The sequence below is a fragment of the Talpa europaea genome (assembly GCF_964194135.1).
Source record: "Talpa europaea genome assembly, chromosome: X".
NCBI lineage: Eukaryota > Metazoa > Chordata > Mammalia > Eulipotyphla > Talpidae > Talpa > Talpa europaea.
Genome location: NC_140081.1, coordinates 93109774 through 93178237, shown reverse-complemented (window position 1 = coordinate 93178237; position 68464 = coordinate 93109774). Strand labels below are relative to the sequence as shown.

The 68464-nt window shown below is 57.8% G+C and overlaps 5 protein-coding genes across 7 annotated transcripts in view; 3 read left to right on the top strand and 2 right to left on the bottom strand.

The window, feature by feature from the left end:
- TMEM185A (transmembrane protein 185A) overlaps nt 1-17776 on the top strand; it is a gene marked incomplete at both ends in the record, with an annotated part of 25744 nt that extends 7968 nt beyond the window's left edge. Inside the window, 6 exons of one of the 3 annotated variants that reach the window (XM_084258679.1) lie at nt 9502-9678; nt 11267-11474; nt 13399-13482; nt 15659-15835; nt 16333-16456; nt 17532-17776. In XM_084258679.1, the coding sequence (XP_084114805.1) occupies nt 9502-9678; nt 11267-11474; nt 13399-13482; nt 15659-15835; nt 16333-16456; nt 17532-17776 (1015 nt within the window). The remainder of the gene's footprint in view (nt 1-9501; nt 9679-11266; nt 11475-13398; nt 13483-15658; nt 15836-16332; nt 16457-17531) is intronic. The other 2 variants (XM_084258678.1, XM_084258677.1) reach the window with 2 other exon arrangements.
- Nucleotides 17777-25111: 7335 nt separating this feature from the next.
- On the bottom strand, nt 25112-41943 carry LOC311187719 (melanoma-associated antigen 8-like; the record flags this gene model as incomplete). Its single annotated transcript, XM_084259043.1, has 3 exons — nt 25112-25882; nt 25960-26048; nt 41805-41943. The coding sequence occupies 3 exons, from the start codon at nt 41941-41943 to the stop codon at nt 25112-25114; spliced, it is 999 nt and encodes a 332-aa protein (XP_084115169.1).
- A 1245-nt stretch (nt 41944-43188) lies between these two features.
- On the top strand, nt 43189-44366 carry LOC311187718 (heat shock transcription factor, X-linked member 3-like; the record flags this gene model as incomplete). Its single annotated transcript, XM_084259042.1, has 2 exons — nt 43189-43656; nt 43776-44366. The coding sequence occupies 2 exons, from the start codon at nt 43189-43191 to the stop codon at nt 44364-44366; spliced, it is 1059 nt and encodes a 352-aa protein (XP_084115168.1).
- Nucleotides 44367-44962: 596 nt separating this feature from the next.
- On the bottom strand, nt 44963-46808 carry LOC311187717 (protein EOLA1-like; the record flags this gene model as incomplete). The annotated part of the gene is made up of 3 exons (XM_084259041.1): nt 44963-45269; nt 45583-45808; nt 46556-46808. The coding sequence occupies 3 exons, from the start codon at nt 46806-46808 to the stop codon at nt 44963-44965; spliced, it is 786 nt and encodes a 261-aa protein (XP_084115167.1).
- Nucleotides 46809-57406: 10598 nt separating this feature from the next.
- The window catches only part of IDS (iduronate 2-sulfatase), a gene marked incomplete at its 3' end in the record, with an annotated part of 16757 nt that continues 5699 nt past the window's right edge, over nt 57407-68464 (top strand). Inside the window, 7 exon segments of the mRNA XM_084259040.1 lie at nt 57407-57568; nt 58080-58216; nt 58881-59058; nt 62609-62697; nt 63428-63628; nt 65011-65181; nt 67078-67204. Of these exon segments, the coding sequence (XP_084115166.1) occupies nt 57472-57568; nt 58080-58216; nt 58881-59058; nt 62609-62697; nt 63428-63628; nt 65011-65181; nt 67078-67204 (1000 nt within the window). The 5' untranslated portion in view covers nt 57407-57471.

Genomic DNA, 68464 nt, shown 5'->3' with positions numbered 1-68464 from the left:
CGAGAATCGAACCGGCGCTGCGGAGGCTGCAGACAGCTTCACAGTGCCGTGCTCAACCTGCAGCGCCACCAGGGGAGGCCCCATTTCTACGGTTTCTGTAGGAACTTTTTCTACTTAATCTGTCCTGATGTAATAGTAGCATGTAGAAGTCCACAATCAAAAGAACTGTACAGTCTTAAAAGTGTCTTAATTGCATATTCTTTGGCCTTATTATTTGGATTTCATTATTTAGATTTTCCTTATTAGCATTTTAGTGTTTTAATAAATTTGATTTTGAAATCTAATTTATGAAGTCACTGTACTTGTCACCCGCTTCTCTTGTCTCACCCAGGGGTGATAAACCTGTGTCATCTCCTGTCATGTGGTTGCTTTGACTTTCAACATTGGTTCCAAGAGTGACTCTTGAATGCAACAGATTTATATTTGATTTTGTAATCCATTAAGTGGCCTCCTTTTTATAGACCTTCATAGGTTGAATAATGACCCAATACCCCCATGTTCTAATCCTTGGAACCTGGGAATACCTAGGTTCTGCTGCAAAGAGGAATTAAGGTCGCTGATGGAATTAAGGTTGTTCATCAGCTGGCCTTAAAATTGGGAATATTCTGGAGTCTCTGGCAGGTCCCAGCAACACATCTTACATGTGGAAGGGGGAGGTAGAAGAGGAGGTCAGAGTGAGTTAATGGCAGAAGGACCGGCCTTTCTGCTGCTGGCTTTGAAGTTGGAGCAGGGGGTGTGAGCCAAGGGGCTCTGTGGTGACGTCTAGAAGCTGGTAAGAGGGGGAAACAGGTTCTCTTTTAGAGGCTCCAGAAGGCTCACATCCCTGGTGCCACCTTGATCTTGGCCCAGTGACAGCCATACTGCACTTCTTACCTTCAGTGGAATGGCAGTGAGTTTGCTTTCAAAGCCACCAGGCTGGCGGTGATCGTGCATGGCCGCAGAAGGACACATCACCCTATAGTTTTCCAACCCAGTATGTGCACGAGGAGTTGTATTTCCGTACCATTATTTGTCCTCTTGTGAGTTCATCTTGCTTCCTCGGTTTTCATTTTTCATGTACTAGACCCAGAACTGTTCATTTCTGCCGGGACCAGCCCTGGTGAGCAGGGTTGAGGAGAGGAATCCAGAAGAACCAAGAAATAAAGAACTGACAGAAACAAAATAGAATTTAAGAGAAGCGGGACCCGGGGACACAAGGTGTCTCAGTCCAAGCGCAAGCGTCCCGAGCGCCCGGTGCGACGCATTGTTAGTGATGCAGGCCACCCCTCCCCTCCTTGTTAGTTACTGCACGACGAATCTTTCTCTCAGTGTTTAGCCTCGTCTGCGCACACGGCCACTGCCACAAGGTTCTGCATTATCAGGTATATTCTCTTCCCTCTCTAATCTCGCCTGTTTCTCGGGCTTAGCTTTGCTAAGAAAGGACACAAGAAGGGACGTCGTGGTCTGGACATGGGCCAGTCTTCCAGCCACGACCCTGACCTTCTCCCCGCCTCAGCACTTCATGCCTTAGGGGTTGCCAACAAATTTCCCTATAAATTAGGTTAAACATCATACAATCATCACTTTTCCTGCATTTAAAATGCTTTGGTACTTGTAGTTTTCTGTTAAGTAAGAAAACTTTTAGGGAGGAGATGAATGTAATGTACATGGTGTACTCTCTGCTCCGCATCTCTTTTTGGTTTATAATCTGAAATTTCTTTAGAAAACAGTTTACCTCTCCATATTATCTCATTTATTTGCACCCCAAGTTTATCATTATCTTTGCATTTGTTTATGTTGTGGTTTGTTGATTCCTTTAAATGTCCCATCTGCTTTCCAGTGCTCTGTTCCCGGCACCGATGTGTGCAGCCCGGGCTTTGGTCAGCACGTTACTCCTGATTTTCTAGACTCTGCTGTACCCCCTGTGCTTTCAGAGAGAATGTCATCTCGGCTGGTTGCTTGTTCTGCTTGTTCTATTCATTTCTGTTAGCTTGAAACCCCCTTCAGGCCCCCTTTTCTCCAGAGTGTAGGGGTGAAGTCATTCTTGGCGATTTGGGGTCTGAGCCCTTTCTCTGCAGCAGCTTGTAGACCTCCTTGGTTTTGAGCGTTAAGAATCATAACCAATGGCTGCCAGCCCCGGGGGACCTGACAGGCTTCCCAGGGGTCTGTGAGGGCCAGAGTATTTTTATAATAACGCTGAGACCTGTTTTGCCCCTCTCTGGATTGATGTTTGTACAGATGAGCTGGGGACATGAAACCACGCTAGTGGTACCAGTAGTATCAGCAGTACCGGTGGGAGTGCTGGTAGGAGTGATAGTGTCATCAGCTTCGTCCCCGCTGCTTCACCACGGGTTTGCACTCAAGACAGAAAGCCAGCTTCACCTAAGAATGTCCTTGACCAAGCAGGCAAAAGCTGCCGAGCCCATTAACTCTTGCCCCTGGAGCACACCTCTCTTTTAATTTTCTCTATGAGGAGTCAGGAAGAGCGTGTAAAGGCCATCGACCATCTGCTGATGCTGAGCTACAGTGTTGGCTCAAGGGGAGAGGCCACAGGCCTGGTCACTCCTGCCGTAGCAACCTCACCCCCTCCATAATTTACGCTCTTCTGATTAAGTGGGTTTCACCGCACAGCCTCCCCCTTTTTCCCAAGAAACACTTCTCATGGTGTGTTTCATAGCACAAAAGCAGGATGTGCACCTTTGCGCACAAATAAACCGAAGAGTGTGAAGAATGCCCTCCCTCCTCCCCGCGGAGATCGCCGGCAGTTACCAGGACCGTGGGGGTCGCATTGAACGCAGTTTAAAGGACATTGCAGTCACACAGATCTTGGCTTGAACCTCAGCTCTGCCAGCTGCGGGCTGCTTGGGCAAGTTACTTAGCACCTAAACCACTGCTCCTCACCTGTCAAATGGCGATAGGGAGCGTGCCGGTGAGGGAGGGCTGTGCGAGGCTTGCGTGAGCTGATGGCTGAAAAACAGCAGTGTCTGACCGCTGTGAACATTGGGTAAATGTGAGCTGTTGGTGGTGTGTGTGTCGATAGGTCAATGCCTATGCCAGGTTTACTGAGGTCTGTTTTACATGCAGCAGTAAACGCTACTTTTCAGTTCACAGCTCTAAATTTTTGGTAAATCCACATTCTTATGTAACCACCACCCAAAGATACAGGCGCAGAACAGTTCCTCGCTGCAGAAAATCCCCTCATGCCCGTTGGTAGCCAGTTTTTCCTCCAACACACCCACTAGTAGCTACACTGAGCTGCTTTCTCTCTCTCTACTTTTGCCTCTGCCAGAACATCGAGTAAGTGGAGCCCCTAAGTATGTTGTGTTTCCAGTTTTAATTACCTCACCTAGCACAGTGCGTCAAGGTTCATTCCTGTTGCCACATGATCCTGAGTTTGTTCCTGGGTCGGGCGGATGTGTCACAATCGCTTTAACCATTTACCAGTTTGTGGACGTTTGCTTGTTTCCAGTGGCTGCTCGGGATAAATACAACCGTCAGATACACACCTTGGTGTGGACACATGTTCTTCCTTTTGCCTGCGTAATACCGAGGCATGGGATTGCTGGGTCCTGAGCACGTACACAGCCTGGCAGGAGCGTGCCGAGGCCTTTCCTCTGCTCCACGGCCTGCGCCGCCACGGTCATGCTTGGTCATATTAATTTCAGCCCCTGGAGCGGGTGTGGACTTTTATCACATTCTAATTTGCATTTCCTTACTGACGGAAAATATTATTTTTTCATGTGTTCATTTGCCTTTTGTACCACTTCCTCGACAGTGTCTGCTTTTTTGTTGCCATTTTAAATCAGGCTGTTTTCTTATGTTATAAAAATCCTTTATATATTCCAGATGCAGGTCGTTTTCAGAATATGTCCAGTTTATGACTTGGCTTTTCATATTCTTAGTTGTGTCATTCAGAGAGTAAGAGTTTGTCATTTCGAACAAGTGCAATTTTGTACTCCCTCTCCATAATCTTGGCCTAACCCTGGCTGTCAAGTATTTTACACCCTGTTTCCTAGACGTTTTATAGATCTGACCGTTACCGTCAGTCCTGTGATCCAGCTCATGTGAATTTGTGCGTATCGGGTGCGTTTCCCCCCTCCCTGCCCCGTTGTTGCAGCACTGTTTATCAAAACATTCCTTTCTGTGTTGAATTACCTTGGCGCCTTGGTCAGAAATGGGCTGACCATTACGCGGGGCTATTGTGGACTCTCCGCGCCTGCATTTCTCTCCTGATGCTCACGCCACACGCCACATCGTCTCGGAATTGTGGCTTGACGTAGGAAACCTCAGAGCGCATAGTGGGCCTGCTCACACCTTGGGTGTAACTCAGGGAAGCCCATTTTGGACCTCTGGCCTCCAGAGCTCTGTGGGAATGAGTGGGCGCTGTTTGAAGCCACTGTCGGGTAGGTGGCGTGATCAGGCTTGTTTCTGCCTCCCCGTTGTGAGCTTCTAGAGCCGCCACCTGTGGCCCATGCACGCAGCGCTTGGGCGTGTGAGCACGGGGCACACGAGCCTGCAATTACTGACACTTGGGCCCAAAGAGCATGGGCGTGTGCGTGTGTAAACACTCCCACCTGTGCCAAGAGGCAAGTGAGGAAGGCAGCAGCAGCAGGGAGGACCGCTCTGAGGCGAGGACACAAGACTGAGAACGCCAGAGAGGCCAGACAAAGAGCACAAAGATTTGTGGGGAGGGCTGGGAGGCAATTGCCTGCCTGCGTCCCAGCCCGGGCCTGCCTCCTTGCATGCCAGCCTCCCTGCCTGGTGTGCCTGTGTACCTGAGTTGGCATGAAAGGTGTGTGAAATCTATCAAGGGCTCTAGGACCCCGTCTGCCTGAAACCACAGCGCACCTGCAGGTTTAGGGCACGCCGGCCCTACAGCTGCCACGTTGGTGGTACACGCAGTTACCATAGGAAGGGAATGCCGGGGGCACATACATCTCACCAGGGTTGAATTTTGTAATGTAAACATGAGCAACTCCATCTGGAGCTTTGCTTTGCCTTGGCGTCTGGTAGGCTTCAGCGCGCTCTCTCCTTGTTTGCTGCGTTTCTCTCAAATATTTCTTATTTCCATGCGATTGTAAATGGTAGCTGTTTCATAACCTTTCATTTTTTATTGAGATAGCATTGGTTTACAAACGCCGCCTGTGATGTAGAGGTTTAGGGTCACACCCTTCAGGCGTTGTTAGCGCACAGTTCCCATCCTCAAGACACCCTCAGTCTTTACACTTTAGAATAGTCTGAGCTACAGGAAAGTGACAGCAGGTGATAGTTGTTTTCGCTGTGTCTGTTTGCTGATTGCTTCCGTTGGATGGAAATGCAATTTTTTTTTGTACTTTTATCTGTAGCCTACAACTTTGCTCCATTCACTTATTGGAGATAGTAGCCTTTGTTGTAAGTTAGGATTTTCTGCATGGTCTGCTTTGCAGATATCAGCTTACTCCTCTCAGCTCTGCCTTTTCTTTGCTAGTATTGTGGCTGGGCCTTCAGTGCAATGCTGAATAAATGTATTCAGGGGGACGCATCTGCCTTGTTTCTGACTTAGGGGGAAGGTATTTAGTCTTTTCATCATTAAGTACTGTAACTAGATTTTGCATCGATGCCCTTCTGTTCCTAATTTGTGGAGAGCTTTGGTCTTAAATGGGTAGTGAATTATGTCAGTGCTTTTCCTAGAACTATTGAGGTAATTGTGTTTTTTCTTTTTCATTCTGGTAAAACAGTGAACTACATTGATGTATTAATATTGCCCTCAAAAATGAATTGGAGGATGCCTCCCTCACTGTTTTCTGCAAGAGTTTGTGAAAAATTGGTGGTGTTTCTTCCTTATGTGTTTGGTAGATTTTGCCAGCACCTGACATTTTCTGAAAGGATTTTAACTATGACTTCAGTTTCTTTAATAGATGTAGGGATATTGTAGGGTAAAAGGTATCAGGCTTTTCCGCCCTCCTGCCATCAGGATAGATGATGGATCCCTGCGGTCCTGAACGCATGCCTGAGGGCGGCACCTGGAGCAGGGTGTGGGCCTAGGGAGATGGGATTCACCTGGGCTGAGACTGGGCTTTTAAGGGAGGTGTCACCGGGACACCAGCAGAGGCCGAGAGAAGAGGCGCAGAGAAGCTGAAGCAGAAGCAGAACCACGAGAGAGCAAAGAAGCAGAAATAACGCCAGAGAGCCCAGAAAGAGTGAAGACTTGCTGGGGGCCCGGAGGCTGGCCCTGCCTGCTGTGTAGCTGGTAATCCCAATAAAAGTCTGCAAACGCCACTGAGGACTCTGACTCCTCCTTGACCCGGTCTGCTGGGTCAGAAAACCTGCTCAGTGCCCCGTTCCTGCCCTTACAGATGTGAAAGTGTTTCTTTTCATATGAACTTCGATAATGTCTCTCAGGAGATCTACTTGCATACAATTTTCTCATCTGCAGTGGGGCCCTTGCTGTCCTTTCAGTGTGGGTGACTTCTGCCCGCTATTTGTTTCCTGGTCACTCTGGCTGGAGCCAGGAGGCAGCCTCGGCCTCCAGAGGTCCGCTGCCTGCCTTGGCTCCCTTCCTGCGTCTTCAGAGCCTGCAAGGGCAGGCAGAGTCCACGCATGTTTGGAATCTTTCTAACTTCCTGTAGGGTAAAGAAAATATCAGGCTTTTCTGCCCTCCCGCCATCAGGATAGATGATGGATCCTTGTCCTGAATGCATGCCTGATGGCGGGCACCTGGAATAGGGTGTGGGCACAGGTAGATGGGATTCAGCTGAGCTAAGACTGTGCTTTTAAGGGCGGCGTCACAGGGGGATGCCAGCAGCAGCAGCAGCAGCGGCCAGTAGAAGCCGAAGCAGAAGCCGAAAGAGAAGCCGAGATCACCAAAGAGCCCAGATAGAGTGAGGATTTGCTGGGGGCTGGGAGGCCTGCCAGCCTCCCGGCCCCCCAACACCCCTGCCTGCCATATGCCTGGTGAACCCCAATAAAAGACCTGCAAAAAACCTACTGAGGGGGCCTCCCCGGTGGCGCAGAGGTTGAGTGCTGGGTTGCGAAGCTGCCTGCAGCCTCTGCAGTGCTGGTTCAATCCCCGGCTGCTCCCCGGCCACCGGAGGAGGGTCCCACATGGCGCGCAGACCTCTCCTGCCGCCCGCTGCTCCCCTCAGCAGTGTCCTTCGGTCCTTCTGCCTGCTCTGCTCCCCGGTCTGGCTCTGGTGAATTCTCTCACCCTCCCACGCTTCTGACTGTACCCAGTGCATGTATAAACCAAACAAACAAACAAATAATAAACAAATAAATAAATAAGACATGCCTCTAGAAAAATTAAAAAAAAAAAAAAAAACCTACTGAGGACTCTGACTCCTCCTTTACCCGGTCTGCATGGGATCAGAAAACCTGCACCACGTCCAGTCCTGCCCTTACACTTCCCTCTCTGCCTCACCTCACCTGTCCCACCACCTCTCCTTGACTTGCTCTTGTGCTGTTAAGGGCTCACGTGATGACGATGGGCCCACCTCGATAATCTGGGCTACTGCCTCAGTAATGTGAACCCCATCTTCAGAATGCTTTCATGCCAGTATCTAGATTAGTGTTTGATTAAATAACCAGGGAGCAGGAATCTTGGGGAATACCTTTAGAAATTTGACTACCACCGTTGCGGACTTTCAGACAGGAATAGTAGTGTCAGTCATCCAGGTGCACCCAGGCTCATCACGGGAACTCTTAAAAACAGAGAACTTTCTCTGGGAGCAGGAACAGTCAGAAATTTCAAGAGTAACAGTCAATGTGCTGTTGCTGACTTTGAGAGGCACCTCCAGGATCTGAGGTGACAGTCGAGCAAAGCCCCTGGGCCCTCAGTCAAACAAACAGAAAGCCGATTGCCAGCACCCTAGCGAGTGTGGAAGAAGAGTCCTCCCAGAGCCCCCTGAGAAGAGCCCAGGCAACTGGCATCTTGGTCTTAAGAGACTCCAAGCAGAGAAAGTAACCAAACCTCCTGGACTGGCACACGCAACTGAGAGATAATACATTTCCGTATTGTTTTAAGCTGCTAAGTTTGTGGTAAATATTTCTACAGCAGCAACAGAAAACTGAAACATAATAAGTCACTCAACTTCCAGTTAGTGTTTGCTTGCTGTAACTTTTTCTGTTTTACTTTATTTTTTTTTTATTTTTTACATCATTGTTCATTTTTCAACAATGTTTGCTTCCCCCACACCCTCAGGTGCAGTCCCCATAGAGTCTCCTTCCCCAGGGCACCCGTGCACCCTCACCTCAGCCCCCGGGGCTCCTCCCTCCCTCCCTCTCACCCCCTCCCTCCTCCTCCCCTGCAGGATGTCTCTGGTTTATCATTGTCTGTTTTTGCTTTTGCGTGTTTTGTATGGCTATTGTTTGTTTTTTTTACACGGATGTCTTATTGGGTTCCCCTATACTCCTCCTATAAGTGTTTTTACTTTTAATCTGTGACGTTATAGAGAAGTGTGTTGCTTATAGATAGCATATAATTGCCTTGCCTTTTTTTTAATCCAATCTAACACTCTTTGTCTTTTAATTGGTGTTTAAGCCATTTGCACTTAATGTAAATGCCAGTAGGTTAGAGGTCCACTGCCTCCTTGCTGCGCCCTGTGCACTGGCCCTGCAGTAGGCTGGGGCTGCAGTAGAGGCACGGCCTTTGTTTTCTTTCTCTGTGTCACCGTCCTCCCCTGCCTGGTATCCAGTGTCAAAAAATATTTTAGCCAGTTTCTTCTTTAAAGTGCGAAGGAAAATTCCCACTTCTCTTATCACATCAAAGCTGGAAGTAGACGTGCTCAACAATGCAATCTCTAATTACTATTTTAAGGCCATCCTCTTCAAGAAGTCCTCTGTGTGTGTGTGCGCACATGCGTGTGTGATTCAGTCAAAAAAAAATACAGTGCATGTACTGAGATGCTAGTACCTGTGAACATGGCCGATGACTCGATGACTGCCTTTTAAAGCATAGAATCCACTAATTAGTCAGTGACAGGGTGTGACCTTGTCCTAAACGTGTCAACACGGTCGGCTAGTTCGGCTGCTTGGAGTGTGGCCCCGTCTCACATCCTCGCCTACCTGGCTGCTGTTCACACATCCTTCAGAACCAGCTCCAGAGTCATCACCTCCTGCTTCCCAGAACCCATGGACAGAATTGGTATTTCCTCTTCTGGGTGCTGTTGCACTCGGCCTGCAGCGCCGTCCTGTTACAATGAGGTGTTTGGCACCGTTTCCCGCCTACAGGCAGTCCTGGAAAACCGGACACTCCTTTCAGTCTTCTTACTAGTTCTTTTCTTTTTTTTCTTTTTTTTTTTTTTTTTTTGGGTGGGACCCTCGCTGGCGGCCGGGAAACAAACTGGCGCTGCAGAGGCTGCGGGCAGCCTCGCAACCCAGCGCTCAACCACTGCGCCACCAGGGGAGGCCCCCTAGTTCTTCTCGTAATGAACAAGTGTTAAATTAGAGACTCTTCACATTCTGAAAAATGCCGCTGTTGTTACTGTTCCACTGTCACATATTGGTAACAGTGAATCCTCTTTAATCATTTTTCTCTTCTCCTAGCAAATTCCTCATCTACGCCTGTCTGCTGCTGTTCTCTGTGCTGCTGGCCCTTCGTCTGGATGGCGTCATTCAGTGGAGTTACTGGGCTGTCTTTGCTCCCATATGGCTGTGGAAGCTAATGGTCATTGTTGGAGCCTCCGTCGGAACTGGAGTCTGGGCACGCAACCCCCAATATCGGTAACACTGCCCTGTATAACCCCCTCGGTCTCTTCCTGCGGAAGCAATATCTTAATTTATTTTTCACTTTTGATAAAGTAAGGATTCCTTCCTGTCTGGGGATTTATAGGAACGATAATATAGGCAAACTGAGTTCTAGTCTATGTTTTTGAAAATTGGGTGTTTGCTATGCATTTTCTTAGAAAACCAAGATTGTTTTGAGTTTTAACGTTCCTAGCCAGCTTACAAACCTCTGTGTAATCTCAAATGCACCCCACACACACAGCTGTCACCCCATGCTGGGTGAGGACGCGTGAAGCCGTCATGGTGGGGGGGCAGTTCTGCAAACCTACATGGTAGTTTTGGGTTTCAGGCACGTGTCCTTCTCTACTTCAGACTTACGGCTGGGGCTCCCCTTGTCCCGGTCTCCAAGTTTGGAGGTGTTGGTACTCACAGTGGTGTGGGGGAGGTAGCTTGTCCTGAAGATGGAGACAGGGGACTCTTAGGGGGCGCCTCTTCCTGGCTGCCTCAGCCCACTGGCTCCGTGTGCTGCTGTCCTGCGAGAGGCTCCTGTCCCTGCGAGGGGAACGTCCGAGAGAGAAGGGGGGACTTAAGAAGTGTAGAAACTGGTGTGCCCCCGCTTGTTGCCTTTTGGTTAACAATTTGAAAAGCAAGATTTAAATTGTGTCAAGTCTGTTACCACGTATGTACATGAGAACTGTAAAATGGCTGCACAGGAGCCTTAGCAGGTGGAGGCCGGTCATGGGTCGCCGTGTTCAAGTCCTGAGGCTTGTGTGTAAAGATTACCTGTGCGGCTGCGACACTTGCCACTTGCGTGAGATATTTTCAGACATTTCATATTTGCTACTCAAGAGTGAAAAGCTAAACAAACATTTTAGTTTCCACTAATTGAGATTTACAAACTGTTGGGCTTTGTTGGTATAATTTAAAATTTTTTGAGCAAGAGAAGTTCGTTCATGGTGCTTAAGCAGCTAGTTAACTGGGCTCCTTGGCGCTTCTTTGTCATGTGCAGGTATTAATTCATCCTACTGGACTAGAAAGGACAATAAAAAGGCATCCTTGTTATTTATTTGCCTTTTAAAATAACACCTAACAAGTTACCATATTTTCTTGAAATATAACCCATACTTACTCATAGAGCTAGAATTCTTTCTGTACTATTGCATGAAATGTGATTTACGTGGCTTTTAAGTTGTGGAGAGGGGAGAACTGTGAGCTTTAAGGGATTTGTCAGTTTTTAGCAGTAGAAACAGTCGGCTTGAATGATCTTGGGAGTAGCTGAATTTGAAATTCCACACAAAAGAATTTATTGCGTGCGCTGTCAGGAGATAATAACTGACTGTTACTTCTGAGACTTTCCTCACAGTCTAAATTTTTAAGTCTGGTTTACTGGCCAAGTTCATATGTGTCCTGTTGTGCGGTTGTTCTGTGACCTGTTAGAGATTACGTTCAAATTAGCTTTTGACTTGATTTCCCTTGCATCGGATTTACAATTCACAGCGTCAGCAAAAGTTGGTGTCAGCCCTGAACTGCTTGCTCCTTCCCAAGCATCCGAACTGAAAATGTTTTTTCTTCTGTCCCCTTTCAGAGCAGAAGGAGAAACGTGTGTGGAGTTCAAAGCCATGTTGATCGCCGTGGGCATCCACTTGCTGCTGCTGATGTTTGAAGTCCTGGTCTGTGACAGGATCGAGAGAGGGAGCCACTTCTGGCTGCTGGTCTTCATGCCGCTCTTCTTCGTGTCCCCGGTGTCTGTCGCAGCCTGTGTCTGGGGCTTTCGACATGACAGGTCGCTGGAGGTGAGATGTCACTACAGTTCGTGCTCCAGAGGGTGAAATCTTTTGGTCAGCTCTTCTGATGTCGATTTCTTGCCCTTTGCTAGGAAGAGATGGGTCATTAACCGCAGAGCAAGGTACATGCAGGAACCAGGGATGGTGGCATCTTCCTCCTTGACTCAGATCCCAGCTTTTCCCCCAGACCATCAGCCTTCTTTCCCTTCAGGCCTCCTCCTTGGCCCTGTATTTTCAGGCTTCTCCTGAGAAACAGCCCTAGAGGTTGGGGTACACACAGCTGTCAGGAGGCTGCCATGAAGGTGCTGGCCCCTGTGATTGGGGGGCTGCAAGTCTGAAGTATGCGGGGCTGGGGGGCCGAGGTGCTGGAGACACAGAGAAGCCAGTGCTGCAGCCTGTAGACAGCATTCCGCCCCCGCTTCTCCTCTCAAGGATAAGAGGCCCCACGTTACCAAGGTCATATCCTTAAAGTCGGGCCCTTCACAGCAGTACCTGACGAGCGCTCGGCTAAATCACCAGCCACATTTACGTGAACTCGCCACCTCCGCCCCAGCAGCATTTGGCCCCACTCTCTGGTAGCCTCGGGCCCTCCCTGCTTGGCCGCGCTGGACACATGCAGATGGAAGAGCAGCGCCGGCAGTGTCGCTGCTGGTGGTGATGACGTTTAGCGAGCACTTTCCGTGTGCTAGGCTCTGCGTAGGGCTCCCGTCTGCAGCAGGATCTTAGGAAAGCGTCACACCAACCTGGAGGCAGGCATGTCCTGTGTCCTGCAGGGGAATTGATCTGTGCCTGGAACTAATCTGGCAGAGCGAGATTCCCATGCGTCAGCCTGGCGTGAGAGCCCACCTCGCCACTGGTCTGCACTGACCCTCGCCTGCTCCCACCAGGATGGGCCGTTAGGAAAAGCACCTGCAAGGACTCCTTGGGCCTGGACAGTGATGGAAGGAGGTAGAGAGGCACCGGCTAGACCCTCCTGGCCCTGTGCTGTCTAGTGCCAACATGCGCAGCCATGACCTGCCAGGCACTGCCTGGCTGCCCCTCCCTGCTCTGTTCCCAGATGTAGCTTCAGGCCTGTGCGTGTGTGCATGCATGTGTGCAGAGAAGCCTGTGTCGAGGGCTCTGGAGAGCATCACCATTTAAGGGGAGAGAAGGGAGGCTGGGGAGGGTGAGTGTGCAGCAGCCTCCTGGAGCCCAGCAGCAGAGGAGGAAGGAGGGAGGCGCGTCAGCACCCTTTGGTGCTGCACATGTGCCCTGGTGAGTGTGAGCTGGAATGTTGGATAGCAGGGAGGTCAGAGGGCCTGGCCTGTCCAGGGACCCTCACTCAGCATGGCAGTAACAGAGAGAGGGGCTCAAAGGGGATACTACAGTGGGTATCCCCTTTGAGGGGTGGGTTCATTGGTCTTGGGGTTTTGTCTTTTAATGGGAATGAGCTGCACTTGTTTCTGCACTTGGAGGAAAGAGCAGTCGCATAGGTGGGGAAACAGCACGTACATACATAACTGACATGTTGATGTTGGCGGGTCCTCCAGGAGCCGGAAAGGAATGGGCTGCAGGGCTCGGTCCTGGGTCCTGGGTCCAGAAGAAATACAGTGAGGGCTGTGGATGGAGATGTCTGTGAGCACAGGGCCAAGAAGGAGGCTGGGGGGCACAGTGCATTGATGTCTCTGCGCTGGGCGACCCCAGAAGCAAGGCCATTGCCTGGGGGGCACAGGGCGAGGCCGCCCCGCCCCAGAGGGGAGTGGGGCGGCAGGAGGCCAGCAGGCCTCTCTCACAGCGCTGCTTTGCTCCTCTGGTGCTGAGCTTCAGAAGGTTCAAGCTTCCCTTGATGGACCGCCGGCGCTGGAGCCCGCCTTCCTCTCATGTGCTGACCGAGGAACTGCAGGACTGAAAACAGGGTTCACGGTGTTTAACTGCTGCTTCTCTTCGTTTCCAGTTAGAAATCCTGTGTTCTGTCAACATTCTCCAGTTTATATTCATTGCCTTAAGACTGGACAAGATCATCCACTGGCCCTGGCTTGTATGTAATTTTTAAAATTCTTTAATAAACTTTTTTATTGTACAAGTAATTTGTATTCGTTGTAGGAAACTAGGAAAAGACAGACAGAGGTAATAGAATAAGCTCTGAAATCCACTGGGGAATGGCATGGTTACTGGTTTTGTTTCCTTGTTTTGAGGTTCAGTGTTTCATAAAAATAGTGGAGATTATACCACATGTGTTTGTATGCTGCTTTTTTTGTCTAATGTGCCGTAAGCATTTTTTCATGTCAGTCAGAGGTCTTTATAAATATAATTGTTAAAGTTTAATTGATGCAAAATAGTCTTTGAATGTGTTTCTACCCCTCCCCCCAGTTTCCAAATATTTATTCCCAGTGCTTTGGGATTATAAATCATCCTGCAGTGTGTATTTTTGGGCGCAAAAGAGCTTTGCCTCATTTTTCATGTTTTCTTAGGAAAGACTCCAAAAACAGTATTACTGGGCCAGAGGGGAGGAACTTTTTCAGATTTTGAAAGACAGGCTGCACTGCCAGCTTGCTTTTCAGAAAGGCTGTGCCAGTTTGCACTCCTTCCAGGAGTGAGTTCAAAGTTATGCTTAGAACCTGTGGCTTCAGCTAATAGACCGTGCATAGACCTAGACGGGGCAGCGGAGGGGGTTGGAGGGAGGTGGGCACAGCACCTATCGGGAACCGCACACCCTCTTGATTCAAGTCCCAGGTCCAGAAACCAAGTGTAACAAAAACATACTGGTAGAAGAAAACATAGAAGAAAACCATGGGGAACCTGGGGTTAGGTGAGGGGTTCTAGAAGTGACACCAACATGGTCCATACAAGCAACTGAAAATAAAATGAAGTGAATGAAAAGACAGGCCAGATTAGTAGAAAATATTTGCAAAGCACTGATCCAGCCAGGAACTTGTATCCAAAAAAAATCTCAAGATTCACAAATAATAAAATAACCTCATGAAAAAAAATGAAACAGTTGAACGCACAATTCACAAAGAGGCTGGCGGCCATGCAGGGCGTGAGCACGTGCATAGGCCTGAGTCTCTGTCAGGGAAAGACCAAGAAGCAAGAGAGGGTGCTGCCGGGCACCCATCCTGGTGGCCAAGGAGTCAGCACTGACGAGGCCAAGTGCTGGAGGGGACACAGGCTCAGGACACTGGCACAACATGGCTGGCTATGCCAAACTGTTTCGGTGCTCTGGAAAGCAGTCTGGTGATTTCTAGAAAGTTAAACACAGAGCAAGCATGTGACGCAGCAGTCACCATCTTAGCTCTTTGCCCCCAAGAAACAAAGATGTCTGGCTACACAAAAGCCCACAGTAGGCAGCACCCCAGCCTCCTTTCCGGGTGAGCAGCTGCTCAGACTGCGGGGCATCCAGGTGAAGGAAGCCCACTCAGCACTAGCCAGGTTCAGACAGGACACGGTTGCAGCACCAGCACCGTGCGGACGGAGAGAAGGCAGTCTCTGAAGGGGACATGCCGCGTGAGTCCAGTATGTCGCCCTGAGAAGACGAGAGTAGTGACAGCCGGCCGGATGACAGCGGGGGAGGGTTTGACACCTTGCAGGGACAGTGCAGGGAGTCTTGGGATGGCAGGGCATGGCCCTCGTCCTGCCTGGGGTGGTGCAGATGTGCACGTGTGTGCTGTTCCCCAAGAGAAAGCTCTGAGAAGGAATGAGACATGGACTAACTGCCCTTGGCCCTGGGCAGCACAGGAGGGAGGACAGGTCACTGGGAGCCCGGCCCGCTGAGGCCTCCGGGATCGTGGGGGACGAGGCGTGAAGCAGTCTTTCTGGTAGGACAGCCGCCCATTACGCGCTCCCTGGGCCAGGTGGCGGGACCTGAGCTGGAGCCACCGGGGCATTGTTAGTGCCCTGGCCTGTGGCTCTAAGCAGCCTGGATGCCAGGGAGCATGGACCCCCCCGAAGTCTCCCGCCAGGGCACCTCCAAGGACTGTGCCTGCACAGAGGGTATAGCAGAGTGGGGTTCAGCTGGGAGGGGCACAGCGCAGGGCTCGGGCATGTGCCTTGGGAGAAGCAGCCTGCAGGGTCTCGCCCTGAAGGCCCTCACCATGGTCAGGCTGTCCCCACGGCGGTCCTCTGCTCGCTCAGGCCACGCTGAGGCCAGCACGAGGTTGGCGGCGCCCCCGTGGAGGCGGGGCCCAGTGCTGAGGCACTTGTCTCCTCCTGTGCAGGTCGTGTGCGTGCCCCTGTGGATCCTCATGTCCTTTCTGTGCCTGGTGGTCCTGTACTACATCGTGTGGTCCGTGCTGTTCCTGCGCTCCATGGACGTGATCGCAGAGCAGCGGAGGACGCACATCACCATGGCGCTGAGCTGGATGACCATCGTTGTGCCTCTCCTTACTTTTGAGGTGAGCCATGCGCAGGTGTCTGCGGGCCCTCGTGAAGCCCCTTCCCGGGACGGGCACCTGCATGCCTCTGTTCCTGGAAACCGCCCAGTGGGTGCCTGGAGAGTGGGTCTGCAGGGAATGTTCAGTTTTGCCATGTTTTCCTTGGGGGAGGGGGGGCGCTAGGGATTGCAATAAGGGGCCAGGCCACGATGTGTCTGCACAGGTCCAGTGTCCAGCTATCTCTTGGAAGAGAGAGCCACCTGTGGAGCTCTGCGGTGAAGCTGTGTGGCGAGTGAGGGGGTGGGCGAGGCACCTCCTTAGAACCAACAGCAGCAGGCTGTCCCAGAGAGCCTGGCGGTGTACATGGGAGGGACGGGAGCTCAGGCCTCGTCCTCCCCAGAACAGGGGTTGCTGAAGTCACTCCTGAGACCGGAGTCCTGACAGGGAGGGCGGGGGTAGGGGGCGCACACAGTCGTGTTCCTGGGCTGCCTCCACAAGACATGGTGCTTTCTCCTCAGATTCTGCTGGTTCACAAGCTGGACGGCCACAATGCCTTCTCGTGTGTGCCCATATTTGTCCCCCTCTGGCTGTCCTTGATCACGCTGATGGCAACCACATTTGGACAGAAGGGAGGAAATCACTGTATGTACTCTACCGCAGAAGCCCTGGCCCCGTGTGTCTCTGTGTGTGGGTGTGTGTCTCTGTGTACATGTGTTCTGTATGTGTTGTGTCTGTGGGTGTAGAGGTAGGTGTGCATCTTGTGTGTCACAGTGGGTAGATGTCTGTGTCTCTAGGTGCATGTGTGCATCTGCGCGTGTCTCTCGGGGGAATGTGTGCTGCATGTGTTTACACATGACCCTGCTCTGTCAGGATAAGCCCAAGGGCCCCAACTAAGGAGTTTGGGTGGGAAAGCGAGCTAGGGGTGAGGAAGGTCTGGATCTTCCATGGCAAGGCTTTCCCGGCCTGCACCCCATCTCCCTGCAGGGACTCTGCCACGACAGTTAGGACTCACGTAGCAGGGACCCTTGACCCCTCCCCTCTGCTGCAGCGTGGGCGTCAAGATACCTCCTTCCCAAGGCTCCCAAGGGTTCCACGCCCTGACATGTCACCCACAGAACCCCAGAGTCCCCTAGCTTGTTTCCTCCTCATTCACCCCATCTTGTCGGGGGCCCTTGCTACTCTGTTGCCAGCCACAGGCCATGGTATCCTTTGGAGGCCATCTCTGGAAATGTAGCCAGACTAGGAGCTGTGAGGTGGCCCCTGGGTTCCTGGCCTGGACCAGCACTTAGCACCTGTCTGCCATCCTCTCAGATCCCAGGGGATGATGCAGCTCCTTTCCTTGGGAGACGACCTTGGGGTGCATGAGTTGGCCAGGACCGAGGATGAGAGGATAGAGCATCTCCTAGGAGCCGCAGGTGCTTGACCCTTAGTGCTGGTCAGGATCCCCTGGAGGGCCTGTGTCCCTGCAGCTCCTGATCCAGGTCTGGGCTGAGCGCATGGTGGCCCTTACAAGGCCCTGGGCACCCTCTCCCACACACTGGCCCTGCTTGGAGAACCACGGAGCTAGGGCTCCCTTCTGCCGCCTGGGCACGCAGGCCTTGCTCGGGCTTGGAATGAAGCTGTCGGCACAGAGCAGGACGCTTAGAGTAGGAGTTCCCACGCCCACAGGACATCAAGGAGAAGGCCAGTGTTTGCAAAGTGATCTCTTCTTTTTCAGGGTGGTTTGGGATTCGCAAGGACTTCTGCCAGTTTCTGCTAGAAATCTTCCCATTTTTGAGAGAATACGGGAACATCTCCTACGATCTCCATCACGAAGACAGCGAGGAAAGCGAAGACACCCCTGTTCCGGAGCCTCCTAAAATCGCCCCCATGTTCCGAAAGAAGACCAGGGTCGTCATCACCCAGAGTCCTGGAAAGTATGTCCTCCCACCTCCCAAATTAAACATCGAGATGCCAGATTAGAGACCACGTCCTGGACAGACCTGGTGGACCGGCGCTCCTCCCCACCCTGCCCTGCCTCGTGCTCACCTCCCAGAAGTGGCCCCGGAGCCTGAGCTGGCTCCGGGCACCTCCATCTCATGCCTTGTTTGCACTCAATGCCTAGCGGGGACTCGCCCCCAAGGACAGACCGCTGGGGGCCCCGGGTGGGCGGTGGCCGCACACGTGGAGGATGGCGGGCAAGTGCCTGCAGGAAAGGCCTCTCCCTGGGGCCAGGCTTCCCAACCAGCAGCCCATCCCCAGTGGCAGGGCGCAGGAGCCATGGAAGGATGGCCACGCACTGTGGGCCCCTGCGCCCAGCTTCACATCCGCCTCGTCTGTTCTGGGACCCAGTGATGACTAGGTGCCAGCCTGGCACGGGGCTGTTCCGGGTAATCCGGAGGAACTCACTGCTCAGGGGCTCCCTAGGGGCTCCCATTCAGGCCTTGGTGGCTGCACGGGGCTGGCCGCTGACAGCACTTTCCAGGGGCCCCTTGGCAAGACTGCAGGGGGTGACTCGTGCCTGTACAGTATTTATATGACTCTTTTAGCATTGTAATATACGGTGTTCCCTCCCGGTTCTGTGCGGCCTCTTCTGTGGGACTGTTTTCACTGGCGGTACGGGAGACAGCTCTTCTGTGGCAGAGGACCCAGATGGCACGCCTGCCCCACCCCCGTGCCCCCTTCATGGGACATGGCCTGTCCCCCTTGAATTTCTGCACACACCTGGTAGCTGCTGCTGCCAGCACAGCCACGACCTTCAGAGGGTTTGGGCTTTTTGACATTGTGGGAACACCGACTGTGCCAGAAAACATTATGACAGGGCTGGAGGAGGGTGCCGGACAGAGTGGCCGAGACCAGAAATGGCCAGAGGTGGTCTGTGTGTGGAGCTGGACCCCAGGTGGGGTTCACACTCTGAACTGGGTCACCCACACTCCCAGAGCTGCCAGTACAGCCAGGAACCCCAGGGGTCCATGGTGGACCCACAGGACAGTGGCCGCCACCTGACATGGTTTGCGGCTACTCTGAGTGCGAGGGTGGGAGCATCTGCCTGCTCACCCAGGAGAAGCATCTGGGTCTAGTGGGCACGTGGACCTGTCTCAGCCTAGCCCCATCACCCCGAGTCTTGCCGCTGGCCAGCCCTCTGGCAGCCCCATAGGGCGGGGGGGTGGGGGGCAGTGGTTCCGACATGTGGAACGCTGTCACCTGTCCTCGGCGTGTGGCAAAGGGACCTCCAGACATGCCTCCTCTCCCTGTAGCTGTTCCATAAAACAGGCTGTGCCTTTTCCGGGACCCCGACAGTCAGGCCCTCCTGGTCGGGGAGCAGGAGTGGTTCTCAGTGAGCCTGAGGATCCCTGGAGTTGCCCCCAGGTGGGGCGTGCAGGGCAGCGGCATCCTCTAACACGACTGCAGCTGTCACGGGTCGGGCGGAACACAGGGGTCAGGGAGAGTCTCCCACGGCCTGAGGACCCCAGCAGCTGCTGGCCTGGCCTGGTGACTCGACAGGTGTGTTGTCAGCTTTCAACACCATCTCGCCCTGAAGTCTGCTCTTCGGTGGTCCCTGGGCGATGCCCACTCATGTCTGTGGCTCGGTGTTGCTTTCCTTTAAATAAAATGCTATGAGTCCTGGCCGCCGCCCTAGCGTCTCTGCCTTGATGTGTGCACCTACTCGGTGGCCTTGTGGCCCAAGGCAGGCAGCAATTGAGGAGCAAGGGCACTGCGGGGGGCACAGAGTGACTCCTGTGGCAGCCACGGGCCTCAGAACCCTTTGGTCTGCTCCGTAGATTGCGCACAGGTCTCAGGCAGCACCATGTATGGGACCGAGGCTTAGTGCCCTGGGAGCCTCATGGCCCAGGAAGCAGGTGCTGCCGCTAGTATCCCCCAAGCCCTGAAACAGGCTCAGAGAGGTGACAGGGCCCAAAGTCACGCAGCTACGAAACAGCAGGACTGCGCGGCCATGTCCCCAGCCTGCGCACAGGGGCCTGGCTCCCGCCCGCTGCAGGTGCGGGCCCTGGGCTGACCCGCTGAGGGCAGCCCCCGTGTGCAGGCATTTCTGCTTCCTGGACACGTCTGGAAGATGGCTGAGTTCCGGGCACTCCGTAGGACTGGGGGGAGTGGGTGGAGGAGGCCTGTCTGTGGGAAGAAAGTGCCAGAAGGCGGCTGTGCAGGGCCGCCTCTTCCCTGACAGCCGCCCTGCACCCCGAAGGCAGGATCACGGGGCCCAGGCCAGTTCCCTCTGTGCACACGGCTTAGGGAAGGGGCGCCTGTGACGGCAAGTGGCAGGTGGACTCCAGGGGGGACGCGGGTGCCTGCAGGTGTGTTCACAGCCTTAGACCTCCCTCGCTTCCAAGGGCAAGCCCTTGGCCAGAACAGGCCTGACGGGAATGGGCGGGGGGAGCCAGGGCCATAGCTTCTCGGGTTGGGGGGGTCCCCAGGAAAGGTGGCCACCCGCGCCCTGCCCTGGACGTCACTTCTAAAAGCCTCACCGTCTTGTCTGGGCCCTCCAGGCCGAAGGACTGACGGTGGGCGTGGCCCGGGGTCAGCAGCTCAGTGGGGGCCTCAGGACGAGAGAGTCGAGGGTCCCCAGCCCATCCCCGTGCTGGGCATGTGACTTTAAGGCCTGCAGCAGTGTCATGGTTGCCAGGGAAGCGACCTTGCGGGGTCAGAAGTGGCCTGGCCCAACCGGTCACTGAGAGGGCTGGCCTCTGTGGGCCCTCTGTGACCTCACCAGCTGGCGGCGTTGTGATGTCAGCCCCCGGGACCAGAGCCCCTGTGTGACGTCCGTGGCCGCTGCACTGTCAGCGCGGGTGGCACTGGCCACGCCGGCTCTCGCGTGGACGAGGAGGAAGGGCGGCCACCGCCCCAATGGCGGCGGAGAAGACCCCCCCCAGAGGCCAGAGCCCTGGCCTGGGATGGAGGCCTCTGCCCCCAGAGCCCAGGGCAGCCCCTCCTGGCCTGTGGAGGGGAGCCACTGCACCGGACCCCTCGCTCATCCGGCGCCAGCTGGCCCTGGCTGGGGGGCCTGAGGGTGGCCCGCCGCCAGGGGCAGTTGCCTCCCAGCTGGTGACCCCGCGGCCTGGGTGCAAGCGGCCACGGGCCGCCTGCGTCACGCTGTCGGAGGCCCAGGGCTCGCTCCTCTCCCTGCCCTTCCCGCGAAAGCTGTGGGAAATTGTCAGCAGCCCTCAGTTTGAGTCCATCCGCTGGCACAGCAGCGGGACCTGCATTGTCATCAACCAGAAGCTGTTCGAGAAGGAGATCCTGGACAGGCAAGGGCCCAACAAGGTGTTTGAGACCGACTGCATGAAGAGCTTCCTCCGCCAGCTGAACCTCTACGGGTTCAGCAAAATATGGCAGGACGAGTCCACCCCCGCCTGCCTGGACCACGTTTCCACAGAGGAGGCGCCCTCCCATGAGCCGAGCAAGGTGAAGGAGCAGGGGCTCAGCTGGGGGCCTGGGTGGCAGGTAGGCTGGGGGGGGAGAGGCGGGGGAGGGGATGCCAGGAGCCCTCTTGGGACCGGGGGCTCGGGGTGCCAGTTCCCGACGGCCCGGAGAGTGACTAGAGCTCCCTGAGGGCACGGTGGGGCCTGGCGCCCGGTGCCAGCAGGAGCCTGAGTGCCGCTGGCCGCGCGGACGGGCCCGCTGTGGAGGGAGGCCCACGGGCGCGGGAGGCCCCTCTCCAGGAGGCGCGCTGGGGGGTGCGAGCGTCGTGCGTGGCCCCGGGGGAGTGTGCTGCGGGGCTGCTGCTTCAGGGCCCGTGGGAGGCGAGTCACCCACGCCCCGCCACCGGCACAGCCCGCGCGTCCATGGCGTCTCCAGGAAGACAGGCTGCCCTTCACGCGCCGCGTCCCGGTGCCCGGCTGGGGGACAGACGTGCCCTGGGCTTTCGGTGACCGAGGACATCGGGGCCCTGGAGCCCCGGGTCCCCTCCTGTGAGACCATGTGTCCCCTGGCTAGTCGTGGGGGAGCCCCAGGAGCTGTGGAAGGTGGGGTGCCCGGGCCGCTGCCCAAGCTGGAGGGCCCCGGTGGCCCAGGGCCAGTGACTCGAGGCCAGGGGGGCCTGCCGCGGTGGCCGCCTGACGCCTCCTGGGAGGGCCCCTTCTCCTCTGCCCGTGCCGCCGCCAAGCCCCTTTCTCCGGACTCGCCTCCGCCCCGGGCGGCCGTCACCGGCCCTCTGTCCTTCCAGGAGAAAGGGCGAGGCCCGAGTTAGGGCACCTGGAGGCGGGCAGAGGAGGGGACAGCGTCCCGGGGAGCGGCGGCCCGGCCCGGGGGCGGCATCCGGGCGGCTGCAGCGAGGGGCCCAGAGGCCGGGGGCTGGGGCCGCGGCGGGTGTGTGACTGGCGGTTTCTTCTCCCCGGGGCGCCCTGCCTCGCAGCTACAGTTCTACTGCAGCCTCTTGTTCCGGAGAGACAGCCCCCAGCTCCTGGCGCGCATGCAGAGGAGGACCCGCAGCAGGGCTGCGCCTAAGCAGAGGGAGGGCGCGCCGCAGGCCCCGCCGCTCGCCCTGGCCGCCACCGCTGCCACCGCCGCGCGGCCCGAAGCCGCGGGCTCCCGGACGGCAGGTCTGCAGACGCCCGCCCGCGCCGAGCTGCCACTGGACGCGGCTGCCGCCCCGGCCCGCAGGGACCCCGTCCTGCCGACCGCTGCCGGGAGGCCGGCCCGGCCCGCCGCCCGGCCCATCGCTGCAGTGGGCCCGTGGGCCTCCGGCCAGTACCAGGGCGCCGGGGGTCCCGGCCCGCTGGGGGCACAGGCCGCCCCTTTGTACCTGCGCCCCTTCGTCCCCTTTACCTTGCCCGCCCCGCAGAGCAGCCCTTACTGGCCCGTGGCGAGCCTGGCCGGGGGACGTCCCAGAGGCCTCAGCGCGCCCACCTCTCAGCTCTCCACGGCCAGCGTGCTGACTTGGTGCCACCCCTTGGGCTCCATGCCTATCATGTGTCCCGGGCCCGCCGGCCCCGGCTTGGCGGTGCCTCATCTGCCGAGTCCATTCTGCTGGCCCAGCCCCCGTTATTGTCCCGCATACCGTCCGCCTCCCCACGGGCCCGCGGACCGTGCCGATGACCCCAGATGACGGCGGTCGCGGCCATCCGAGCGCCGTCAATAAAAAGTGCTGGAAACAGCCGTTGTCTGCTGCACAAACATGTGCGTGGCCTCTGCTTCTCTCCTGGCGTGGCCCTCGCTCAGGCAGCTCTTCCTGGGGGTGCGGCGAGAGGAATGCACCCCCAAGCTCCTGCACAAGCAGGTTCCTGGTGGGGGCTCAGCTTGTGCATTCCATTGCAACCCTTGGACAATCCATCCCCTCTTTCAGAAAGGCCTTCGTGTCTTGTCAAAGGCCAGAGCCTGGCCTCTGGGCGTGACTGACAGTGGCCTCTGTTCCTGAATCGTGGGCCCCATCGCTTGTGGTGCTACTGCCACAATGGCACACGCCCTGTGAATGGCAGATGAGCAGAGAGCTAGTGCCCCCATGGAAGAGGCTAATCGTACCCATTCACGCACCCAGTCACAGGCACGGCCAGCGTCCGGTGGGGCTCTGTTGGCTGATCTTGAGTCCCACAGAAGGGCTGCTGCTGGAAAACCACTTTCAACTTAAACCCGTGTGCAATGGTTCCCCCCGGGCGCTTGTCTAGCTGGGGCAGATGTGCTCGACAGTAATGTCCAATATGCAACGGTCTGCCCAAGGGGCCAAGGTGTTGCTCACACAAGATAGACTCCAGGGCCCTGGATAGCCCCCACAAAGAATGACCCAGACCCCAATGCCACTGTGCCTGGCATTACCTGGAAACAGGCCCTCAGCGTTCAACCTGCCTGCCTTCCACTGGACACCTTTCACACGAGGCCTCAGTTTCCCAGGCCCGACCAAGAGAAGAGGACCGGCCCTCCCCTTCCAGGTAGTAAAGCCTCGAACAGCTCAAGCCAACACGGCGACAAGTTCAGGGAACTGTGACTATAAAATCAGCGCCCTGAAAAGAAGTTTATTTTCAACAGGTGTTCTGGCTCCTGCTGCAGAACGGCAGATTTGGGTCTGACCATGTGCGGGCCTGCGGGAAAGCATGAGATGCCTGAAGACACCTGGCCCCAGCCCTACGGCCAGGGACCTCAGTGACTGCTGGAGGCGTCTGGTGGTGCTGCGCCCCAGCTGCCACCACTGGCCTGTGCAAATGATTGTTTCCAGAGATCTGAGAATTTGCGGCTCACTCAGAAACGGAATGAAGTATCACCTCTGCCTTTCTCTCCTGGAGGACTTAAGATTCAATGTTAGGGGATTCGGGGGCACATCCCCAGCAGGGTGTAACTAGAGCCTGCAGAACGCCAGAGACCAACTCCACTGCTCTGTGCAGCTTCTCTGGCTCCCAGGCAGTATTTTAATTCATTTCATCCTGTCGGGCACACAGTGTTTGCAACAGAACCCCCGTTCTCCGGTGTCCACAAGAGCCCTGCGCACCTTCCAGAGCAACACGGGAGACTCCCTCTGTGGACCCAGGTTGCAACAAGAGCGGCAGCTTCCATCATGTTTCCATTCCAGGCGTTTCTCTCCGCTAAGGAAACCTGACTCTGCCTCCCTCCCCCATATGATGGCAGTCACCCGCACATGACAAGTCACCCCACAGGACTGCAGGCCCCAAGGCACAAGCTGCCCCGGGAGGGGCCTTTACCCTGACTTCTTTCCCCAGGGACCCCGGCCCTGCCCTCCTGCCTCTGTCTCTTGGGGGACGTCTCACCACCCTGCTCCTGTGACGGCGGCTCCCACACCTGCCCTCTGTGGGGTGGGGTACGCCTGCTGGCCTCGTGTCCCCCCCAGGACCTTCCACGTTCCTAGTGCTTCCAAGGGGCAGAGGCTCGGGGCCGGCGTGGGCAGGACCGGCCACGGGCAGGGGCTTCTTTACCACGTTCCTCTCTCCCTCTTGAATGACCCGAGCAAAGCACAGACACATCTGCTTTTTATTTTACAGAGTAAGCGGCGAAGGGGCACAAACCACACGCTCAGTGTCTTCTCCTTGTCTAACTTCCGATGCCACCATTTCACCGCCAAGGCGCGCCCCACTCCCACGGCTCCCTGCTCCAGTGAAATCACCACAACATCATCCAACTAACAGTCACGCGCGTCCTCTCGGACCGGGGGAGCACAGGCTCGTGTGATCAGGGTCGTTCACAGCAGAGACGCTGAAGCTAATAAACCTTCCTCCAAGGAACAACAGCTGAAAAATTCCGAAAGAAAACAGACATCCATTTCCTGTCACCACAGAGGGGGGGAACGCGAGGATCTGTGCACCGTGTGCCCCAACTCTCCCTGCCCCCCGGGCTCAGGCCTCCTTGCTCACAACCTCTTCAGAAAGCGAGGAAGCCAGTGCGTTGCCGCCTATTGACCTTGAGTATAAAATCCAGGACGTCCATCTTGCTGGTCTCAGCAAGAGCCCTGGGGCCCCACAGGAACTCGTAGCGGGCGGGATCACTGCCGGGCACCTGCCGGTACTCCAGGTACTGCTCCTGCACCCATGCTTCCGTGAGGAGCGCCCTGGGCTCCCCAAAGATGAAGTGCTCCATCCCGGCATGCACTCCCATCGCCCCCAGAGCTTCCCACATGTGCTCCTCAGAGGCGCAGTCGCCATCCAAGAGGATCACGCCCAGGACGACAACCAGCAGGCCCGTCTTGGGTATGAGCTGCTCAGGGCTCAGCAGCCCATCGTAGGAGAGGCCCAGGGTGGCGGCCAGGACATAGGTGTCGCCATTGGGCTCTGCTTCGGTCACATCGATGCCGAAGACCAGCTGTAGGCAATCGCAGGCTTCACTGAAGATGCCAGAGAAGTGCTCCTGGTTATCACCGAGGACTTCCCTCAGCATCTCGGCCTTGCTGGTCGGCTCCTTGACGCGATACTTGAGGAGCAGGAACTCCACCAACGCAGCCATCTTCCCCTGCAGTGCTGCTGGCGGGGGGGCCTGGGCTTGCGCTGGCTCCCGGGAGCTGCCCGGTCCCTCTGCTTCCCGGTTGCTGGTGTTACCCGCCTCGGATCTGCTGCACAGTGAGGCAGCCATGGCTCTGGGGGAGGAGTTGGCACCAGGAGGGATACTGGGAGCACTGGCGTCCTCCTCAGGCATGACCTGGAGAAAGACAAGGGGGAAGGGGAGGTAGAGGAAGAGGAAGAGGATCTGACCTCCTACCCATCATCTCCTGGTACCTGGAGGAAAGAACCATCCTCTCTTGGTTCCTGAATATCTTCCTCGAGATTCAAGAGCTCACTCTTCTGGCACAGAGACATGATGACACCTGTGGAGAGTTGGAAGAAGTGTCAGCAAAAGCCGGCAGGTAGGACCCAAGAGTCTGAAGGAGAGTGTGAGCCGCCTCCGCTGAGAAAAGCACCCTCGGTGACTCCGACAGAGTGGAGGTGCTGATTAGAGGTGCTCTTTGTCCCTGATTAGAGGTGCTCTTTGTCTTACAGGTTCTGCCCTTCTGGGAATGTTCCCCAGGAGCCTGAAGGAGGTGACACTGCCCTTCAGGGTACAGGTTCCACATCCTGAGGTTCTGGGCTGACTCTGGGGTGGTGCCAGAACTATGGGCTCTCCTTCCTCCTGGTGAGATGTCTCCTTCATGCTCGCTCAGTATCCTCACCTTTCTCCTGCCATTCCTCTGAGGGCCTGAGGTAAAACCCTGAGAACAGGACCACACTCCTGAGATGGAACAGAAGCAACAAGGGCCCCACATCTGGCCACACTGGCCCTGGGCCTCCAGGGTCCTGAATGGGGACAGTGCTGGCGCCTCACCTGGAACCCTGCCAGGACCTGGGATCCCTCAGCTGACCCAAGTCCAGACCCTCAGACCAAGGCCTTCCTTCCTGACCTCGGATCTAGAAGTGAGGAGGGCCCAAACTGATAGCCCTGCCCTGGTATTCCCAGGGCTGAAATGAGGGCAGAGTCCAAATTTCCCTGGACCCCCTCTTTGTCCTGAGAATTGACAATCCCAGGGTCCTGATATGGACTCCTGGAAGGACCTGGGATTCCTCTCGCAGGTGACAAGCTCATAAATAAGGGTGGCTCCCTGGATGACCTTCTTACATCATGTCAGACAGGGTGCTTTCCTCCCTAAGGGCCCTGCCCACCACACCCATGATCAGAAAAGGCTTAAACTGGGGCACCTCTCTGTCCTGCGGTGGGGTCCCTTCAGTCCTCACTCTCTGCAGGTCCCGGGACTCCTATCCCTGCTCACCAGATGCGGCTCGCTTACTGATGGGGTGTCTTCCTCCAAGAGTATGTACCTCGCCTCCCTGAGAGCTGGGAGAAAAATGTGAGCAGGAACCCCACGTGCCTCCCCTGCCCAGGTTATCACAAGACTGACAGCAGGGCCCGAACCCCATCAGTTCTGCGGTGGACGATTCCCTCAGTCACACCTCCCTCAGGATGACCAGGCTGAATCCACGAGACACCGAGTGGACGAGCAGTCCACTGCCTCCCAGGGCCCGCCCCCTTTGCCCTCCGTCAGGGTCCTCACCGTGCCTCCTGTCAGGACCTGGGCGTCCTTCGGCCAGGTGATGCCTGGCTCCTTCTATAAAGCCCCCAGCCTCAGACCCAATGCTTTGGTCAGGGAACACTACACGGGGTCCTCTGGCCCCGGGGCAGCTCAGGCCTGACAGCAGCGGCGTCTTCTGCGGTGTCTGTCTGTTCTGGAGGCCCCCACCCATCTGCATTCCTGGGACACGCAGTCCTCACTCGGGGTCTCCACCTTGACTCTTACCAGATCTGAGCCCTCTCTGCGGACCGGAGCTTGCTCCTCACAGACCTGGATGCTGCAGTCAGGACCCCGAGTGCTCACCCCTCCCCCTCCCCGAGGTCTGGCGGAATTGGCAAGCTTCAGAGGGTCCCCGCATTTTTAAGGCGCAGGGTTCCTCGTACTCCTTCAGTCCCGCTGCCACTTCCCACATGACCTCGGCGCTCTCTCTGCTGACCCGTGGCTGCTACTGATCCAAGGTCCCAGTTTCTCTCAGACATGGATGCGGAGGTCAGGGCGCCACGTGGTCGGTTCTCTGCCCCACCGCCCAGGTCTGACCGCCGAGGAGCTTTTGTGGAGGCTCCTCAATTCTAGGGTTCAGGGTCCCTCAGTCTTCTCTCAGGGGTCTCACCTTGACTCGTGACTGGACCTGGGGTCTCCCTCTGCCGACCCTAGTCCCGGCCCCTTCACCCAAACCCCGCATTTCCCTCAAACTCGGATGCAGACTGGACGTCAGGGGGTCCTCCCGCCCTGAGGCCTCCAGGACGGACTCTGTTCTGGGGTCCACTGGATCGAAGTCTTCCATAAAGGCCATCACTTCATCTCTGGCAGGACCTGGGCGGTCCCTCTGCTGACCTGGCGCCCTACTCCTTATAACAACTCCCCAGTTTCTGCCAGACGAGGAGACAAAAGTCAGGATGCTGCGCAGTCAGCCCTCCTCCCCCCGGCCCAGTTTTGAAGCATTGGCGAGCTTTTATGGGGCTCCTTCACTTCTAGGGTTCAGGGTCCCTCAGGAGTCTCCCCTTGCCTCCTGACAGGCCCTGGGCCCACCTGTTGCCGACCTGTGTCCCTGCTCCTTATATCAAGGCCCAGTTTCTCTCACACTGAAACACAGAAGTCAGGACGCCACACGCTCCTCCCTCCCCCACCCCCGTTCAAAAACACTGGCGAGCTTTTGTAGGGTTCCTTCAGTTCCAGGGTTCAGGGTCCCTCAGGGTTCTCACTTTGCCTCCTGACAGGACCTGGACCCTCCCTTTGTGGACCTGTGTCCCTGCTCCTTGCACACAGGCCCCGGGGGGTTTCTCTCAGACTCGCTGTAGTAGTCAGGACCCCCCACCACACGATTCCCGTCCTGGGGCCTCCAGGGTTTATTCTGTTCTGGGGTCCACTGCACCTCAGTTCTCCTTCAAGATTTTCACTTGATACTGGATCCTCCCTCTGCCAACCTGAGACCCTGAAACTTACATCGAGGCCCCAGTTTCTCGCACACGCCAACACGGAAATCAAGACGCCACGTGGTCCTCCCTCTACCCCCCCCTCATTCTGAAGCATTGGCGAGCTTTTGTGGGGTTCCTCCAGTTCTAGGGTTCAGGGTTCCTCAAGGTCCTCACCTTGCCTCCTGACAGACCTGGGCCCTCCCCTTGCCGACCTGAGACCCTGCTCCTTATACAGAGCACCCCAGTTTCTCGCACACGCCAACACGGAAGTCAAGACGCCACGTGGTCCTCCCGCCCCCGCCCCCACTTCCGAGCACTGGCGAGCTTTTGTGGGCTCCCCACTGTCCTAGGTTGCAGGGTCCCTCAATCCTCCCTCAAGGTCCTCACCTTGCAACCTGACAAAACCTAAGCGCGCCCGTTGCTGAACTGAGACCCTGCTCCTTACACCAAGACCCAGTGTCTCTCACAGCTGAATGCGGGAGTCATGCCGCCACGTGGTCCTCCCGCCCCCACCCCCGTTCAAAACCACTGGCGAGCTTTTGTAGGGTTCCTTCAGTTCCAAGGTTCAGGGTCCCTCAGGGTTCTCACTTTGCCTCCTGACAGGACCTGGACCCTCCCTTTGCAGAACTGAGTCCCTGCGCCTCATGCAAAGCCCCTGGTTTCTCTCAGAGTCCGGTGTGGCGGTCTGGACGCCATGCGCTCCTGCAGGCCAACCCTCACAGCCAGTTCTGAGCATTGGCAAGGTTTTGTAGGGTCCCCTCGGTTCTCGGGTCCAGGGTCCCTCAATCCACCCTCAAGGTCCACACCTTGCCTCCTGACAGGACCTGAGTCCCTGCTCCCCCCCAAAAAAAACCCCTCGCCCCCCGGTTTCTCTCAGACTCGGCTGTGGTAGTGGGGAGGCCACGCGCCCTCCCCGCCCTGGGGCCTCCAGGACTGACTCTGCTGCGGGGTCCGGGGCCCCTCAGTAGCATGTCCCTGTCCCACCTCGCTCAGGCGGGCCCCGGTTCTCCCTCCGCGGCCCTGAGCCTGCGCCCCTCAAACCGAGGCTGTGACTCCCCGAGCTCCCTGAGGTGAGGGGGGTCTCCGGGACCAGCCTGCGGGGTCCCTCAGGGATTTCCCGGGGGGCATCTCTGGGCGCCCTCGGCCCTCCCTCCGAGCCTCACCTCGCTCAGGCACGCCCGAGCTGTCCCTCCGCCGACGTGAGTGCGCGCCCCTCAGGCCCAGGACCTCACCTCAATCTCGAGCGGAAGTCGGTGGACGTCACATCCGGTGCGCGCTTCTGGGGGCCCCCCCGCAAGGGTGTCGTGAGGGGCGGAGATAGATCCCGGGTGGGGGGGTGTCTCTCCATCCCTGTTCTGGCCCTCACCTTGGCTCAGGCAGGGCCGGCCTGGCTCTTGGCACACTTGAGCCTGCACCCCTGAAACCAAGGCTCCAACTCCCCGAGATCCCTGGGGTGAGCTGGGTGCTAACCCTGCCCCCTGTCCGGGTCCCTCGGGAGGTTTCATGGGGGGGCCATCTGGCCTCTCCGTCCTCCCTCCGATCCTCACAGGGGCAGGTCCTGCCTTCGCCCACCTGACCGTGCGCCCCTCAGACCAGGACCGACTCCCGAGTCCTCTGAGCAGGTGGGGGTGATCCCTCAGACCGCTCGCCCCGGCCCCTCAGAGCCGTTATGGGGCGCAGCTGGGTTCTGTGGGTCCCCTGGGCGGCGGCAGCCCCAGTCCTCACTCCCTCGCCCCCGCAGAGGCTGCTCCCAGGACGGCGCGGGTGGGGCTGCCGGGAAGGTGGGCGCCGTCGGAGCAGGAGCCCCCACCCCGGGGCTCCTCAGCAGCAGACGCCCCGACTTTGGACGCCTGATGGCCTCGCAGTGATGGTGGCTGAAGAGCTGAGCCTCAAATACACACATGAGCTGCGGTGCACGCCCGGGGGTGATGTCACCGCCCTCCTGCTGTCCGCAGGTAGACAGGTTTGGCTCTGCTCCTCCTGTCCCAGACGTGCCTGGCCCGTTCTGTCCCGTCCTGTGGGTCCCGCCAGAAGGCACCATGCGCGTGTGGCGGCTTTCCGACCTCAGCGGCCCTGCTTTGGGCCAACCCTGCTCGGCTGGGCACTTACCCCCGAGGGGGTGGGTGCCAGGGTGTTTCACCCGGAAGGTATTACCCTCTCCTGTCTCTGTGTGCTCTGTGCTGCTGAAGCGCCTTCCCTCTGGGAGAATGCTTTGCAGGGCGGCAGCACATGGCGGAGCCCGCTGAGCGTGTGCAAGTTTGGGGGGGCCGCGGTGTCCCCTCTCGGTACTCTAAGAAGCCCATTGCTCAGTGACGCCGCCACGGTTTGCGGCACAACTGAGCCATTAAACCGTTGACCTCTGAGACACGCAAGGACCTAGATGAGACTCGGGACAGTTATGTGCAAAGGAAGCCCGGCCCCGAGGCGCACATGCCTCAGGAGTCCATCTGTAGAGCTTCCAGGAAACGGCCAGTTTGCGCAAATGAGGACCCGACGAGTGGTGGCCAGGACTGAGTGGGGCGGGTGGGTGCGGGCAGATGGGTCTGTGACCGGGCACGGTGTGCTCTCTGTGTGGGGCAGAATGGTCTGGACCTTGGCCGCCCCAGAGCCCCATCTCCGTTGTGCCGCGGCGCCTCGGGTTGGCGCGATGTTTGCCCCTTCAGGGAGAGCTGGGCCAAGGGCACGGAGCGGCTCTGTGCACCCTTTGCTACCCCTGCGTGGCAGTCTAGCCCGTCTCCCAGTTGCAGGTGGCAGTAAATGACTGTGCGGGTGCCGCCCCCTCGGGCCTCCCCTGGGCTGAGCCACGGCCGTCCAGGCGGGAGCCGGCTCCTCCCTTTCTTCGCAGGAGCGTGGCCCGCTCTGCTCGGGCTGGGAGTGGGAGCAGCGCTCCCGGAGAGTTCCAGAGCCCTCGCGGGCTCTCCAAGGTGAGGTTCCCTGCTCGTGGGGACCCTCAAGGGCTGACAGGATGGGGTGGGTGTGGCAGGCGCCACTGTGAGGTCAGCGTGCAGGAGCCATGACTCTGTGTCTCTTGGGGGGCGCCGTGCCAGCCCGGGCCTCTCCCAGCGAGGCCCCCACCCCTGCACACGCCCCGGACACACAGCGTTCCCCGCCTGCCCTCCAAGGGGCCTTTGTCTCCAGTGCTCCGGCCTCACGCGCTCCTCATCTCAGCGTCGGGGCCACCGTGGACCTTCTGGTCTGACCTCCAGCGCCCCAGGACGCCCCCCTCCCGTCCCCCCACCCCGCCGGCCTCCCTCCCCCGGTCAGGCCACGGCAGACACGCAGGTGCCACGGCGGGTACTTTATTGTGCTCGTCCCCAGAGCCGCGTGGGGCGGGCGCTGGGGCGCTGGGACGTCGGCTGTTCGGGGCCCGCGGGGTCGGGCCCGGGCAGGGCGCTCGCTCGGGGCTCAGACTCTGGAGCGACAGGGGCCCGGGGGCGCGTGGCCATGGCCCTCGGGGCTCCCGGGCCGCTGCGCCCTTCTAGTCGCTGTTGGAGTCGGGTCCCGGCTCCCACCGGGACTCGGGCCAGGGCCTTGGCGCGGGCCTGGCCTCCTGGGTTCTCGCGGAGGGGCCCGGGGCGTCCGCCCGGGCCTTCCTGCTTGGGGCCCCGGGAAGGGGCGTCTGCAGGACCCCGGTCTTCTCAGCGCCCTGCGGAGACCACGGGTGAGCCCCCGGACGCGCTGCGGGGCGGGGCAGGGCAGGGGTGGACCGGGCAAGGGGTGGACCGGGCAGGGGGTGGACCGGGCAGGGGGTGGGCAGGGCAGGGCAGGGCAGAGCAGGGCAGGGCAGGGGGTGGACCGGGCAGGGGTTGGGCAGGGCAGAGCAGGGCCGGGTCGGGCCGGGCAGGGCAGGGGGTAGGCGGCGCGCGGGGCTGGGGCTGGGGTGGGGTCCGCTCGCCTTGCCCCTGGGTGAGCGTGGGCGCTGGGGCTGGCGGCGGGCCCTTCTCCTCCTCCGGGCCTTCGCCGGCCCCGGGCGGGGCTTCTTCGCAGCGCGGGGAGCGCGCGGCCCTCTGCTCGCTCTGGCCATCGCTGGGTCTGCTCTGGGCCTCCCCCCGGCCCCTGGGCGCCCTCTCTATGTACCGCCCTGGACAATGAGGGGCTCCGCCCTTGGCCTTTGTTTGCTCAGCAAGGCCCTCCCTGACCTCATAAAGGTCCATCCCCCAGGTCATGGGGCAGGGGAGATGCTGGCCAGGCCCGCAGTGGGGAGGTACAGCGGGGGGGGGGGGGGGGGGGGTTCGGGGGACTCTTTAAAGGGGACTTATAGGGACGACCCCTGAAGAGTCTTCCAAACTGACATGCCACCCTCCCCATGACCCAGGTCAATTCTGCTGGGTCACACGCCACACTGCCAGCCTGGCCTGGCAGACACCCTTCTGGGCGGTCCCCTCTGCTTTCCCACCCTTCCCCATGCCCAAGGGGGGCCTATCTTTACCATGTTCACCTTCCATAACACAGGGTAAAGTGGCCACAGTCGAGTCTCTGCGTCACCTCGTTCCCCGCCGACAGCTTGCTTTTAGGCACCGAGAAGACCAGTCACCTCTGGACACACCAGCGCTGTGCCCCCACCTCCTTGCCCCAGCAGCCCCCCTCCCTCCAGCCCGAAATCCCGCCCTGGCTGTCTGCGCAGTGAATAGCCCTCTGCCACTTGCAGGAGGTGGCTTGGCGTCTGGGCTCCTGACCGCCCAGCAGCTGTGGGTCCGGCCGGGCTTGGCAGAGGGGCCCGGTGGCAAGGCAGGGCATGCAGGCTGCAAGTGGTGCTGGGGTTTGAATGCAGGGATCTTCAGTCTAGCACTGATGGGTTCCCCAGGGCAGCAGAGGGGGCAAGTTCTCCCTATTGGAAAGGGAGTAGAACTGCCTTTATTCACACACCTTGAGTCTATTCAGACAATTCTACCCATCAGAAAATGCTCCTAAAATTAAGTGAGATCAGCAAGATCTCAGGAGTCAAGATCAACAGGCAAAAGGAAATTACACTTCGTGTACCAGCAACAACGGCCTGAAACTTGAGCTGAAAACAGTGCAATTTAAAGTAGGATAAGAGGGCCTCCCCGGCGGCACAGCGGTTGAGCGCTGGCCTGTGAAGCTGCCTGCAGCCTCTGCAGCGCCAGTTCGATCCCTGGCCGAGGGCGAGGGTCCCACATGGCGCGCAGACCTCTCCTGCCGCCCGCTGCTCCCCTCAGCAGTGTCCTTCGGTCCTTCTGCCTGCTCTGCTCCCCGCTCTGGCTCTGGTGAATTCTCTCACCCTCCCGCGCTTCTGACTGTACCCAGTGCTTGTATAAATAAATAAATAAATCTTTATAAAAATAAGGTAGGATTAGACATCATGAAATGTAAATCGGCAAAATGGCAGCCTTGGACACCAAAGTCTAGAACACATTGCAGATAAACACGTGATGACCTAAGCAAAGGGAAATGCAACCTGGTGCTGAGTATAGAGACCCCATAGTCAGATGTTGTTGCTCCCAAATTCACTGATAGAGTGATGCAACCCCATGGAAACCCCAGAAGACTTTTTTCTTTTAAAATGAACGACAGGGGGCCTCCCTGGTGGCGCAAGGTGTTAAGCGCCGCACTATGAAGCAATCCGAAGCCTCTGCAGCATGAGTTCAATCCCTGGCCGGCTAGGGAGGTGACCCACATGGTGCAGCAGACCTCTCCTGTCTCGCCCGCTGCTCCCCTCAGCAGTGTATTTTGATCAGTCTGCCTGTTCTGTTCCCCGCTCTGTCTCTGGTGACTCCTCTCACCCTCCCGCTTCTCTGGCCTGTACCCCAGCTCTTGTATGCATAAATAAATAAATCTTAAAACAAAACCTTAAAAAAAATAAAACGAATGAGAGGCTGTTGTTCCCCTTCACATGGAAATGAGAGGGCCTGGAAGGGACAATATAACTTTTCAAGAGTGACGGAAGTGGGAGACTTACAAGGTGGCGCTAATGTGGACAGTGTGGGCCGGAGTGCAGTAGGGATGTATTCGTAGAACGAAGGGACTGTCTAGAAAAAGTCTGTCACATAGATGCAGATACACAGAACTGCAAATATACAAAAGATTAGAGGTGAAAATACTGTCTTTTCAGCAACTGGGTGGGGAGCCACAGGCGAAACGTGCGTTTTCATCCACACCTTGCTCCCCATGAACGACACCGGTGGGCCAGAGAGCTGCATGTCAAAACCAAAATGATAAAGCCTCTTAGAGAATATTCAGGAGCAAATCTGGGCCCCCTCGGGTAGTGTGGTTCATTTGAGCATTGACAGGTTGGAAGAGGAGGAGTGGCCCCCGTCGCAGGCAGTCACAGGCCACCAGCTGCATGCTCAGCTCTAGAATAGGGCTGCATGTGAGCAGCCCCCCAAGAGACCTCCAGACACACAGGCCTCAGATCATCACCCAGAAAGGAAATAAGGCCAGGGTCTTCCCAGGAGATAGAGGATGCCGGAGAAGGGACTTCTAATATGAGGGAGATGTTGCTGAGCAACAAGGCAGAGTCGGGGTCCCAGAGCTCAAAGGGCAGAGGTTTCGTATGATCTGTGGTTGTCAGGTATGAGGTGCACTTTGGGCGATATGCAAATTAGGCAGCGTCTGAATGGCTAAAAATTTGTGGATTTGCATGCTAGTGAAAGCAATTGGATGTGCGACAATTCTAGTTTGGCATGGTGGATAGGGGATAACCACCCCGGGCATGGGGCCATCTTTGATCATTCATGCAGCTGCCATTTGTTTCCTAGATAAACTAAAAAAGTCACCATCCATTAACAAAAAGATCAATAAATTGGACTCCATCAAAATGACAAACTTTTCTTGAAGTGATCCTGTTAAGAGCGTTACAACATCAGCCACACACTGGAGAATGTATCTGCAAGTCACATGTATGATAAAAATCTTATGCCAGGAATCTCTAGTAGCTTCTGAAGCCTGAGTGAGAAGGAATCAAACAACCTAATAAAAAAGTTCTGAGCAGACATATTTGCAAATTCCTGAAGTCCCCAGTTGTGTGCCGCCACGCAGCTACCGGCGAGGTTCCCTTGGACAGAGCGGCGAGACCCACGCTGCTGAGGACACGGAGCACTGGAGAAAACAGCCAATGACTTCCTACCAGTTCGGCAGTTTCTTGAAACTTTGAACATACGCCTGTTACGTGTCGTATCGATGGCGCTTCTAGGTATCAGTATAAAACTTCTAAATGCACATGTCTACCAGGACGGAAAGCAAATCAGTGGTTTTCTTGAGCAGGGTGTGCAGGGAGGGGGACAATGGGGTCAAGTGACAAAGGCCTTGGAGGGCCTTGTGGAGACGCTGGCCATGCTCTCTGGCCGTGTGGGGGCAGCTCTGTGCTGTCACCCTGCAGGGAGACGGTCAGAGGGTACATTTTGGGATGTTTATTGTTTGTCAAGTGTCGCTCAGTAAAACTGGTTTGAAACTTACATTATTTGCAGGAAAAAAAAATGCCCTGTTAGCCCGTACCCTTGGTTTTTGTTGTATTTCTGCTGAAAGGGCATCGCACTGGGGAGTCTCATGTTCCAGTGTGCGTCGCTGAGGACCGGCCTGGTACCTACCGCGTTCAGTCACCACTCAAAGTCCAGCGCTGTCCTTGGCCTCACCATTGTCCCTGCTCTCCAGATTGAGCCACCCCCCTTCTCCCTTCCTTTCTGCTAACCAGTTTGGTCTTCGTATTCAAAAGTTTATTTTTGTTTTATTTATTTTACTTGTTTGTATTCTCGACATACCACACAGGAGTGAACGCATATAATGTTCGTCTTTCCGTTTGCTTTTCTTCACGAAGCAGACTCCCCTCCAGGTCCCGCCAGGTTGCACACGGCAGCCTCTCATCGTCACGTAGCCGAGCAGTAGTCCATGGTGTGTCTCTGCCACATCTTCTTTCCCCATGCCTCTGCCAGCGCACACTGAGGATGTTTGCAGCTCTTGGCTCTTATAAACAATGCTGCAGTAAACATGGGTGTGCTTCTACCTCTTTGAATTCATGGGTTTGTATCTTTGGGGTAAATACCCAGAAGTGAGGTTGCAGGATAGTGTGGGGTTTCTCGTTTTGATTTTTTGCAGAATCTCCACGCTGCTCGCCACGATGACTGCACCATTCACTTTTCCACCAGCAGTGCAGGAGGGCGCCCCCCCTCCACATCTGCTCCAGCCCTCGTGGTTTCTGGTCCTTGGAGTCATGGCCCTTCTCACAGGTGTGTGGCCATAGCTCATTGCAGTTTGGATCTGCATTTTTCCTGAGCAATGTTGAGCATCTTTTCATATACTTGCTGGCCACCTGTATGTCTTCTGCGGAAAAAATATCTACTCAGGTCTGCCTATTTTTCAATTGGATAGTTTTTCTCTTTGCTGTTGAGTTGTATGAGTTCTGTATATTTTGGATATTAACACTTTAAGTGCTTAATCACATGCAAATCAGACATATGATTTGCAATTTTTCCCTCCCATTCAATAGGTTGCCTCTTCATTTTGTTCATGGTTTCCTTTGTTGTAGAGGCTTTTTAGTTTGATATATTTAAACTTTTGTTGTTTTTGCTTTTAGTGTTAAGATTACCAAAAGCATCACTAAGAACTATATCAAGGATCTGACCAGCTAAGTTTTCTTCTAGGACTTTCATGGTTTCAGGTCTTACATTCAAGTCTTTGACCCATTTTGAGTTGATTTTGTGTGTGATGTGAGATGGTGATCTAGTTTCATTCTTTGCATTTGGCTATCCAGCTTTCTCGACACCATGTGTTGAAGAGACTTTCCCCATTTTATATCCTTGGCTCCTGTGTTGAAAATTCATTGAGGGTTTTTTTTTTTTTTTGAGGCAAATGTTAAACATATCAGAACACCACTCAGACACTGAGAGGGGGAAGCAGGAGGGGCTAGAGAAGAGCAGTATGTTGGATATAGAATTCATGATGGAAAGAAAGCAAAGGGGAGAGAATAACGACCGTGCATTTGGCTTTGATGACCTCATGAATGGCGGGAAGTAAGAGGAACAGGAGTTTGGGAGGGAGGGAAGAAGATGAGGACCTTGGTTTTGTTCTTCTTCCAAACTACTGAGCCTGAGGCATGAAATGTCACAGTGAAAGGGAGCTTCCCAGCGGCTAGACTGGCTTGGTGGTGTGGAGGGGAGGCCTTCAATTACCCACATGGGGTCCGGAATAGAGGACAGAAAGCCAGGGAGCACCATCAATAAAGGGACACCAGAGAAGGAGGAGGAGAAGCAAACGTACACTTGCAGGGCAGGTCAGAAGGACACAGAAGACACTGCTGCTGAGGGTAGAATCTGACAGGAACTGACAGGTGACTGCCTGTCAATGTGAGGAAACTGGTGATCTTGGTGAGAGCTGGTTCTGTGGAGCAGTGAGGACATGAGCCTGGATTCAACTGGCTGTGGAGCTAAGAAGGAACAAACACTATGAAGAAGTTAGAAGATAAGAGAGAGAAAATACATACAGACTGAAGAGGAGTATGAGATTGAGGTGCAAAAGGAGCAAAAAGAGCAAGAGAGAGCAATTTTTGCTGGGAGGTCCCCAGGGTGATTGGAAGAGTTGAGAGACAGGGCACAGGGGCTGGGAATTATGGACCGTCACCACAATCAGTTTTGGAACATGTTCATTGTGTCCCAGAGAAGCACCATGCCCATTATCCAGCCGTTCTTCGTTTCCCTTTCCCTAAGCCCAGACAACCACCGACGGGCTTTCCATTCCATGGATGTACATATTTCTGGACATTTCCTGTAAGAGGAATCATGTAACCTGTGAACTTATGGAATAGCTGAGGGAAGCTGGGCGTGGTGGTCAGCGTGAGCACCCCCACCCCTCCCCCACCTCCTCAGGGAACCTTGGGAGTTAGAGCCTTGGTGAGGGGCGCACACTCAGGTGACAGAGAGGAGGCCTGCCCTGTCTGAGTCAAGGGGGATAGAGAAAGACCCCACAAGATCCATCTCGGCCCCTCACAACAGCCATTGGGGGGGGGGCAGGAGGCGCCAGAAGCTATGAGTGGCTGTGACGTCCACTAACTGACACTCAGAGGTCTGCAGTGAGGCCTTGCTCTGAGAGGTACACGCTCACGCCCGCAGAGGAGAGCTCACTCATGCCTAAATGATGGTGAGGATTGGATGGAGGACTGAGGGGACCATCCCTTCTAACTCAGGGAACTCGGGGAGTCAGAGCCTCGGTCTGAGTGTGGCACGCTCAGGTGACAGAGGACGGGTCCACCCTGCCCAAATCGAGGTGAAGACCGAGGGGGATAGAGAGACCACTATGGGATCCACCTCCCCACTTCAAGACAGACAGGGTGGTGGGAGGGGCCAGAAACGCTGGGAGGATGTGACGCCCACAAACTTCCTCTTGGAATTCTGATGTGAGGGCCTTGCTCTGCGGGGCGCACACTCTGGCTGGCGAGGGAGAGCCCAGACCCATCAAAGTTAAGGTGAGGACCCTGAGGTTGGACTGAAGGGACCACCGATGCACGCCATAAAATCCTTGAGGGGCCTCTGCAGGGTGGTTAGAGGAGTACCCCACATTTCCTTGGGGAGCCTGGGAAATCACAGCCTCGTTCTGAGGGGATGCACATTCAGGTCTGTGGAGGGAGAATCCAGTCCTGCCTGAGTTCAGGTGAGATGGAGAGGGAGACTGGAGGGACCCACGGAATCCAGTCCAGCAGCCGCGTCAGGACTGAGAGCCCGCAGGCCGCGTGGTCAGGCTGAGCACTGTCCCGGCAACCCAGGCCCCACGTCCTCAGGGTCGCGGGATTCAAGGACCTGGTGTGACACGAGCAAACTTGAGTCCGCAGAGTGGAGGGCCCAGACCTTGCTGCTCGTCAAGATGGGGATCCTCGGGGAGGACAGAGGGGCAGTGGGCCCCAGAAAGGAGGGAACCCGCACAAGCGGGCCCCGCCACCATTGCTGGGAGACCCCCGGGAGGGAGGACCCAGCCCATTGTTTCCTAACCTCCGCATGCGGGTCTCCCTGAGATCCGGGGCTTGGCGTAATAGAGCAAGAATTCAGGTCAGCAAGGTTGGGGGTGGGGGTGGGGCATGGACTTCACCAGGAATAAAGGTGAGGATCCTGTGGGAGGACTGAGGGACTCTGAACCCTAGCTCTGAGGGAACCCCACAAAACCTGCAGTGCTGTCAGACCTGGGGTGGCAAGAGGTGAGAGCACGTGGCATCCTGACTTCTGCATCCGGGTCTGTGTGAGAGAGACTGGGCACCTGGAATAAGGAGCCTTTGGTCAGCACAGAGAGGTGTCAGGTCCTTCCTAAGTCAAGGTGAGGACCCCAGCGAGGACTGAGGGACAGAGGACCCGAACAGTGTCAGCACTGGGAGGCCCTGGAGCTACTCTCCAATGGGGCTTCTGAGCTCCCCCTGGAAATCTCAAGGAGGCTGGGGGTGCTGAGGGACAAGGACTTGGGGCAGCAGAGGGGAGGCAGTAGGCCTATGGGGAGTGGAGGTGGGACCCAGAGTGAGTGAGGACTGAGGTCCCACAACAGAGAGAGCCCCTTTGCCCCTGTTCATGGTCTGGGAGGCCCCAGGGCAGGGGAGCAGTGAAGTGTTTCCTGACTTCTCCCTCAGGGTGTGTATGTGGGAGGGAGGGGGCTGGTGGTCAAGGGGCCTTGGCATGTGGAGTGTGGCCTCAGGTCGGCAGAGGGAGGAGGGGAGGCCCCTCAGGAGGACAGCCCCTTGGTGCAGTGGGAGGTACCACGCACCCCAGAGAGGGAGGGAGCACGCAGAGTCCAGCTGTGGCCTGTCTCCGCCTGGAAGGACCCAGAGGCGGTTGTCCGAGTGCAGGCTCCCACGGATAATGGGAGGGAAGGTGGGGAGGCCTCAGGGGGTGAGGTCTTGCTTGGGGGGGGGTGTCAAGTCATCCCACATGGGGGCAGGAGGCAGGCCAGGCCTGATGGGATTAAAGATGACTAACCCACAGCAGGACTGAGGGCGCCCCACCCCAGAAGAGAGGGGCTGCACCCTGACAGTCTCTTCTGGTCATGGGTAGGGTGGGGGTGAGGATGTGGATCCTCCTCACGTTCCTCTCCAGGTCTCAGGGAGGAGAGGACCTGGTTGGTCCGAGACGTCAAGTCATCCAGGGAGCCACATCTGGTGACCAGAGAGGAGTCCAGGTCCTGCCAAGAGTCCAGGTGAGGGCCCGGGGAATCTCAATGACCAGAACAGAACGGGGGCTCAGGGAAGTGTGGGTTGCCCCTCCTGTCAGCCCTGGAAATCCTGGGCAGGGCTATCAGGCCGGGCCCTCCTCACTTCCAGATCCGAGGGCAGGAGGGAAGGGCTTTGGTCTGAGGGCCTGGACGCAGGTCAGGCCTGGCAGGGCTCCAGGTGAGGCCTAGGAACCTAGAGGCCCCTTTAGGACCCTAGAAGCCTTGGGCAGGTGTGGCCAGAGCGAGTACAAATGGAACCTGAGACCCCAGAACAGAGGGGACCCCACAGGTCCTGACCTCACCCGACTGTCAGCCCTGAATGTCGGGGCTGCGGCAGCCACACCCTGGGCAGTCATCTCACACCCTCCTTCAGGTTCTTGGGGGTCACACCCAGGAGACCAGCTCTGTGAGGCCCAAGAGCACCCCTAAACAGGAGCCTGTAAATCACCTTTGTCACGGCCACCGGGGGCGTTTCTCAGCTGGCGCCTCCAGCACTGCCCTCACCTCCTGTTCCCAGTCCTGCCAACTCCCCACAGGTGTCACCATGTCTCTGGGTCAGAAGAGTGAGCCCTTGAAGCTCGAGGAAGACGTTCAGGGGCCCAGCGAGGCTCATGGCCTGCAGGATGGCCCTGTCCTAACGCTGCCCGGGGCTGGGAGGACGAGGAGGTCGCCTCCCTCGTGTCTTCCTCTGCCTTCCACTGCCACCCTGTCCAGGATAATCCAGAGCAGGCTGCTCTTGTGACGCCCAGTGCTTCCCAGGTCCCTTGCCGTGTCAGCCGCCCCTCCAGGGCCTGTCTTGCCTCTCTGTGCAACATAACCCCGGAGGAGGACATTACCCAACAAGCAGAGGGGCCGGGCAGCTCCCAGGAGTCAGCAGAAGCCCGGCCCCCCGCACTCCCCCCAACGCAGCACTGCAGGAGAAGTTGGCTGAGCTGGTGTGGTTCTTGCTCGAGTAGAGCAGCAAGGAGCCGACCAGCCAGGGGGAAATGCTGAGGGAAGTCCTTGGTGAGGGCCAGGGGCACTTCCCTGTGCTCTTCAGCCAAGCCTGCGAGGGCCTGCAGAGGGTCTTCGGCATCGATGTGACCGAAGCAGAGCCCAGTGGCGACACCCATGTCCTGGCCACCCCCCTGGGCCTCTCCTACGATGGGCTGCTGAGCCCTGAGCAGCTCATACCTAAGACAGGCCTGCTGGTGTTTGTCTCGGGCGTGACTTCCTGGAGGACAGAGGTGCCTCCGAGGAGAGTATCTGGCGAGTGCTCGGGGGGATGGGGGTGTGTGCTGGGATGGCGCACCTTATCCTTGGGGAGCCCAGGGAGCTCCTCGCTGAAGTGTGGGTGCAGGAGCAGTACCTGGAGTACCGGCAGGTGTGTGCTAGTGACCCCGCCCGCTGCGAGTTCCTGCGGGGCCCCAGGGCTCACGCTGAGACTGACAAGATGGACGTCCTGGAGCTTATGATCAAGATCGACAGCGTAGATCCCAGGTGCGTCCCCGCTTTCTCTGGAGAGGCTGTGAGCAAGGAGCAGGAGGAGGCCTGAGCCAGGGGGGCAGAGGGAGCCAGGGGTTCAAGGGGGCAGGGAGAGTTGGGGCACACGGTGCACATCCCGCCGGCCAACAGAGTGAAGGGCAGGACCCAGACGTCTGCAGCAGCTGGAGAACGTGTAGCCCCAATAAACCATCGTCGGCTCCTGTCCTAATGGGAAAGAAGGCGAGGACTTGGGTTTTGCACCAGGGCCTGAGAACAGGAGTCTGGGCCCCTGAGCAGGACCAGCCACGGGAGCAGCTGGAAGAGACCACGGTGAGCAGCGGGGGTGGAGGGTGGGCTGCCAACCTCGACTAGGCCGGCCAGCCAGCCGGGACCACCGTCTTCCGGGAGCGACTGGCACCCAGGGTCCCTCTGACCCGCGCCGTCCTCGTGCCACCCAAGGTGAGACTTGCCAGGCCCTGTCCCCCTGTGCAAACCAGGGGCCGGCACGGGGACTCCCCGACTGTGTGTGTGGGGGGAGCGGCGCGGGCTCGTGTTTTCTCAACCCTTCCTGGCCCGGCCCCGTGGAACAGCGTGCCCGCCAGTGCACTTGGGCAGGCACCGTAATGCCACCTTCCACACTTTGGGAAGACAGAGAAGCTGGGGGCACGGCCCCCCCCCCCAATCCATGGACTTCTCCAACATGGCCGGGAGCCCCTTTGTGATGTCACGTGGCCAGCAGAGGGGGTGGTGACTCGCACAGCCGGTTGCTGCCCTACGGAGACTCTAGAACTCTGCGGACGGCATATATTGGGCACGCCGCCCGGGCCGAGGGCATTCCCACACGAGGACCGCGGGCGGATCCTGGGGCGCGCACCCCCAAGGAGACTAGCTCGATGGCTGGCTCGGCCGCCGAGGAGGCGCGCGACGGGCAGCGGGCCTTGGCCGTGGCCGCGGGGCTGGCGGCGGCGGTCCCCTCGCAAGCATACCCCGAGCCAGAAGGGGACCCGGGGCGGGCGTCGGGGCAGGACGGCCACCCAGATCGGGGACCGGATCCGGGGCCCCAAGGTGCTCCCCTGCCCCAGGACCCGAACCCAGGCGCCGCCGGCCTGGGGGAGGACGTTCTGGGGCTCCCCTTCCCCAGGAAGCTCTGGATGATGGTGGAGGACAGCAGCCTGGCGTCCGTGCAGTGGAACGACGCCGGAGACGCCGTGGTCATCGACGAGGGCTTCTTCCAGACAGAGGTGCTTCAGCGGAGCGGCCCGGACAGAATCTTCGAGACGGACAGCTTGAAGACCTTCATCCGGCAGCTGCACCTGCACGGATTCAGCAAAATCCGCTCGCTGAGGGACAAGGGCCTGATGGTAACGCAGTGGCGACCCGGCCCCGGGTTCGGTCCCCCGCGGGTCAGGGGAGCGCAGGAGGGGCCGGGGGCGGGCGGGGGCGGACAGGGCTCGCGGCGAAAGGGGCCCTTTCTCCCCAGATCTACAGCAACAGCCGCTTCCTGAGAGGCAGGCCCGAGCTCCTGGACAGCTTCGAGAGCGCCGGCCCCGCGGGAAGGATGGCTCACCGGGGGCTCCGCGGGGCCGCGCCCAAGAGGAGGAAGATTTCGCAGGTGGCCACGAGACGCTCCCCGAGACTCCTTCAGCTCAACGCCAACAAAGAGGCCTGGAAGAAGACCCAGGAGGCCCCAGCTGCCCAGGGGCCCGGGGGCGCCCCGTCAACGCTCTTCTCTGGCGCCTGGCCCACGAGCGGCGTGGAGGGGAGCCCCGGGGGAGGTGGCTGCCCCGGAGAGCCAGGCGGCCCCCGCGGGGAGGGCACGTCCGGGAATGTCCTGTTTGCGTCCCGGGTGCCTGCTGGGCAGGAGGGCGCGGGGGAACTGCCCAGCAGCCCCCCGGCTCGCGCCAGCTACGCCTCGGTGCTGACCCTGTACAACACCTGCTGTTCCATCCTGCTGGCTGCGCTGTCAGCCATGGCCCCCGACGAGGACCCCGACGGGGAAGATGAGCAGGAGGGCCCCTCGGATTACAAGTGCACGCTCTGCGAGCAGTTCAAGGACAACCCGCACCCCTGATCTCCCGGCCTCCGCTGACCGGTACAGGCGGCCGCTCAGTAACGGTGCAGCTTTTCAGTTTTAATAAAGAAATGCAAGTCTGAGGGAGGAAATAAAGAAATTCAGCAGGACCGCGAGTCTGTGCCTTTCTCAGCTCCTACGACACACGCCCCAGCCCGGGATGGCCGGGAGGCGGCGCCGGGCCCAACACACCTGCCGGCCCCTCTGTCCTTTGCTGGAGCGGTGGTGGCGCGTGCCCCGGGCCCAGGGTCTGGCCGGGGAGGAGGGAGGCCAGCCCAGGAGGTCGGGCCCCGAGCTGTGGCTGCTGACTGAACAGAGCAGCCTGGCTCCTGAGCTGGGGGTTGGTGCTCCACATTCACAGATGCTCAAGCGGCAGCATCTGCCGGGGGCGGGGGGGGGAGCGGACAGGACACCAGGAACTTGCCACCCCGCGGTGTCCAGAACCCCGAGCCCCAGACCTTGGGGCTGGCGAGCAGGCCGGCCTCCAAGTGGCGTCTCCCTTCTGCGTGGGAGGCAGGCCCACTGCGCCTGCCCGGAAGACTGCAACATCTGGGGCAAAGCCCTACCAGCAACATCTGGGGGAAAGCCCATCGTGCTCAGAGGCGGCACCAGGAGAAACCGGGCTCTGGAAGGACCTCAGGGTTGTACTGAGGGGCCTGTCCGCGGACGGGAAGCTGCTGTGTGACGCACTGGACACTCAGGCTTCGGGAAGCAGGGCACACCGACGACAGCGGCGTCAGGAGGACGGAGGGGGGCTCTGGCTCCAAGGCTGACGTCCCTGATGCCATCAGGAAGGAGGCCATGCAGGCCGTCCCTCTCAGGCCCTGGCTCAGCGGCGCTGCCAGTCTCTCCGCCAGGTCCTCTGCCGCCGCTCGGAGGCCCTGGGAGTTCTCCCAGACGCCTCTGTCGGTACCACCCGGAGACGGGGACCAGAGTTGCTGGCCACACCGGACGAGGACTGGTCCTGCCTCTTCCTAAAGGCCCCAGGCCGGGAAGCTCAGGCAACGACGCAGGAAGGTGCTCACCCGGGGGCCCGCTCCCCAGTCCCCTGCCCTGCTCCCCGTGCAGGGCTGGGCTCGTGACCAGCACTCGGGGCGCTCTCTGCAGCCGGGAGACGGTTCAGAACGACGGCGGGTGGCTGGGTCTCTGTCGCTTGACGGAGACAGCTTGACCGCTGAGTCTCTGTCGCTTCCTCTCAGGAGCCCTCTCCTCAGGCCTCCCACCCCGGCGGCCAGCAGGGACCAGGTGCTCGGGGACGTCCACCTGGAAGACGCCCTTCCCGCCGGGCCTCGGGATGGGCTCCAGCAACCAACGGGGGTTGGAAAGCGCCGTCAGGTACTTCTGCCCCAGGCCGCTCAGGACGGCCTGACTCTCCAGCTCCCGCAGCTCAGGGGGAGCCAAGTTTTCTGGGCACAGCCAAGTCTCCCCGACATCGACGAGCCCTGCACACGAAGACAGAGGCGCACACGTTTGCCCCGCCCAGAAAACCAAGCCCCCCAACCAGGGGCTGCAAAGTCACCACACTGGGGACCCAGAGGCGGCCAGCAGAGGGACACGGGGTGATGGTGGTCCCTGTCAGTGAGCCTTTCCCAGGGGATGGGGCGTGTGCGAGGCCGGGCTGGTGGCGAGACAGAAGAGCAGAGGGTCTTGTCCTCCACGACCCACCCTGGGCCCGGGCGGGTGCAAGTCAGGCCAGGTGAGGGCAGCAGGCACAGGCGGAGGTTCCCACCACCGGGAGCCGTGCTGTCCCCCAGCACTTCCCAGGTGACAGAACTGACAGAGACCTCCTCCACCAAGGCCCCGGGGGCCTTCCCAGGACCCGCGGGTAGGAGGGCGGGCAGACAAGGTGAAGCCAGCCAGGTGGCTGAGTCAGAGGCCACCCTAGCCAACCCCCCGTCGTGCCTGTGCTCCCTCACGGCCTGTGGCACACACGCACACGGTGGAGCCCACATGCACGCACAGATGCAGCGTGAACGGTCCCCGCCCCTCAGATCACAAGGGGGACCTGAGGCCCAACAAGGAAATGTTGGCCTCCACCCTCACCCTCAGGGCCCCTGGCTACTCCTTGGAAGCTGCTCTCAAGGAAGCCCCGCCCCGCCCGCGCCAAAGACCAGGGGCCACCAAACTCCGGAGTAGGGCCCTGGGGTGGCCCTGCAGGGGTGGGCAGGGCTGGGCAGAGGGCCACTTGCCAGCTATGACTCCGCGGCCAAACTTGTCTCCTTCCCGAAGCAAGTCCTGCACCTGAGCGGGGGTCATCCCCAGCCTCTCCAGCAGCAGCTCCCTCCAGGCAGTGTCTGCCCAGTCCCTGCGGGCAATGTGGATGGCGATGGTACCGTTCTCATGGCCGCTCAGCAGGGGACGCCAGCGCGTCTCCAGGGTCTTGACCCCATTGAGGACGAAGCCCGCGTAGGGCTGCCGGAAGGACAGGCAGTGGAACTTCATCCCCGCTGGCTCCGGGGGGCCTCACGTGGCCTAGGGAACAGCAACAGGGTCCCGAACGCGCCCCTGTCGGCGGCCCCCAGCTCCCGGCCCGTGGGCCTGACAGGCCCTGTGCCGGACACCCCGCTGGCCTGGGCAGTGGAGGGAGCCACACTGGCCGCTCCGCTGTCACCAGGCTGTCAGGGGGCAAGCGCCGTGGACCGGGCTGGCCGCAGGGCTGACTCCGTCCTCTCTAGGAATCTGGGGGAGCTCGCCAGGGGGTGCGGCAGCTGGAGAAGGGCGCGGGCGGCACAGCCTGGGGTTCGTGGGACCACAGAGGCCACGAACCCCAGGCCGGCGGAGGAGGGAGCCCCGGCTGTCCAGCCCAGTCTGCGGGCACAACAGGGACATCCTGGGCTCGGCTTCCTCCCCGGCCCCATGTCAGCTCCCTGAGGCGCCACCAAGAAGGCTCGGAGGGTCCCAGACTGGCCCTGGGACCCCCCTTGACCTCCAGGGCCCCTGTGGCGCCCGCCCCCCCCAGCCCTCTCCCGGCGCCACTCTCCATGGTCTGCAGGCAGCGGGGCCGACCCCAGGCTGGAGAGGGGAGAGGAGCAGGACGCTGGCTCCGGGATCACCTCCCGCCTCCCCGGGCGGGCGCCGGGCGGCGCTGAGCCTGCACAGCGGCGGCCGCAGACAGGCCGGTCCCCAGGCTGCGGTGCCCCGTCTGCGGCCCGCGCGGCCACTCCTGCCCGGCCCCAGCGAGCCCAGAGGTGGGCGTGGGGACGGCGCCCCCGGCCGAGGCCTGTGTGCCCTGGCGCCGCCGCCCCGGGACGCGGGCGGGCAGAGGCCCAGGCTCCGGCCACCTCAGCACTGCGGCGGCCGCGCGGCCCGGAAGGACGGACGGATGGAGGGACAGACGGACGCCCCTACCTGGCGCGGCGCGGGCGGGGCGTACCCCCACCTTGCCGGCTGGGCGGCTGCGCGGGCAGGCGCCCGGCGGCTACGCAGCCACGTGATGACGTCACCCCGCACGCGGGAGAAGCGACACCCCCGGGAGAAGCGACTGGGTTGCCCTGGCAGAGGCTGAGGGGCAACGACCCTGACGGGGTGGGGCGAGGGTGCCAGGGCCCGGCCAGGAGCGGGACCCGGGAGGGCGGGGCGAGCGTGGGCGGAGCTTCGGCGAGGAGGCGGGGCTGTGAGGCGGTCGGGGGCGGGGCGGGGCGCTCTGGGGGCGGGGCGGGGCGCCCGCTGGGGCGTGGCCAGGGGAATCTTGGAGCAGCTCGGCGCGGGCTGGGGCAGGAGCGCCAGAGGCTCAGAGGAGCTGGGGGCGGGCTCGGGGCAGCTTCTGAGCTGGCTGGGGGCGGGGCTGTGGCGGAGCCTGGTTTCAGTTTTGGGAGGGGCGGTAAAGCAGGAAGGGGTTACCCGGCCTCCAGGCTGGGAGTGCAGCTGGGGGGTGCCTTGCTCCCCAGTGGCAGGGCCTGGGCGCTCTGGGTCTCCCTGGGGCGCCTGGGCGGCTGCTGCTGCGTCAGAGGGTGGAGACCTGTCTGAGGAGTCCGTGGTGCCCAGGCCCTCTCCCTGTGTCTCGTCCTTGTTTCCGCGGAGCAGGCTCTCCGCGCTGGGCTTCTGATGTGGGTGCGACAGGCCCGCCCTGCTTGAGCTCTCAGGGTGTTTCTGCTTTAGCCACCCCGGGAAATCCTGCCTGTGACCCTGGCCCACTGCCTCAGTGAGGCTACTCGTCAGTCACCGAGGACAGTAGGGTCCCCTTGGTTTTCACTTTGTTAATCAGCCTGCATTCGCCCCACCCTGCCCTGCAGGTCACCTAGGCAAGGCAGTGACTCCCCTTCCCTTCCCAGTGCCCTGTGTGTTCATTTCCACAAGGCTCGCCCAGCAGCTCTCACCCCCGGCCTGAGAGGGCTGCCCGCCCACCAGCCCCGTTCCGGCACAGGGGCTGGGGCCCGGGAATACCTGCCACCCTGGTCCTCGGGAAGGCCCTGGTTCCCCACGGGGTAGCCAGGCCCAGCGCTGCCCAGGCCCATCTACTGCCTGCTCCTGACGCCCCGAAGCCACCGCAGCTTGGGTCCTCTGGGAAGCAAACTGGAGGGGGAGCTTGGCGCGTGGGGGCCGAGGGGGAGAAGTGCCCTAAGGGAGCGGTCAGGAAGCAAGCAGAGCCGGGTCCAGGAGCATCATCAGGCCAGGCCGGTCCAGTCAGGGGCGCCAGGCCTGTCAGAGGCCCCTGGAGGGCACGCGCACCTCACAGTGCTCAGGGCCGGCAGTTCATCTCCTGGAGGAGCTGGAAACCGCGGGGCTGTACCGTGGCATAGGAGGTAAGGTCCAGGTGGGCAGCAAGGGACGCTGATGGGCCGAGGGGCTGGGCGGCTTCAGGGCCAGGGGTCCTGTGAGGTGGGTCTGAACGTAAGAAGGGTCTCCTCAGGCGGCAGTGGGAGGAGCGAGGCCTGCCAGGGCCAGACCCATTCAGGGAACCCAGAGAAGTGCTGAGGCGGGAGCAGGTGCCTGTGCGCAGTGAGGAGGTTGGGAGAGGAGGCTGGAAGTGTAGGCTGGGAGTGGAGGCTGGCAGAGGAGGCTGGGAGTGGAGGCTGGCAGAGGAGGCTGGCAGATGAGGTTGGCAGAGGCTGGCAGAGGAGGTGGTGCCCAGCAGGGCAGAGGCAGGGGCTGCCCCAGGAGTGGGCTGGGCAGGGGTTGTGGCCGCCCAGACCTGCCCTGGAGTTTCAGGAGGCCGATTTTACAGGCAAACTCTTGCTTCTCTTCCTGAGAAGCGCGCATTGCCTCCTGGGTTTGGTTGGTCCTTTCCTGGCTGTCCTGCACCGCGGGCCTTTCGCTGGAGGCCGCCTGGTTCTCCAGGCTGGTGCTGAGGGTCCCCCTCCTGGGCCTTGAGAAGGGCGCCTGGACGGAGGATGGCAGCTCGGGTCTTGTGGGGAGTCGGGATAGTGGCCCTGGGGAGAGTCAGCTGACTCCGGCCCGACCCCTGGAGGAAGTGGCTTTGCAGGTGGGCTCCCCGGTGGCCAAGCCCCGGGAGCGTCCAGGGACAGGAGGCGTGTGGCAGTGACTCCCGCGCACGCCTGTGGACAAGCTGCCCTGAAGGAGGCGGGCAGGTGGGGAAGACCAGGAGATGGGAGGACTAGGAAGGGCGGCCTGGGCATGTGGCACCCGCTGGGCAGATGCTGGAGCTGAGGGGCCGCTCTGTGTCTGCGGCGCATACCGGCGCCATCTGCTGGCCACTCGTGCAGCTTCCCCTTTAATTCGGGGTGGTGGGCATCACGGGCCTGATCAGGGGGTACCTTCCAAGGCAGAAAGCTGCAAGCAGCGTGGGGGCGCATGAAAAGAGGTGCTAGGCCTAACAGGCCCATACCCTGCAAAGTCCCTCTTCTCTCTCTCCTTGCCCTGACCCTTCCTGCCTTCTTGGTCTTTCAAGCCTCCCGAGGCAAAGGGCTGGCAGATGGGTGGGGATGCATAGTGAAGCCAACCCAGGTCCTGATGCTCCTGCTCGTCAAGAGGGAGCCTGTTAACATGAGCAGTTGGCGTCTTCCTCCTGCAGGGCCCCTGTGGGGCGTCCTGGCACTGGCCCGGGAGCCTGTCATTTGCATGCAGCAGGCCCTGAGGGTGGAAGCAACCCCTTCTCTGAGTGGACGGATTCCAGGTTGCTGGCAGGCTGGGCCGGGGCATAGGGCACACAATGCGGCTGGCGAGCAGTGACTGCGAGCTTGTGGGATGAGCACCCAGAGCCTGGGTGAGGAGCCTGGGCGCCCTGGGGTTCCCGTCAGCTCTTCTCTGTGTGCCCTTGGCATTGACTGGCTTGGTGTGTCTGTCTCCTCTTTTGTAAGCCGAGGGTACAAGTGCCACTGGCATCACAGGGCGGTTGCAGAGCGCGTCCTTGCTCAGCGGCCTCCTTCTGGTGGGGCTCAGCTCTGTGCTTCTGCATTTGCAGGTCGGAGAATGTTCTAGCAATGCTGACTGTGAAGAGTCTTTCATACTGTGTGTTTAGTCCTTTGGAGCTGCTATAGAAAATACCACAGACTGTGTGGTGTGTAAAGCACAGGATTTTATTTTTCAATTCTGGAAACTGGAAGTTCTGAGATTGGGTGCCAGCGTGGTTGGATGGGGGTGCTCTTCTGGGTCAAATAGTTCCTATGTTATCACTTAGCCTAATTGACTGGGGAGCTGTCTGGAGCCTTCTTCATCAGGGCCCTAGTTCCATTTATGGGGTGTCCACCCTCATGATGTATGTACCTCCCAAACCCCCTCCCACCATAATATCACCTCTGGGGATGAGAATTTCAACACATAAATTTCAGGGATCATAAGTATTGAGATCAAACACTGATTTTATTTAATTTCAAAGATCCCTGACAGTTTTTGAGGGAGTGTGATCTTGGCATAGACCTGCATGGTTCTTGGAGGAGCTACGTGGTGTCATCTAAAAACTGAGATAGTTGGTATAAAATAGCGGTTTTCAATCCTTAGTCCCCATGGAGCACCTGCATCAGAAGATATCTGGCTGGAGGATTCCCCTGTCAAGTGGTTCAGAAGCTCATCCGCACACGTCCTGGATGTAGCTTGGGGATGCCTCGTTTTTTGCCCCACCCTCCCATGGGCTGCTGTGGTCCTGAGGTCAGAGGATCAGAGGGGCTTATAGAGATGGACATCCCTGCTGACCCCACCCTGGTGGACACAGATTGTACAGTTTATAGAGGGTGACATGCTAAGCTTATTGAGGGCGACATGCTAAGCTTCTCCCTGGGCCTTTGGGGGTGTGGATGAAAGTGGTTGTCAAAGCTTTTTTAGCGCACTGGGCTGGATAGACCTGGGAAGTGTCTAAAAGTTCATCTTGCTAGGATGTTCCCTCCCTGGTCCTCCAGCTTGGCTGCTTTCCTTTTTCCTTTTGTCTGCACCTTCCCAGGTTGCCATGGTCTTCAGCACATGGGGTATGTGAGGCAGCAAGAGTGAAAGCCCGGAAACCTCACCTCCTCAGGTGTCAAGGTCCCTACCCTGTCTGCCTTCTCGCCACCTTTCAATCTCAAGTTCTGTGTGGTATTTGTTGAGTGGGGAGAACAATGAAGGCACCTCCGCCCCATCGTCCTGGAAATGGAAGTCCATTTTGGTAGAAATATGTGCATGCAGAGATTCATTGAATATCCGGAATTACAAAACTAACCACAGACACAAAAAGTTGCCAAGGGTGGATGTGAGAAGGCATCTCAATCAATGTGGGTTTTACTTGCCATGGCCTGCTCTACCAGCGTTTAAAATTCACATGGCCCCACCAGCCCTCACCAGCTCAGCCTGCGGGCAACATTTAGGCCAGAAGTGGAGTCCCAGCCTTCAAGAGGCCTGTGGTCTCCAGAATAGGGCTGGTACCTGCTCTTGTCCACAGTGCTCTCCTAAGAGCTCTGTCTGGGGTGCCCACAAAGGCCCAGGAGGCCTGCCAGCCCTGCTCTCTGGGGTGTAGTGGCTGCGCACTGTGAGCCTGTGGGCCCCTAGTGGGGCACGCAGCACATGTCAGTGGCTGTCAGTGGACTGTCGTGTGGGGCTTCGACTGTGTTGAGTCCGGGGAGGGAGGTTTAGGCAGTCTTGATGAGGAGAGCATAGACCATGAGCTGGCAGAGCCCATCTGGAGACAAGGAGGGGCACGAGGCTGACGACCTTGCCAGGTAGCTCAGAGCCTCGCCTGTCCCTGTCAGAAAGGCCTAGCAGCAAGCAGCATGGGAAGCCAAGGGCCTTAGGAGCTACTTGAGATGCTTATTAAGTGCACATTTCCATCCAGTCCAAAGCTGTGGACCTACGAACTTGCTTTTATTGAAGAATAATTGCTGTGCATTTTATCCTAGGCAAACTCGTGTGTGCAGATACATCTGTTTCTGGCAAAGCTGTGGTCGCTGGAGGTGAGACTTAGAAACCAGCTTCTATTCCTCTTTCTATCAAATCCACAGACTAGGCTGCAGCCCTTCAGTGGGCATGGTAGCCTGGCAACTCTGGCTTCGCTTTACTATGGGGACCTGGGTGCAGAGGGCCAGGCACACAGCAAGGTGCCTCCCAGGAGTCCCTCCTCCTGGTGAGTGCCCTTCCTTCCACCTGAGGAGCGAAGGGACCCCACAGCACCAGTGCTCATTTCTGAGCAGGAGAGAAACTCCCAGCCAGTCTCACTTGGGCTGAGAACAGGAAGCCAGTGCAGAAGTCACATTTTGTAGCGAGGTGGCAGTGACTCACAAGGGGCCCACCCAGCAAGGGGAGGCAAAAAAATGCGTGTCTGGTTCATTCACCTGAACTGGATGTGGAATCCATCATTATTTCTTTAGTATTCTAGAAATTTATTTAAAATTTGCTTGTCTGTCTTTTATATGGAAAGATGGGGGCTCTGGCTGCTCCATGAAATCTCTTGTGGGCACTGCAGTACAGAGTGGTGCCAGTCTTCACATGTTAGACATGCGAATCGGAGGCTTCATTTTATGATGCTCTCAGCTAAATATTTGAGTTGTAGTGAACGAGGCCACCCCCGTAGAACTACTCCGTGAGCTGAAATGACTGATGCAGGTGACGCTGAAGAGGCGCTTTCACACCCTGGGCTGCTGGGGTGTTTAAGTACTTGCAGGAAGTATCAGCTTCTACATTTCAGTAGTGGGAATTGTTCAGATCTAGGGTTCCTCTGGCAAATGTTCCTTAAAACGGACTACGTGTCCGCCGCCGCCACTCTTCAGCTCTCGCTCTCGCTTCTGTATCACTGTCTCCTTGTGTGTCTGCATTTCCTCCTTCCAGCCACTGCGGTTGTCCCATGAGTTCCGTCTGAACTGTGTCCATGGCCTCTTCGGCTTTGTGGGGACACAGAGGACTCGCATTTCCCCTCATGCTCTTTGAGCATGGCCATGGCTAGATAGAGAGGCCATCTTTTCACTCTAGAATAGTGTAGCCATCACATGCCTGGGTGGAGCTGGTGGATCATTCTTCAGGGGTGTGATTTCTGTAGAACAATTCAAACTGCTCTCATAGACTCTTCTGGCAGCAAAGTCTTCACAGCTACAACAAGCCACATTCATATCTGCCTGAGTTTTATTAGGGTCATCTAGAAAGGTTTTTTTTTTAAGATTTATTTATTCATACATTCAAGAGCAGGGGTGTAGGCTGAGGTGCGGAGGGTGAGAAGATTCACCAGAGACAGAGTGGGGAGCAGAACAGGCAGATCTACTGAAATACACTGCTGAGGGGAGCAGCAGGGAGACAGGAGAGGTCTGCTGCATCCTCTGGGTCAGCTCCCTGGCTGGGGATCGAACTTGTGCTGCTGCAGTGGCTGCCGACAGCTTGATAGTGCCAAGACTTAACCCCTTGCAGCACCGGGGAGGCCCTAGGAAGGGGTCTTACCTTGAGGTCAAATGGCTACTAATATCACCAAGCCATGGGGGCTCTACCCGACATGCACAGACCGGATCGTGACACCACGTGTTCAAGAAATCAGTTTTGTGAATCGATTGACAAGGAAGTAAGAGATAAACTCAAATCTGCCTCCCTGATTAAGAACAGGAATGAGGTTCTATAGGTTTTGGGGATCAGGGTTGAGAACAAAGGAGTTAAATTTTATTGCTGAAAAGCAGGTTGCGGCACAGAAATGTGGACTTGGCTGAAGTTCAGTGGTTAGTCACAGGGCATGTCAGACATGAAGTCTGAAGGAACTTTCCTGCAGATCGGGGTTTTGAATTACTGCAGGCACACGCCCCGCTGTGCAGCTGTACCATCAGCTCAGCAGCTTAGAACAACACGCGCTTATTAGTTCAGTTCCAGAGGTCAGGAGCCGGGACTTAGCTGGTCTTTGGCTCAGATCTCACAGGCTGGGGGAAGAGGTTGGCTGCATTCCTTTCTGGAGCTTGAGTTCAGGTTGTTGTGGGCCATCCATTTCCTTGTGCTTCCAGGACCAAGTTTTGGGCTTCTTCTTGGCTGTGGCTGCAGGCCACCCTCAGGCTGTCCCTGTCTCCCTGCTGCGCGACCCTCTCCAGGGGCAGGAGATAGAGATTCTGTACTGTGTGCCAGCAAGCTGGACTCCTCTGTTGTCATCGCAGGCATGACACCCTGCCTCACTTGCAGCATGTTCTAGTGGTTAGAAGACATTCAAAGGGAGGTCTCCTTATGGTGGTTGTGCCCATGCTGTCACCTTCATTCAAGCCTAAACTCTCCCAGTAAGAGAGAGAGGAGTCCGCATACTCAAATGCAAGGTGCTATCATCTGTCAGGAGAACAGGCTCTCCTGCTGCCCCTGGGGTGGGAAGGCTTGAATCCGTGTGGGAGGGAGCGAATTTGTCTTCACATCAGATTGTTCCTCTGGAGAAACTCTTCTTTCAGAAGTCAGAAGTTCACCTGCATGATGGGGATGGGATTATACGCTGTCCCTCCTCCCCACAGACTGTTCCCTGGGGGTGGGCAGGCAAGGACCGCTCAGCCTCTTTATCCCTCATGTAGCCCCCTTCCCTCCCCCTGGCCTGGATGTGGCGGTGCTTGGAAACACCGGCCCACTTGAAAGATGTCCACAAGAGAACCGCAGCAGCTGGAGAGGCAGGAGCAGGGTGTGCCTTCTGCCCCATTCCCCTCTTTGGCTAACCTGGGGTTTACTAAATTATTTTTTCTTAATGGCTTTTTGATAAGGACAAATATATGACTAGTTTTTTATTTTGCAAGTTCATAGGAGGCACCTACTGCTGTGAGAAATGATTACAGATGCCAAGGAAAAAGGAAATAATAAGAAGAGCAATTTTCAAGCTTCCTCTGGAGTCCTTGCTGACCTGGCTCAGTCTCCTGAGGCCATAGTTCTGGGAGGGAAGGACCAAGATCCCGAGCAGCCACCAGTACAAGGAAATGTGGGGATGAAGAGGGACACCTGAGGGGCTGCCTGGAACCTGGCTGCTTGGGCCCTTGTATGGGGCTGGCCCACCCTGTGGGACTCGATGTGCTCTGGTCTGGGGAGTGCAGGGGGACACTGGCCCTGCCTAGGGGGATGCCAACCGGGCTCCTGTGTGAACAGCCACATGTGCTGGGCCTGCAAGCCAAGACCACGCTTGTACCTCCCTGCTGAGGAGGCGGACTGCTCAGAACCCCCTGTTCCTCTGCTCCCTGGCTGTGTGTTTTTGGCCAAATTGTTATAGGGCAGCCCCGATATTGAACGGGTTGCCTGGCTGTGGGTCCTCACCTGCGCGCTTAAAAGGGACTTATGAATACTCCACTACAGACACACACAAATGGTTCATAAAAGGTTTATTTACAAGGGAAAAGGAAATAAGGAAAATGTACAACTCAGGGAGAAAATAGGGAAATAAAGTCTTTAATGCGTCCTACCCGATCCGCCCACTTGGAAACCCAAAGGCGCTCCGAGAGTTGGCCAAGCGCTGCGAGCTGGTGGAGAGCCAAAAAAAGGGAATCCCCCAAAGCCCACGTGTCTGGCTTTATACCAACCTGGCTGCTGAACCCCACCCTCAGGTCCCAGCCACCTTCCCTTTGGTGGTGATGGGATTTGGAGTTCCCAGTGTCTTTGGCTTTGGCCTGGGGTGGGGGTGGAGTCCACAAAGCCTGTATGGGATTAGCTTTAGGACAGCCTTTTCCCCCTAACAAAATGACTTAGCTTCTTTGAATTTTAGTTCTGGATCTGTAAAATGGGAGTAACAGTAGCACCTAGCTCATGGTGTTGCTGGGAGGAGCGAATTAGCATGTTGCCTGGGGCATAGGGAATGTGAATATTAATACCACCCTGCAGGCAAAAATCTCCATTTGGCTAGTCTTGGTCTTGCTGTTTTTTTGGGGGGTAGAGGTGAGTCGGAGGTGGAGAGCTACTGTGTGATCCTTCCCGACATTCAGCCCTGGGCAGATGGATTCTGACCAACTCAGTCACGACCCTCATCCCTGCCAGCCTCACCTGTCTCCTTGCAGGCCTCACCCTCGGCCAGGAGGGGGCACCCTTCTTGCAGCTGTCCACGTGCCAGCCTTCCCTCTCTCCTTCAAGCTTTTGTTGAAATGTCAGTGTACTCAGTGAGGCCTTGTCTGGTGACTACAGAAAATAACAAGCGATCTCCGTCCCCCCCCCTTTATTTTTCTCCAAACGTCGCGTGCCCACTGCCATTCTATAGCTTTGTTTGGATTTTATTGCCCTCAAGCCCCTGGAACAGGGACTCCGGGACCGCCACCAGCTTGGAAAAAGAGGATCCTTTCAGATTGCGGTAGGCGGTGGCATTTGGGCTGGTCAGCAAGGGGAGTGTGACTTTTAAAGGACGGTGAGGGATAGAGCAGGGCTTCCAGGTGAAAGGCATAGCATCAGCAAAGGCAACTAGGCAACTAGTCTTTCTGGACCGTGGGGGCGTCGCCAAGCCTCGGAGACCACGGCGAGTCGCCTGCGCCACGTTCACACCTGGGCGGGGCTCGCAGGGAGCGGCTCGGCGGGCGGGCGGGGCCGAGGGGCGGGGCCGGCCCATACACTCCCCCCCCGCGGCCCCGCCCTCGTAGGCCCGGATTCCGGCTGGCCCCACCCCCGGGCGGGGGCGGGGACCGACTCGCGCAGGCGCAGTCGAGCTCGGGCGGGCGCCCAGCCAGAGGGGCGGGCTGCGTGGCGCAGTCCGCGCCCGTTTGCAGCGCGGGGCCCGGCGGCCGTGTGGCCGTTCCGCCGCAGCTTGTCGCCGTGGCCCCGGCGCGGCCGCGCGGAGGCAGAAATGCCGCTGCCGGGCCAGGGCCTCCTCTGGTTCGGCGTGGTTCTGGGCTCCATCTACGCCTCCCGCGAGTCGGCGACGCAGGGCAACTGGACCACAGGTGCCGCCCACGTCCGCGCCTTCTCCTTTCTTCCCTTGTTCCCGGCCCACACCGCCCTTTCGCGCCTCGCTCCCGCCCTCCTCCCATCCAGCCTGCTCCCATCCAGCCTCCGCTCCCTCCCATCATCCTTTCTTCCTTCCCTCCGGCCCCCCCTTCCTTCCCTGCCTCCGTGCACACTTCCCCCTTTGTCCCTAAATTTCTTCCCTCTCTTCTCCCCCTCCCTCCCCTCTGCCACCCCCATCCTCTTTTCCTCTCCCTCCCTCCTGTTCCTCCCTCCCTCTCCTCCAAGCTTGACACCCTGGCCAAAGCCTAGCCCTGCCACCCAGGACTGCGGCTTCCTCTGTGCACCCCCACCCAGGGGCACAGCCCAGGTCACCCCTCCCAGGCTTGGCTGGTGGGGTTGTCAAGGTGCAGGGGCCAGGCCTGGGCCTTTCAGACCCCAGCACTCAGGAGGGGCGCGGTTCAGTGCCAGTGCAGGTGACCTGGCTGCAGCCCCTACTGTCCTGTGCAGATGCTCTGAATGTCCTCCTAATCATCGTGGACGACCTGCGCCCCTCCTTGGGCTGTTATGGGGACAGACTTGCAAAGTCCCCAAACATTGACCAGCTGGCCTCCCACAGCCTTCTTTTCTACAATGCCTTTGCCCAGGTAGGTATGGGGTCCTGTGGAAGTGCTGTGTGGCTCGCGCACTGAGGGTGGGGCTGGGAGGGGCGGTCCCTTCAGCTGTTGTTACCTGGGTCTGCTTGTGCCTGCCATCTCACTTCCAGGGAAGCATGTTGTCTGCAGGAGGCAGTTAGAACGGGGTTTTTCCTGGCAGAGGAGGTATCTGCCTGCAAAGGGGCCCCTCTTCCTTGGCCGGAGGCTGTGCCTAGGCTGGCCCTGCCCACCTTCTTGCCCCAAAGAGGGAATGTTCTGGCGTGAGAAGCAATGATGGCTACACAATGCCACCCTCAGCTCTGCCAGCTGAAGGGTGTGCTGGCCAACTTGCCATGGTGGCTCTCCTCCCCGAGCCCCTCATGGGGCTACCCCCACCCCCACTGCCTGTTTTGTGCACCTGTGAGATGCCATCATGCAGCAGCCATAACCCCCCACTGCTTTGCGGGGCTGTTTCCTCCCGCCATCCCTCCCTTCCTATGCCCCCAAAGCCTTATTTGTGGTGCGTGGGTTAGGCCCAAATCCTTACTTGACTCTGAGATCTGCATGACTCAGCTGCCAAGCTATTTGCCAAGGACTCCAGTGGTTGCCTGGTTACCATTAGCTCCAGGCTTGCTGTCCTCTGAGGACACTTACCTCTGCTTCTGCTCCCTGACAGCAGGCGGTGTGTGCCCCGAGCCGCGTGTCCTTCCTCACTGGGAGGAGGCCTGATACCACCCGCCTCTATGACTTCAACTCCTACTGGAGGGTGCACGCTGGGAACTTCTCCACCATCCCCCAGTACTTCAAGGAGAACGGCTACGTGACCATGTCGGTTGGAAAAGTCTTTCACCCTGGTACTGCCTATACCCAGAATCTGGGTTTTGTCTTGCTTCACCCTGGGCGTGGGACTCCCCTCCTGGGGCTGGTGCTACTAGACAGAGGTCTCTTGGGGCTGGGTGGGCCCCTCATGAGTGGCTCCCGCCTTGGTCCAAAATATGAATTCTGTGCTTGGCTTCCCGTTCTCACCTGGCATGAGCGCGCCTGACAACTTCTCTCCCTCTCAGCAATGAGCGCTGCTGCTGTTGGGTCCCTTTGCTCCTCAGGTAGAAGGAAGGCACTCACCAGGAGGAGGGAATCTTGGGGGGCATCTGGCTGCGTGCCTGGCCCTCTGCTCCCCAGCGCCCAGTGGGGACTGGGTTAGCACATCCGAGCACCATCCACACAGCAGCCCTGCTCTCTGGTGAAGGGCTGCAGTTTGGCGAGGGCTGCCCACATGCTCCGGAGAGAGGACCGTGAGCTGGCACCGACCTCCAGCATGGGCACCTGCCTGGCACATGCCTTTCCTGTCGACGCGAGAAGGCTGAGGCACAGCCAACATGCAGCTTTTTTTTTTTTTAACTTATGGAAGAATTGCACGATTGACACGAAGTTGGAAAAAAGAAGAAACTAAAGAATGGAAAGCACTTGTCATCGCAGTACCCTGCCGAGTGCTGTATGTGGGTGTCCCCGCCCCCCGCCATTCTGGGCATATTCTTTTTCTGATTGGTGATTCCTGGTGAGTGCAGTTCCACCTTTTCCCGTATAGCGACTGTCCACGTGAGGTCGTGTCGAGCGACAGCCTGGTAGTCTCACATGGAGACGCGCCACCGTAGTGCAAGTTGCCTTCAGGCCTTTGCCGTCACACATATGCTGGGGTGCCCAGCACCAGGAGCAGGGGAGTCCGGGTCCCTCGGTTCCATTCCAGCTCTGCCACTTCCTAGCTGTGCGGCTGACCTTGGGCAGATGGTTCATCCGCTTTGCGCGTTGGGTGCCTGCTCTGGGAAGCTGGCATCAGAGCTGCCTTGACCAGCTACCTGGGGAGTCTCCATGTCCAGGGGTTCAGGAGTTGAATCCTGGCTGTAAAACAGTTTAATCAGCGGTAGTTAGAGCATTGCAGAAGGGAGGAATTTGAGTCATTAGGGAAAATATGTTCAAAATTATTTGTGGCGACTTCAAAGTCTTCATGAATTATGTTTGAATCTGTATGTTTCTTGAAATATTTAGAAGTGAGCCAAGAACCCTCAAACTCGAAATCGCTTGAGAAGACTGCTCAGACACTGCTAGAGACTCGGGGTTCCTTGTTCATGAGCGTCTTCCTTGCATTCCAACATCTCTGCCAGCTGGTCGTGTTGTCGGTGGCCACAGCGTCTGTGAAGGGTCTAGGGGTCTCGGGAAAAAAGAAAGGAAAACCTGATCCCCGTAGGGACAGTCAGTCTTGTCCTCAGGAGTGAGGACTTGACCAGTTCAGCAGCTCCCCCTGGGCCCAGCGGTGACACCGGCCACTCGCCGCCGTCTGGGGCCCGCTGAGATCCCATTCTGTTGGGCTGAGTTGGGTCCATTTTGAAGGTGAATCTGAACAGAATCCTGTGGTGCAGCTGCCACCACCTCCAGAGGCGCTTCCCACAGCTTGGCCTCTCCCTTGCCTGGAGGGGAGTGTTTGGGAGAGAGGAGTAGCTACTGGAGAGGGGGACGGTGCTTCGGAAAGAGATGCCAAGCAGAGCTAGTGGGGTCGCCTCTTTCGTCTCCAGGATTAGGTTTCGCACGCAGGCTCCTCGGGCCCAGCCTTCAGTGGAGAACAGAGGTTTCGCCTGCGCTGCTTGTAGGAACAGTGTGTGGTGGCTGACAGTGGCCCCACTGAGTACTGCTCAGGGTGTGCTGCTCTGGGCTGCCCGCTTCCTTAAGTCGACAGCAAGCAAGGTGGCTGCTTCTCCGACTCATTTCCCGAGGCGGAAGTTGAGACTTAGTGAGGTCAAGTGGCTTGGCTACAGTGGCCCGGGTGCTGAGGGAGCGGTGCTAAGATTTGAATCTAGGGGCCTCCTGGGTGGCGCAGCGGTTGAACGCTGGGCTGCAAAGCTGCCCGCAGCTTCTGCAGCACCAGTTCTCCCCGGCCACTGGCAAAGGTCCCACATGGCGTGACAGACCTCTCCTGTTGCCCGCTGCTCCCCTCAGCAGTGTACTTCGGCAGTCTGCCTGCTCTGCTCCCCGCTCTGGCTCTGGTGAATCCTCTCACCCTCCCGCGCTTCTGACTGTACCCAGTGCTTATAGAAATAAATAAATCTTTAAAAAAAAGATTTGAATCCAGGCCTGTAGGCCCCTCTGCTCTCTCCTCTGCGCTAGCTGTGCTGGCTAAGCCTGCCCCAGACGCCCCTGCTGGCTCTCCTCAGCGGCACCCCATGCTTTTCTGTGCAGGGCACCTCTCCCTGCCTGTGACATGCTCCTGCTGCTGCTGCTCCTCTAGCACAGCCCTGGAGGCAGCACTTCCCTTCACATCCCTTGCCAGCCTCAGTGACTTTAGAGGCCCTCACTGCCAGGCCTCACCAGTTCCTGTGTCACCTCTGTGCCTGGGCGCTGCCCCCCTTACACAGTGCTTCTGCTGTTTTCTCTCTCTGATTTATTCACTCATTCATCCACTTGACGGTGGAGCTTTTTTCTCTAAAACTATTTTAACTGGGAAGAATTGACACTAACTTCCTCTTGAGGTTTCGGGCCTCTGGGTTCTTATATTACACATGGCTGGCAGAATCTGTGCAGGATCCCCGAGACAGGCCCGCTTCCCTCATTTTCCCGAGTCCCGGGGCCTAGTCAGCTTGTGGATGGATCCTCAGATTAGCTATAGTGGCCCGAGACTGCTGCAGATCCTGGGCCAAAAACTTCTGATTTGGGTCCAGCACCTGGGTTGCATCCGGCAGGTGCCTGCTGCGTTGGTCACAACCAAGGATGTGATGTGTGTAGCAGGACTGGAATAAATAGAATGGGCTAGTTGATTTGGTACAGTTCGGAGAGCTTCCAATTTTGAGCTTAGAGGATTTTCAGTAACATGCTTTTGCAGTGAGGCCAAGAGCTTTGAGCGGTTTCAGCAAGAGGAAGGCTGTCACGTGGATTTCCTCCAGCATCTCCGCAGCTGGCAGCCAGTCCCTCCTTGTTTCCACATGTTGTTTTGTCTTCCCAGATACTTTGTCAACTATGGGCTGGGGTGGGTTTCTCTTTGTGAATGAGCGCTGAACTTGGTGTTCTCAGGCATGATTTCAGTCCTGGCTCACTTGTCTGGCATCTGGTTGGCACCAGGTTGGTGCCCGGCACAACAGCGGTGCCCATGCCTCTGCTGCTTCCTTCAGCGGGTGGGTGAGACCCCGGCCCCAGCTTTGCAGGGTCGTGCCACCCTTCCCAGCTGGCTGATCACTTTCCTTGGAGGCCAGATGCTCAGTCCTCAGAGGGAAGCTGAAGAGGTGGCTTCTGTGGGGACTTCCCCAGCATCCGGCCTGGAGATGAGGAAACTGAGGGGCCATGCTGCTTCCCCAATTGTTTACAGTTTTAGCTTGGGATGGGGAGGGTCCTGCCGCACTTAATGTCGTTTCTTCCCCCCAGGAATATCTTCTAATCACAGCGATGATTCCCCATACAGCTGGTCAGTCCCACCTTACCACCCCTCCTCCGAGAAGTACGAAAACACCAAGGTGAGTGGGAGCAGAAGTGCTTCTCCTGTCAGGCACACAAAGTTCGCGAGGTGTTCCCTGCAACTTCCCGCCCGCGCGTTAGGCGGGGAGCTTCGCAGGGCTCGTTTTTGACCCTGGTGTGCCTTCCGTCCATCTGTGTGTCCGTCTGTCTGCCTCGGGCCTGATGGACATGTCCAGGTGCTCACAGCTCTGGTGGGGATCTTACCATTTTAAAGCATCATGGGAAGAAAAGGAATCTGTGAAGAAAGTTAATATATTGTTTCCCACTTTTTAAAATCATAGCCTGGTAGGTGGGTCGTGGGCCGATTGGGTGGCGCGCGTGTCTGTGTTGAGCCGTGGCGCGAGCATCTTCACACGCGTGTGCCGGCCGTTTGTATGTCTCCTGTGCGGAAATGTTCATTCAGGCCCTCAGCCCATTTTTTAAACTGGATTATTCGTTCTATTTACTGTTGAATTGGAGCCAGTGTTTGTTATCATCAGTTTACTTAGGTTTCCTTTCATGGGTTCTGGTCTGGAGACAGGATTAGCAGCCAGAAGCTAAGCGCTGGGGCATTTCCAGCCCCTGCCTGGAGCGGAAAAGGGGCCTGTCTCGTCCCCCTCCCCTGTGCCCGCCCAGCCTGGATGGCTGAGAGGTGTGACTGCTGCTGTGGACAGTGAGTCTGCCACGGGACCTTCGTGACTTCCATTTCTTGCACTTGAAAAGCTGACTTTATATGTTTTGTTTTGCAAGACATGTCGGGGGCCAGATGGAGAACTCCATGCCAACCTGCTTTGCCCCGTGGATGTGGCAGATGTGCCTGAGGGCACCTTGCCTGACAAACAGAGCACCGAGCAAGCCATACAATTACTGACAAAGATGAAAACATCGGCCGAGCCTTTCTTCTTGGCTGTTGGATACCATAAGCCGCACATCCCCTTCAGGTACCCAAAGGTGAGGCCCTGACTGGGGGCAGAGTTGGCACAGCATGACAGTTGCAGCCTTGGATGAAGGAAGGGCTTGTGACGTGCAGGTAGGCACTTTCTACCCCACCTTGCGCCGTCACCAGGGATGCCTGGCGGCACTAGCATGCCCAGCAATGTGAAGATGGGAGTCAGAGGTGAGGCTAAGAGGTAGGTTTCGGATGTGTGGAACCCTGTGGGAAGTGCTTGACTTTCTACTTCCCTTCCCTGGAGGGTTGCATTTCCTGTCCTTGAACTCTGGGAGCTCATGTTGGGTGGGATGGTGAGATCATCACCGAGAAGTGAGCAGAGCTGGCCGGCCAGGTGTGCAAGAAGAGGTAGTTCTTGGGATATGATTCTAGGGTACAGTGGGAAGGCCTGTGGGTCAGACCCCTTAACACTGGGCCTCGTCCTGCTGGCTGGCACTTCCGGTCCTGTGCTCGAGGGCTGTCATTTAGAGCATGCAGCCTCTTCCTTTGGAACAGCTCGTGGGGTTTTTCCCTGTTGTGTTTCTTTCCTGGGCCTGTGCAGCCTCTCCCTTAGAGACCACAGCCCTGCTGTGCTGTGTTTGCTTCGACAGCCCAGAGGCTGTCGCTTTCTCAGCAGGAGCCTCCAGCCCCGTGGTGGAGGAGACTCGCTTCTCCTGCCTCTTGGGCAGAGAAAAGTTGACCTTGCCAGCCTGAGGAGGACCTTCGGAAAGGCCTACCCACAAGGATGGCCCTTGGCTGGTCCCTGGATCTTCAAAGTGTTGCCCCCTTTCTCAGAACTCCTGAGGGGGCTCACGATGCCTTACTGTTTGTTCACACAAGCCTCAGTTTCTGCCTGGGTCTGGGATATGGGACTGTGCAGGCAGGGTGCCTCAGCTCCATCCCCAGCCCAAAGCCTGGGTGCTGGGGCTTTAATGAGCTTCCCAGCCAGTGTTATTATACCACCCAGTGCTGCGGAAATGAAGCGCGTTCTGTGTGACTTCACCGGGAGAAGACTCTGGAAGCTTGTGCCTGGTTTCTCCACACACTTTGCCCCCCACCCCACCTTTTTCCTTTGCTGATGGTGTTGGGTGTCCCTTCACCACCATCACCCTCAGCCACAAGGAGGACTGTGCTGAGCTCTGGGGATCCCCCCAGGGAACTGCCCACTCCAGGGGTCACTTTGGAACCCACAGCTCCTCCACCCATTTTCTTAGAGGGAGGTGCAGACAAGGAGGCGGGGGGCTCGATTGTAGAAAGAGCTTTACTGCCCCATCTGTAGGAGTCCAAGGTCACATGGTGCCAACACCATTGGTCTCTGATCTCGCCCTCAGGCCTGACTGTCAGGTGCTGGCAAATACCTGTGGTAAAGAGTGACAATGTGGTGGCTTTGTGTGCTTCCCCCAAGGAGTTTCAGAAGCTGTATCCCTTGGAGAACATCCCCTTGGCTCCTGATCCCCAGGTCCCTGCCGGCCTCCCTCCCGTGGCCTACAATCCCTGGATGGACATCAGGGAGCGGGAGGACGTCCAAGCGTTAAACATCAGTGTGCCCTATGGCCCGGTCCCCGTGGACTTTCAGGTATGGGAGACATACCTGGGCGAGGCGTCAGCCCCTTGTGTGCTAAAGCCAACACTGCTTTTCTCAGTGGGCACCCCTCTGCCGTCACCCCTCTGCCCATCCCGTCTCACTAAGAACCTTCTCTGTGCTGGGTGTCAGGTGATGTGCCGGGCAGGGGGTCGTCTTGGGGAAATTAGGGCACAGCTTGACTAGAAGGGCCTTGGCACAGACGGAGCCGGGGTACCACACAGGGCCATCCAGCTGAGACCTCTGGTGTCCAGTGGCCACGACATGGGGGCGGAGCAGCCTCGGCAGTTAAGAATGGTTACACTGACTCAGTAGCCACTCTGCCTGATAATGTTCCTTCAGGAATATTCCACCTAGAGCCCTGCATCTCTGTGATTCATGTGAGTATTCTGACAGGCAGGCCGCAGTGTGAGGGTGAGGGCAGTGTCTTCAAAGTGTGCTCCCTGGATCCCCACAAGCCTGCATTGGCACGAAGCACAGTGGGTGATTGGGCGACCCCTCCTTAGTGATGGCCCATCAAAAGGCTGCGGCTTTGTGAGCTCTTTACAGTGCCCTCAGAACCTGCTTTTGTCGTCCAGGTGAGGGAACCCCAGGCGGGGCGGGGCGGCGGCTGGCCCCAGGTCATGCCCAGGTCAGTCGTGTTGCTTCCTGGCATTCTGGCTTTGAGTCCTGAGAGGGAACCCGTGCTACCCATGCCACCCTCCAGTCCCATCCGCCCCAGGGCTCTGATCTGCCCTCTGAGGCTGCTCTGCAGCCTCCCCACTGCCTGCCAGCCCCTTTGCCCCTCTGCCCACCGTCTTAACTTATAGCCACACTTCCTGTTGCAGAAACCAAGACTGGGGGACAGCCTGAGGGAGGGGACTGCATAGGATGGATGTAGGTACACTTGGGCTGTGCCCCTTGCCAGCTGTGTGTCTCTGGGCAAGTTAATTAACTTCTCTGAGCCTGAGTTGTCGTGTGTAAGATGGGAGTGGTGACACTTACCTTATAGGGGGGTTTGCAGGATCGGCTGCTACCCAGCAAGTAGGTGGTAAGTGGGCACTACTATTGGTAGCCTCCCTTACCAACAGCTGGAATTGTACCTGTGCACGCGTGTGGGGTGTGTGCGCTCTCATGCGCCGGGCTCAAGGCTTCCCCTGGGTCTCAGAAGAGCAGCAGGAACTTGGCCAACCGAGCCCCCTTCCCATCCCTGCAGTGGGGTCTTCCCTCCTTCCCAGCCCTTCACTGCAGACTGTACACCTGCTCCCTGCCCTCTCCCCGGACTGCTCCCCCTCACCCGGCCTGACCTTGGGGGAGAAAGCGAAGTGTGGCTTGTTCTGGCTGCTGCTTCACCTTGAGATCCTGCCTCAGCTAAGTGAAACACCTGGCGTGCTCTTGTGGTCCTCATCCTCCCTGCTCCCCTCTCCTACTTGATCTCCTAAGCCGCTTAAATCCGCACTGCCCCCTCGCTCCTTCAGCACACCTCCCTAAGCCACTGCAGCAGGCGTGGCTTGATTTGTTCTTTAAACAAGTGTGTGTCCAGCGCAGCGACCTGAGTCCCTGGAATATGCCGGGCGCCCTAGGCCACTCACACCAGAGCTCTGTGTGCCGGCCGGCCCTTGCTTGGGAAGACCTGCGCGCCCTGCTGGGAGGGGGACAGTGGCGCCCCGCGTCTGCTGAGATCTCTGTGCTAAAGTGAAAACTGATTTGCTTTAAGAAGAACGGGACTTCTGGCCATGTGGGTTGCACAGGAGCGCAGGCGTGGGGAGGCAGCGAGCAGTGGGGTCGGGTGGAGAAGACCATCGAAGGCATCAGCGGGGGCTGCCCGGGAGGGCTGCTCAGGGGACATGGCGGATGTGCCAGCTCAGCCGCTGAACTCAGTCACCTTCGTTACCTGTTTTGGATTTATAGCGGAAGATCCGCCAAAGCTACTTTGCGTCAGTTTCATACATGGATACCCAGGTCGGCCGCCTCTTGAGCGCCCTGGACGACCTGCAGCTGGCCACTGGCACCATGGTCGTGCTCACCTCAGATCACGGTGAGTGTTGGGGACCGCCTGCCAGCCTCAGAGCCTTTCTGCGTTCTTAAACACAGGCGTCTTCTCTCCTGGGGATCAGCGAGGCTGGGGTCTTTGGGTGCTACTACAATGACCCTGTTAGCCCTGGGACCTACCCCTGGAGGCCAGGCCTGTGGGTCTGAGGATCACCTCAAATGTATGGGTGATGGATGCTGATGGGGAGAACCTTATGGGGACTTGTTTTTTCATGGTGAACTCAGCAGTAGCTTCCATTAGTGGGGGAACCCCTTTCAACCCTGCTTCTAGCCATTTCCAGGGTTGGAGGGCTGTCAGCACAGCCCTCAGCCTTCACCATGCCCTTCCCCCACCGCCCTGCCCACACCCCGGGTTTTACCACTGCCCATCGCTCCTCGGGCTGTGTCCTCCTTTTTCCAAAAGTGGAAATATCTTTATTAATTTTAATTTGAAAATTTTTAAATATGCTCAATAGTAGAGAACGAAATACCACTCCTTGCCCTGCCCCCCAGTCTCCCAGCTCCCCAGTCAGTCTTGCTCATCTCATCCTGAGCTACTCCTGAATTTTTTTTTTTTTTAGGAAATCAGAATGTTCAGTTTTCCAAAAAGTATCTTAAAAATGTGGCTCTTTTGAAGGACAACCACATGCTCATTACCACACCCGGAGCAGGGAAATGATTCCTCATTGTTGTCAGACGCCATACCCTCATCGACGTTAGAGCTGAGTGTGCTCTCGTTGGGAGGAAAAGGAATCTGCAGCTCATGGGATGGGGGGCTGAGCCCCCTGCCCTTTGTCCCACTTGGCCAGGGCTTAGCGGTGCCGCCAGCCTGTACTTGTGACACAGCCCTGTTGTGTGTGTCGCGTCGTGTAGTCCTGGCAGAAGGCAGTGTCCATTGTGCTTCAGGTGCTGTTTTGTTCTTCCCACTTAACATAGACAATCCCCCATGTTAGTTGGTTATACCTGGAGGTGTCCCAGTTTTTTGTTGCTCCCCCAATGAACTGACACTCCCTGTGACCCTTCTGCTCGGTGCCCATTCTCCTGTGCCAGCGCAGACCGCTGTGCCCTGTCATGGCAGGACCCACTTGCAAGGTTTCTTTGCTCCGTGCAGGTGCACCTGCTTACAGGTGGCCCTTCCCAGAGGGCTCTTCCGCAGCCAGACCACGGAAGCCTTCTCGAACCCGCCATGGCAGGTTTTGGTGGCTTTGGCTATTTTGTAACGCAAAATGCTCCGTGTTTTACATTTTTTATATCACAAAAGAGTGTG